Here is a 71,586-nt window from a genome sequence, read left to right as displayed (position 1 = left end):
AAGCTCTTACACCGGGGGCATTTTGAGACGCTCGCTAGCAAAGGCAAATGAGCCCGTAACGCTGCAAGTCCCCGGGCGACTGGAGCTAATCAGACTCTCCCAGGCTTTTCTGGAACTGTCCATTGTGCCTTGGTGCTGAGTCCGTCAGGACTGCAAGTGGCCCTTTGACCTGTCAGGGGCCCTTAACTCTGTTAGGAAGCCCAGGCGCCCGAAGGCTCGCCTGACTGGCCCAGACCCTTTCCATGCAGACAACAGCTCAGAAGAGGCTATCGTGTGTGTTGGCTCAGGGGACGGCTGTCAGCACTGTCGGGGGGAGGAAGGGTCCTTCATCTTCCTTGGGCCAGTGCATCCCTGGTGTAGCTACATTGACTTCAGTGGAGTTACATCAGAGGTGCATTTGGCCCCAGGTGCCTTGCCAATTGCTGCCTTCAATGATACCAAGCCCTAGAATTAGAACCGGGCCAAAGCTGGATCCAATCCTGGTTCCCATGCATCTGAACCCCCAGAGCTCGGGGATCCCTCTTAGCGGGTTTGGTTATGTCCAGAAACGGGTGGTTTTGGATTTAGGAAAAAAGCAATTCTGGGCGATTCATATCCCGGTTGGATTTATCTGAGCCACCAGAGCATGGGCTGGCTGGCAGGGTCCGGCCTGGGCCCTTCTTGACTAGGGCTTCTGGGCAATTTCTTCTAGTTATCGACGGTTTCAGAAATCGGCCGGTTTTGGTGTGGAGAGGTGATCACTGGCATAGCCCCATGGTCTGCTCCCCCAGGGCCCTGCACACTGCTGTGGGGTGCTACTGACTCTCAGGGGCAGGCACGGGCCGGAACAGCCAGCAGGTAACAAACAAGTACTTGACCCACTGAGACCAGCACCTGTCTTCTAAACACCAATCTTCTTCTCCCCTATGCAATAGGGTAGCCTGGTGTAGTGGGTGGTGCACTGGCCTGGGACCCAGGAGACAGGGGTTTGATTCCTGGCTTCACCACGGACCTTAGACTAGCTTGTTTGTTTCCTCTCCCGTTCTTTGTCTGTTTCGATTACAACCGCTTTGGAGGCAGGAACTGTCTTGCTATGTATCTGTGGCATGCCTAGCACAATGGGACCCCAATCTCAGCTGGGGCCTGTAAGAGGAGGAAGGGCAGGCTTCATTAAAGTCCCTCCAGACTGCTGCCTCCTTATAAGCAGCACCCCCTTTTGACCCAGCCCGGCAATAGCATCAGACCCTTAGCATCAGTGAACATTAACTTGTTTGGTTTGGTGCCCTCGGGGCCAGGATTTGGGAATGATTAGCTACTACAGTGATGGCCAGTGAGTCACTGGGATCTGGAAATAGCCGGGGAGCGAGCTCATTACCTGATGGGTTAAAGAAACAAACAGAGGAGGAAAAGAAATGGGAGAAAGTCAGAGTTATTAACTCAGTGCCCTCTGGATCCTGTGTAAGGCAAGTTAGTCAAGCTCATTAGCAGCAAGCGAGCAGCTTTGAGCTGGGTGAGTCAAACGCTTTCTATTTAACACTTTGACTATTATTCATAGGCCAAATGAAGGCCAGGGCTCCAGGGAGGGAGAAACAAAGGGAGAAGCTCCCTTTGTTGAATTCAAACTTTCGGTGCAGACAGACGCTTGTGGGAAGGGGGCGGGGACGATGGCAAAACTGCAGATGCTAGCGTCCATCCAGCCAGGCGGCAGCTGGGCGCGTGGGTGTTACATAGGCATATGGCCAGTATGGGCTCTCTGAGCAGGTGGCTACAACATGTACCGCACCAGCAACCAAGTGCCTTGCCTCCCGAGAGCCAAGCTTAGACAGCGGCCGGCACTCCAGTTTAGAACTGCCTGGTTCCCAGTGAGTAAGGATGTGTGCCTCTGCTGCAGACAAAGGCTAGCTGCTCAAGTCCGTAGCCAGGGTCCGGGTGATACAGCCCATGCTGCCATGGCTTCCCGGCTGTTGTCACCGGAGCTCGCTAGATCAACGTTAGTGGAATGTCTAGGTGTGCTGCAGGCCCGCCTCTGACTGCCGTGTGGACGCACAAGGGTGGAATCCTGCCCCTATCGAAGGCAATGGGAGCTTTTGCCGTTGACTTCAGTGGGGTCAGGATTTCACTCTGAAGCTTCACTAGCTAGGATTCCAAGGAGGAGGTGGTTTTCCTCACCGGGGGAACTGAGTGAGGACTTTGGGGTTTGGCCCAGTCTCTCCCTTCTGCACGTTGTTTCAAGCTGACGCTCAATGCGCCTGGTCCAGTGAGTGTCTCCAACCATATCCGTCTGCTCCTGCCCCTCTTGGGTCAGTGGAACAAGCGTGTTCAATGCACGGGGCGCCCGGGAGCTCACGGCAGACATGAGCTGGAAAACTCAACCGAGACAACAATGAGCAGGGAATCCCCATCCACCCACACGCCTCCTCTCCCCACGCATTCTTTCCCTGCATGCCGTGTGCTCCTGCCAGGTCACGCTGCCACAGATCCTTCCACTCCGCATTGTTCCTGTGCCTGCCGGCCTTGCAGCCTGGCCTTTTCAAAGAATTTCCTTATTACCGCAGCCTGTATGGACAGTCTGTTCCAGGCGCTCTCAAGGCTGCATCTCTCAATATAACATCTCCACAGCTAATGCTGGGCACAGAGCAGCTGCCTTGTGTCTACGCTGAGCTGCAGAGATTTACTGTCCTGAACAGTTTTATGTGGCCTGGGGGGGGGAGAAGGGGAGTAAACTGGCGGTGCTCCCACGCTCATCTCAGCCATATCTTTGCTCAGGGATCTCCCATCCGGACACGGTGCGTTTCCTCTCTCCCCAATGGTGGCTGTTTTCCTGCATGGCATGATCAATAGCTGGGGTGAACTCTGCCTCCTAGGCAAATTTTATGATGCAGAAATATGAAAACACACACAAACAGTAAAGGCAAAGTGCGGGAGCGGGGCCAATTGTCCAGCCAGCCAGCAAAACAGAGCTTCCTCCTCCCGCAGGAGACTGGAACGCAGTTAAACTGTCCGTTGAGGTGCCAGCTTGGCGATTTATGCCTTGCACAAGGAAACATGTTTTTCAGCAACTGTCTTGACTCAACCGTTTGTGTCTATGTGGAAGGCTGGGATCTGCCAGCGACTTTGTCCCTGCTCTCCTGTGGTTAGCTAGTCACACCGGTGTACGGGCTAAGGCTTACAGACCCTGTGGACTAGCAGCCCTTGTACAGGGCTGGGCATCGGGACTCCTGGGTCCTATTTCCCGAATCCTCACCCACCACTGACTTGCTGGGGAAAAAAATGTAATCGGTTTCCCCAGCTGTAAGGGGTCTCTAACAACAATAATACGACGCTCACAGAGGAGCCTTGAGGCTTGCATAAAGTTCAGTACCAGACCCTGCTCTGCAAACATAAATCCAGCTGAGACACCGGAGCCAACTCGAGAGAGACATGGAAAAGAAAACACATGGAGCGATGATATATGGGAGGTCACGGTGACCACGCTGTGGTGCCAGGTTATTCCCACTAGCTCTGTGGATCCCTCCTAGCTCATCACAGAGATTCACAGAGCCAGGGGTGCAGCCTTGATCACTTGCCTGCTGCTGCCTGTAGTGTGTGCCCTTGCTGAGAGGGCAAGTGGACTGCAAAACAGGCTGGAGAGGAGAACACGGGAAAGGCTGATCTGTGAAGATCACCCCTCTAAGGCTTATGCAAGGTGGGAACTTTGCAAGTGCACAGGTCTTGTGCTGATCCTCCGCCTAGGGCTGAATGCCACCCAGCTCCTCTCCTCCCGTCCTGCCACAACGGAGCAGTGTCAGTCATCCCTGAATGGTGATGAAAAGTGAGCTGCCTCCATTCCCACAGGCCTGGCACTGAGAGTGGGGTCAGAGGGCCTGACCCTGCAGTCGGTGCCATAGGACGGGACGACTCTTGCAAATAAAATTGCTCATTGGAGTAACAGTTGGAAGATCCGGCCCATGTGGAGAGATGCCCCTTATACTTAGAAACAGCCAAGGGTCCCAGCATGGTTGGCAGCAAGCCTTGTTCTTCTGGCCATTCGGATCAGGGTCTGTCCCCAGATGATCCCTCCCGCCCAGCCTTTCTGCACGCAGCCCCAGAGCTGTCCGACTCAAAGGGGAAGAGCAAACACTCTCCACACTTCCTAGCATGCAGACAAGAGCTTTCTCCATAACTGAGATGCCTGGCTGGGGAAACGGCGCAGTCCTGGCTGGCAGTTCGGGGGCCATTTAGCTAAATATTTCAGGCCAGAGCCCGGGGAAGTTGGGGCAGCAGGGGGTGGGTGTGAATAATGCCAGAGACTTTGGGTGAGCTCGGTGGATTTACACCAGTGGAGTGGCCGGCCCCTGTGCAGCTGAGGCCTTGTCACATGATTGTACCATGCCCACAGCTGCTGCCCGTCATGATAATGGTAACAGAGCCCAGGAAGGCAGACATGCTGTGATAAACAAAGGGGGGATAGCTCCCTTTGATGGACACCCAGCCAGCCAGCTAGCTGTAAAATCCCTCTTGGTAGCTATTCTTTACCTCTAAAGGGTTAAAAAGTCCCCCCCAGGTAAAGAAAAAAAAAGTGGGCACCTGACCAAAAGAGCCAATGGGAAGGTAGAACTTTTTAAAATTGGGAATGAAACTTTCCCTTTCTCTGTTGTTCTCTGGGCTAGAGGGACAGAGCAGCCATGCTATAAGCAACTTAAGCCAGGTATGATCATAAATTATCAGATCATACCTAGAACTACTTATCTGAACTTCAAATGTGTAAGTAGATCAGAAGGTTTAGCTAGGCGCGATTAGGGTTATTTCTTATTGGCTTGTGGACTCCTCTGTGCTAACCCCAGATGCTTTTGTTTGCTTGTCACCTTTAAGCTGAACCCCCAAGAAAGCTATTTTGGGTGCTTGGTTTTTGGAATTGCTTTTTTAAAGTCTAGCAAAAGCCTAAGTTCCAGATGTATTTTCTTTCTTTTTGTTTTTAATAAAATTTACCCTTTTTAAGAACAGGATTGGGTTTTTGGTGTCCTAAGAGGTTTGTGCATGTTGTTTGATTAGCTGATAGCCACAGCTAATTTCCTTCGTTTTCTTTCTCAGCTCTTCCCCGAGGGGGGAGGGGAAGGTGAAAGGGCTTGAGGGTACCCCACAGGGAGGAATTCCCAAGTGCTCCTTCCTGGGTTCAAAGGGGTTTTGGTTTTTTTGTTGCATTTGGGTGGTGGCAGCGTTTACCAAGCCAAGGTCAGAGAAAAGCTGTAACCTTGAGAGTGTAATACAAGCCTGGAGTGGCCAGTATTAATTTTTAAAATCAGGCCCCACTTCTGCACTCAGCGTGACAGAGTTGAGATTTAGCCTTGACACGTGCACTGGCGGAACAATGACCCCACCTAGGCAAACATCACCCGTTAGCAACAGCAACAGTTCTGGTCCTTTTCCAGCCAGCTTATCTGGGCACCTGTAGGGGATTTCAAGGGAGGATATGTGCAGAGAGATGGGCTACATGGGGACGCCCACCTCTAAGGAGCAGCTACAGCTATCGCCTTGCCAATGCGACCTGCTGGGATCGCCATCTGTCCATCCTCCATCTTCCAATGGGCGGTCCCTGTCAGTGTCAATCATCTGCTGATGGGCTGCCCTGGTGCTGGGGATGCCCTCGGAGCTGCCCAGGGAGGAGGCAGAACCCATTCACTGCCAGCCTCCCCAGTGACTTCTTCCTCCCACCTACTCCTGGTCAAGATTCCCTCTAGACCACATGTGGGAGTGGCCATTGCTCATGCCACGGCTTGCATCTTTGTACCCAGCTAGGCGGAGTGAGGATACGAGAGGCAGTGGGGGTCTAGTGGACCAAGCACGGGGCTAGGAGCCAGGAAGCATCTTCGTTCTAATCCCAAACTGCCACCAACCTGATGAGTGAGCCTTCCATGCTCCGTGCCTCAGTTTCCCCATCTCTCTAATGGGGGTAATAATTCCTACCTCCTGGGGTGGGGTGGGGATTCCCGAGGACTTGGTAATTAATGTTGCCCAACAGCCCCATACACGCTAGGATATGTTCCTAGAGGAAAGAAGAACGGAGACGCCACAAGAGAAGGAAGCCAGGAGTGGAGAGGAAGGACCCTTCTGTGTCTGAGTTAGTGTCTCTTCCCATTGCTCATAGGAACAGCATCCTCCCAGAGATGCAGGTGCTGTCCTGGGAACCAGTGGGATCCGCCAGGGTCACGTCACCTAAAGCTCTAAGCCTGTACCCAGAGCCGGCTGCCTTCTGAGCCTCTCCTGGGCTCTGCGAATGGCATGTTCTGACAGGCGGATGTTTACGCTTTTGTCTTCACCGGTTTTGTTTGCGTTTGGGGTTATTTCGCTCAGAAAAGCCTGTTTGGTGAGGATTTCCTGTCACTTGGCTTGCAAGGCCAATTGAAGGGAAGGAGGCTCTGTGCCCAGGCATGTGGCACCCTCAAAAATAAGAGCGACCACAGTTCCCGTAGTGCCAGGGCCAAAGCGGGCACCGTTTGCTGCCGCAGGACACACTCAGTGGCAGAGCCACTTTCTGGGCAAGGGAATGGAATCAGTTCAAAGAATAAACATGCCAAGGCACGGTAGGTGCCAACTGCGCAGCTGATGGTGTTAACCCCGGGGGCCCCGCGCCAGTTTGAATCCATCTCTCTCGAACATGGGTGACGACAATTGGACACAATATTCCAGATGAAGGCTTACCGGTGCCTTGCACAATTAATTCTTTAGCATGGAAGAAGCAAGGCCAGTGTCACGTTAGGAAGCATCCCTGTAGCACGTGTCCTCACTGCTCTGCTCCAACGACCGCGCACTCAGGGCTCTTGCAAGCGTCTTCCTTATCCTGGGCTGTCAGTGCTAAAGAAAGATAAACGAATCCCGTCTCTCTCTGCACTGCCGCCACGAAGAGCCCACCTGAGGAATCTGTCAAATACATGTAGCCTCCGAACAATCCTCTCTCACAGGCCTTCGCCAGCAGGCAGAGCTGCACAGGGGTCGAGATTCTCATAAGACCCCATGAGAAATGAACGAACAGTGGTTAGTGTTATTTATCTGATCGAAACGTGTATCTGGCAGCGCTGGCCAAAGTCAAAGTGCATTAACATACAAGAACCGGCTTCCCCAGGTACATGGACAGGGAGAAATCCACTCCATAAGGCTCTCGAGTCGTAACACTAGCCAGGCCATTAGCTGGCTGGAAAAGATTGTACTGCTGCTTAAACGTCACCAGGTCCGGATGCTGGTGGATCACGAAGCAAGTGCCACCGCTAGGAGAACGTGTGGCCACTGCTAATGCACACGGTGAAATTCACTTGCACCACGTAAGCCCTTTCAAAGTCTGAAATTCGACCCCCTGGACGGGGCAGTGCAGATCTGTTAGCCAGACACAAAGCTTCCTACCAGCACTGGTTGCAAACCACAAATCCAGAACGAAAACCATGGAACTGGAGCAGGCCAACAGCAAAGCGTTGCGTCTGCTAGCCACGGAGAAATCATAAGCAGCGTCGGGTTGCCTTGCCTACCTGAGGTATTTTTTTGCATCTACAGTCTGGGGCATATCCACCTGGCAGCAAGAGGCCAGCGTTTTAAGGATGCAGCATCAGGAAGGGATAAGAGGCGGGTGAATAACTGAGAATAACTAGAGTTGAGCCTACGGCGCAAAGTTCGGATCCAGATCCGAACTTCCCCACAGGTCAGGGCAGGAGGGTTTGGATGCAGGGATTTGGTAAGGTCCATTATACAGTGAAGAGAAGAGGGAGGGGTGCAAATTCATCCCTGGGGTAATTCCGTTGAAGTCAATGGAGACAGTGGCACCAGGGATGAGCTTGGGTCAGCTGCAAAATTTGGATGCACGTTTGAATTTGGAACACCCAAAAATGCAGGAAAGGGTTGGATCTGGGAGTTTGGTCTCCTGCACACACACACACCCCATACTATATGTGCACTGGCATCATATATCATTTAGGACTCCTTTTAAGGCCTGCAGTAGCATTCAGCTGTAATGGCTCTATTGGGGGAAACCAACTTCTTTCCGCTCGCTACCCCCAAACTCAGACACATCTGCCACCCGCGGAACAAGGGCAGAGCACACGCGGAAGGTCAGAGGTCACAGAGGAGGATTCTGCCTCAAGCGCTTGACAACATTTTGCTCCTCGATCGCTCAGCACCAGCTCTTTGGCAGTAGCTTCATCCGAGAGGCTCAGGCGTGAATGGGCCATGGAGACCGAGCTCCCCGCTCACACACCAGGAAGCGAGCTGGCCAACAGGAATGAGGGGAAACTCGGCAGCACGAGCCTGGCCCTAGAGAACAGGGTCCCAGTGTGTGAAGCTCTGTTGGCGTTTGCCCATTCCCCGCCGCCGCTGGGTAGCCTGGAGGCAGGGGAATCGGAGTAAGGAGAGAGGAACACAAGCATGTGAGGAATTCTTTGACTGAAACCATTGTAACACCCGGAAATGCTGCCGCTCCCCAGAGACCTGAGGGCACGTCTTGTGTTTCATGGAGCTGTGAAGGGAGGTTTTTTTCCCAGTGATGGCAAACAAAGCGGCTGCTGTCTCCGACTCTCCACTGTACCCAGCCCGGGGCCTGGGCGGGTGACACCGATCTGCTCTCAAGAATGCTGATGCCCAAGTTTAAGGAGATACTGGTTTTCTGCAAAGCGTCCTGTCACCCTTCCGGGAGCTGATGGGAGAATTTTGATGGGTCCTGCCTTACCTCCAGATTAGATATATGGGACTCAGTTCTCCTCTCACACAAGCTTCACCCCCGGGGTGACTCCAGCAAAGTCAAGGGCGTTACTCTGAATTCGCCTTTGATTGGACTCTGGCCCAGAGTTTGCTGCTGTCCAACAGGGAGCACGTTGCCCTCTGACCCAAAGCAGGGAAGGTTTGCCAGCAGATGCGCCAGGTCTGCGGGCCCATGGCTTGCTGCTGCTCCCGAATGGCTGTTTGAAGAGCCGAGGGCACTACTGCCTGCTTTGTTTCGGTTCACAGTCCTGGCCATTCCAAGCAGTTTGACAAGCTCCGCAGGTAATTCAACATTTTCCTCTGCACACACTGAAAAGAGCCGGGGTGAGTGGTAGGATGGTTTGCTGGGGCCTTCAGAGATGCGCGCCACACTTGGGGGGCGGGAGGGAGGGGATGAGCTGATGAAATCCAGGAGAGGTTTTATTTAACATGACTCATGCTCTGTTTGAAATTGGGACCACCCGTAGCCTCTAGTGCAGCCATTAGAGGTTTTTTCCAACAGTGCCCATGACTGGAAAGGGGCAGTGAGAGGAAGAATCAACAAGCCGGCCACTCTCATTTTCTTTCACTCCTGGGAACCGATGGCTGCTCTGTGAGGGCTGGAGTGGGCTATCGGAGGCCATCTTCCCACTGCCACAGTCTTCTCTGCTGCCCCCACTGGAAAACTAGAGGTTACTTGCAATGAAGAAGTGGGGAGGAGCTAAATAAACAAACAATGTGCTTTGGGCCAGACCAGAGCTCTGGGGAAGCTGTTCTCTGCAGTCACTGTGTCTGCCTGATTGTTCAAAACGAGCAAACAGCTCCACAGAACGGGGAAGGAAGAAGGGATGGGAGCTGGGAAGAACACTCACTGCTTTGCACAGAACACGTGCTGCCCTCCTGACCAGACTGAATTTCACTGCACATGGGCAGGGAATGCTCACCCAACACTGACATGCATCCACCTCTGGCCTGGAACACGCACCCGTCATGTCACACAACAGCCTGCAGATAACTCTTCGTTTATGATCATACCCAGATACCTGGGTGGACATCGCTGGCAGGGGAAGTCAGGAGTGAGTTGTGACGAGAAGGAGGGCGACTTTTAGAGAAGTCAATGACAGACAGAAAGATGCGGCTCTTTCCTTTTCCTCATCTGCATTTCCAGGAATGGTGCTTCCAGAGATATAAGCACCATCAATAACTTGCCGGGCTGCGTTGTCTGTGTGGAGCAGCCTCATCTGGCTTTATGTCAGGCAGGAGATAAATGGAATTTATTGATGGTGATAGAGCCTCGTATGATTGATTTGATGTGCGCAGATAATTCCCCCTGTGTTGTAATTAATCTCAGTTAATGCTTTCTCTGGGAAGCTCTTTACCCACAGCTTTTCTGATGGTAAATCATTGTTTTCCTGTCAGACGGCACTCTTCTTTTGCTGGAAGGGTTGTGATATACCAGTGACTGTGAATGGGGCATGACTGCCTTCCAGTGGATGGAATGATCCACCTACTGAAGTCTATGTGGTCAAGTCACCCTCTAGTGGTGTCAGCTTAAGGCAAATATAAGCCCTGATGTTGCAGCCATCAGAGATTCTTCTTAAGCACAAGGGAGAAGGGTATCTATTTTTGGTCTAGAAGGTCATGGGTGTCTGGCTTGAGAGTTACACTATGCAGCTATTCAGAACCCTAGGGAATGCTAGGTGGGTGGGGTAGACTTAGGTTACCCACTGCTGGAATTTTCCCTTTTAGCAGGTGTGTCTTCTCCTTCTAGAAACAGGATGACCAATGGCAGAAGTCACCAGGTAGCACTGTTAATTTCTGAAGAAATGCAGTGTTAGTTTTGTGATGTACATTCTTTCAGCGGGAGGGGGAAGGAGGCTGTGGCAAATGAGAGTTTGCTCTCTTGCCTTAATCTTGCTAACCAGAGTCAATGCTTGAGACAGAGTTGCTTCCTGGGGAATGGGCATTGGCGTTTGGGCTGAGATTGCTGAATGAAGGGATTTCCTGCCTGATGTTTGTGAAAGCCCCTGTGTGCTGGTTGTGACCATCTCTGTTCCAGGACTGGCATATGTAATGTAAATTAGCAAACTGCACTAAGAAAATCCCTAGATTCCACATCACTGATTTCTGCTCCAATTGGGAATCAAGGAGCAAGATCCCAACATCTTCTATGGATCGGAGAGTAACCAGCAGGGTTGTGCTGGATCCCCAGAATGTGAAATTGACCAATCTAGTGTGTCTTACTCCAGTGAAAGCAAAAGGAAACAAGCACCATCAATGGGGAAACGTGTGCAAGTGTTGAACTTTCTGACGAGACCAAAAACCAAGTTTCTGTCCCCTTGTGATTATTAAAGATCTCATAACATGTGCCCCATGCATAGCAATGTTATCGCCTCTCTAGCATCCAGACCAAATGATTGACTAAGTTATGTATGAAATTCTCTCTCACCTCCCATCTTAACCTTATTTGTGCAACTTTGCTGGGTCCTGCTAACAAGCTGCCACGTTCCACTCCAGAGGTGGCTACATTTGAAAGGTAGAGGAAGTGATCTCTCTCTCCTTCTTCTACAAGGTGCCTTTGGGATCTTTCTGACTGAAAGCTGTTTGTTCAGCCTGCAAGCTCTTGGAAACGAGGAACTTGCCTGTATTTTGTATTCTCTATGGTGCGATGGTTAGTGTTGACAGTTAACCAATCAGTGGCGAATCATCTGAATGCGAGATCAGTGCTATTCTACGGGCATGCATGAAACCAGGTTAAACGAGGAGTGAGATGATAGAGATGGCGGCTAAGAGATGAGGGTCTTGGCTTAAGTGGACGAGATGGAGTCAGAGCATGTCTAAAGTACTAAGGAAATCAAACCAAACATGCTCCTCTCTGCAGAGTGGAGGACCAGAGGCCTTGGCTGCATGCTTGCTGAAAAGTGAATTATCTCTTACTCTTGAGTGGCTGGCAAATGATGATTCAGCTACTTGAAAGCTCAGTGTCTGGAGGTAAAAGGCAGTTCAACAAGTCATAGGGCCAGAGCCTGGAAGCTGGTGTAAATGGGCGTAGCTTTGCCAAGTTCAATAAGCTATGTTCATTTACACCAGCTGATGACCTGGCCCCTGCAGTGTTAATTGGGGCGTAGTCGGCCTGCCCTAGTTGTGAGGCTGTCTGGGAAAGTGACTGAGCATTTACGAAATCATAGATTATTAGGGTTGGAAGGGACCTCAGGAGATCATCTAGTCCAACCCCCTGCTCAAAGCAGGATCAATCCCCAACTAAATCCCCAAATGGCCCCCTCAAGGATTGAACTCACAACCCTGGGTTTAGCAGGCCAACGCTCAAACCACTGAGCTATCCCTCCCCCAAAGTGCACACAGCTGCTAAGATCGGTTAAAACTCAAACCAAAGAAACAACCTCTCCTTGTCAGGCTAGTGCCAGAGAGCACCGGTGAGTCGGCCAGGACATCCATGCCAAATGCCTCGGCCTGCAGGACCCCTACACCACTTGCTCACTATTACTTGCCTTGGCAGGCACGGGGGATTAGATGATGGCCGTCTCTCTGATTAAAGGGAAATCATCAACTTAAAAATCATACATCTGTCTACAAATGGTTTCCCCCCATTATCGCTACTAGCCAAGGCTACAATGGCTGTCGCTAAGAAAATAGAGGGAAAACAGCCTCTGTGTTTCACTTTGTTTCCTCTACCCATTTCACAGCACTCTCTGAGCATAGGCACTTTGCCCTCTTTTTGCCTGGGGATTTTGCAAAAACGTGGGAGAGGAAAATATTTGTTTAAATGGGAAAATGTGATTGTAAAAGCACAACAAGTAGCAGCGTGGCTGGGGACACCGGCTTGCTGGGAGCGGAACCCACCAGATTCCTGCATAAACATGGCAAGTTGTAGCAAAGTTTTTGACACTCCTACAAGTGACGGGGGAGGGTGGGTGCAAATGTAATGAATGTAAAGGGCAGCCTTGCTTCCTTCCCTTCCCCACCAGTCACCCCACTTTTCTCTCCCCATCTGCTAATTCCCTGGTCAGCTCTCTCCCTTGAGCTCAGAGTAACAGGGCTAGTTCCACCCCCATTAGGAAACCTCTCTCGCCAACCAACCACACTCTGTTGCAGGCCAGGGGCTGAGCCAGCCTTCATAGAATATCAGGGTTGGAAGGGACCTCAGGAGGTCATCTAGTCCAACCCCCTGCTCAAAGCAGGACCAATCCCCAGACAGATTTTTGCCCCAGTTCCCTAAATGGCCCTAAATGGCCCCCTCAAGGTTTAAACTCACAACCCTGGGTTTAGCAGGCCAGTGCTCAAACCACTGAGCTATCCCTCCCCCAAATAAGCACAACTCTGGGTCATTTTTCACAACAAAGTCCCCACAGGAAAGGAAATAAGAACACTTAGGACCCTTCAGCAGAATCCTGACTGCTTAGAAATAAACCTTCCTTGTTTCCAAAAGCCATTTGACTCGTGGGTCTTACTCTTGAGCACTGGAGGTTATAAAACGCAGCACATCAATGGTCCACTGATACGCCAGGCATGTAGACTCCCCTTTGAGCCCAGTGAGCAAAAGCGGGTGGCATTATTGGGATTAATTGTTCCCGGAGGAAAGAACGGCATCCTTTCACACACCCCTCTATTCATCAGCCTTTGCACCATCCTGGGCACCTCGTCAGCAGAAATTTGGAGGGGAATAGTAGGAATTTCAAAAAAGATCAATAAGAAAAATGAGAAGGTTTGGGAGGGATGATGTCTGTGGTCAGGTTAAAATAGGGAAACATGGAGACTGGTGAGCAATGCTTGTGTTTGCGGGACATGGTAACAGATATGCGAAGGATGGAGATCATTTTGGGCACCAGAGGCTGTAACTAGCCTTCATGGGATAAAATTGGAGACAGAAAATGTGGGATGAATATTAGGGAAAGTGAGATTGAGCCAGCGGTGGAAGTCTGTCTATTCTTGGTGTAAAAGCTCTCCCTTGGTCAGGGAAGGCCCCGATAACCTAAAAGGTCTTTTCCATCTAGAATTGTGCTGCCATTTGGATGCAGCATGTTCTCCATATCTTCTTCCTCTGGGTCTTCAAGATTTCCCAGGCTGCTTCTTTCTATGCAGTAATTAATTTTGTCCAGGGCCAGGTCCCATGGAGCCGTGGCCCAGCAGAGCTGTAGAGGGCCCTGGCTAATATTGGGTATAGGAACAGTGCCCTGACCTACAGCAGATAATCCCCATGGTGTTTAGTGGCCCTTAGATCTTTATGGCCCCAGAACCCAACATTCCTATACCCTGAGTATTGCCACCACCTGACCCTACATCTCACAGCCCAGTGGATATTATTTTCCATGAGCCCAAAGAACAGAACAAGGCAGCATTCACACCCCAGGTAACTCAGCAATGAGATTTTCACATGCCCTGGAGGCCCCTGGTGTTTAATTTCACTCTGGCTTTCTCTTTTCATCTTCATAAGGAACTTTCTGCATTTTCTCAGGAGATCTGAGACGCGGCAAACATCACGCTATGTCACCGAGGCGTGGCAAAGCCAGAAAGCCGTGGAGGCAGCTGTCTCTGGCAGCTCCGTCACCCAGCATGGCCAAGAAATAGCCAGCAAATAATCACCCAGGAAAGAGACCAGGAGGTGGCACCAGAGCAGATGGGATCCAAAATCCCAGGGTTCTATTCCTAGCTCTGCTGAGTGGCCTGGGGCAAGTCATGTCACGTCCCCATGCCTCAGTTTCCCTTCCTGTACAAGGGGGACATTAGAGGTGGGGTGGAAGGCTTCCTTTCTCCATGTTTGTAAAGCAGTTTGAAGCCCTTGGGGAAAAGGTGCCATAAAAAGGTAAGGCGCTGGACTCTACACAGTAGCTGGTTTTAGTCTGTGCCCATACTCAAATACAGCACGCATGATAAACTGCAACAGTAACTGGTTGCATCAAGCAGCAGGGGGCATTTGTTAGGCTGTGGGAAGCCTAAAATTAGCAGCAATGGGATTAGACTGAAGAGAGGAAGGTGTAAATTGAATCTCAGGGGAAACAACCTGCCTAGCAATCTGCTCAGACACCTGCGCTCATTGCTGTAGCATCTGAACGGCTCAAAACCACACCTGACTACCCCCACAACGCCCCTGCTGTGAGGTAGGTTAACATTATCTCCCTTGTGAAGGTGAGAGAACAAGGCCCACATACAAGTGTCTTGCTCAAGCTCACAAAGGGAGTCTGTGGCAGAACCAGGAATTCACCCCCCCCCCCCCCCGTCTCTAGAGTCTCAAGCCACTGGCCTAACCACAGGACCATGGGTTATTTGACATGGGGAGCCTGGAACTGCAGCATTGTGACTCGCCATAAAGGCAAAGAACTAGCAGATTTATTCGTGACATCTGACCCAACCCATCCCAGCATACACTGGGCTTTGTGCAGAGTCATGGGAAATGTGCAAAGGTTTCCCCATGCAGGTGTTACCAGTTTATGTTGGGTAAGTTATACCTATCTCATAGAACTGGACAGGACCTTGAAAGGTCATCAAGTCCAGCCCCCTGGCTTCACTAGCAGGACTAAGTACTGATTTTTGCCCCAGATCCCTAAGTGGCCCCCTTAAGGATTGAACTCACCACCCTGGGTTTAGTAGGCCAATGCTCAAACCACTGAGCTATCCCTCTTTCCTGTGAAAGGCTCTGTTTCAACCCTCTGGGTCATGCAGGGCCCCCAAAATATCAGATCTCAGACACAGAGCTCACCATTTTGGGCTCACCTCCAGAGGGGACATGCACCCTCTCTACCGTATGTGAGGCAGGAACAAAAGATGAGGGACACTAGAGAATGCTGGAATTTTTCTTTGTGTTTTTCCTTGGACACAAACACAAGTTATGCCCCTGAGTCAAAGCACTGAAAGAACTTGTGCGATTGTGGCCATTGGACTCAGTCCAAATAGGCCTGACTACGTAGCTGCTTGGATCACATGGGGATAATTCACAGCACTCAGGACTGATGCACGGAGAGCTATGCATATCAGCTGTGCTCTGCTCGTCTATCAGGAAGACATGCAGTCCAGGGAGATGACTCGGATGTCTTTTCATCAGAGACGTCACCATGTGCAAACAGTGCCGCATAAAGAGAAATCCCACTAGAAAAATGGGCTCGGGGCTTCAGATAGCAGCTCCTCTGGACTGAGCAGGTCAGACTGAGACTCCACACAGCTCCACTAGAGCTGGTGCCATCTTCAGCACACATTTCAGGGGAACAAGCTGACCTTTGCTACAGAGTTACGCTCAGGGGAGATTATTTTCCTGTCGGATTTTGGCCAAGCCCTTCCATTCACAAAACACAGTCATATCATCAGAATAAGCTGGTAAGGCAAAGGGTGAGGAGGCACCATCCAAACATGCCAGATTGCAGGCACGTGTGACTTGAAAATAAAACATTGTCCTTTGACTGGGACTATCCCCTGCTTATTCTGAGCCAGAATCATGTGTGTGGGAACCTTAGCAACATTCTGCTTGGCTGGAGTGATCAGACAGCAATTTCCAACCATTAAGACACTTTCCAGGTGCTTTTTATCATGCTCAGGTAAGTATAAAATCTCAGGATTAAACCTTGAGTTAGCTATTAGGCCAGATTCATCTCTTTACATCAGTCCTGTTCCAGGAGACTCTCCTTATTTACTCATAGACCTTTCTATCATCTAGCCTATCTGCTGCATATCACAGTCCAGAGAACCTCACCCAGTCCCCCCTGCATTTCTACCAGTATGAGCTCAGATTACCCATTCAACTCACAGCTCTGTCCCTAGAAGCAACCTCCCCCACAATTATCTGATCAACACTAATCTGATCAACCTTTTATAAGCTCATTTCCCAGCATGCTTGGCTGATTGCTTGCCCTTTAAATCTGGGAGAGAGATGCCATTGCAGCCTTACAGGGACCATATTGTACCTGTATGCTATGGGTTACCTAGTCCTTCCTCCTTTGCTGCTAGTATGTGTAGCTGGTTTTGTCTCATTCCAGAGGGAGTGATGCAATCTCAGAAATATGTTATTGTGGTGTGACATTTAAAAGGACAAGGGCTAGACCAGTAAAGGGAATTAGCAGAAAACTATACTGTGCAAGCCATGCTAGTGGGGTGAGACCATATAGCACTTGGCAGCAGCTTGGAAAGTCTCTTGGTTTTGGGCTTTCTTCTGCATCTCAGACTCCACCACCAGACTGGCCCCCTGCTCTCCAATGGTAGTGACCCCCATGCCAGTCACTGAATGGTGAGCTTGAAGCTCTAGCAGAAATGTCCAAAACAGTTTGGGGTCCAAAATGCATCTGCATAATAATAGGGGGGAGAGAGAGTATGGACTAGTTAAAGCACAGGACGGGTTGGCAGGAGAACTTTGTACCAGTCCTGGCTCTGCCAGTAACTCACCATATGGCCTTGGCGAAGTCATTTATTTAATTGCCCTAGTTTAGCTTCTCCCCCTGTAAAATGGGGCTCACAACCCCCATCTCCCCAAAGGTTTGGTGAGAGTTAAGTCATCTATACCGGCTAAGGTGCTTTGAGATCCTCAGCAGGGTTGGATTCAAGAATTTTGGGGCCCTGTGCACTATGGAGATAGGGGAGTCCTCCACCTTCCCCAGAATGGGAGGCCCTGGGGGAGGAGGGGTTGGTAAAGTGAGCCCGCAGCAGGCCCTGTCCTGTGGGACTGGGACTGGCCCGGTCCCACTGCTCTGGCCTGTCGGCTGGCTCCTCTCACCACAGTGTGCAGACAGGGCCCTGCCTGCCCCACCTGAATCATAGAAGATCGGGGTTGGAAGAGACCTCAGGAGGTCATCTAGTCCAAACCCCTGCCCAAAGCAGGACCAATCCCCAACTAAATCATCCCAGCCAGGGCTTTGTCAAGCCGGGCCTTAAAAACCTCTAAGGATGGAGATTCCACCACCTCCCTAGGGAACCTATTCCAGTGCTTCATCACCCTCCTAGTGAAATAGTTTTTCCTAATATCCAACCTAGACCTCCCCCACTGCAACTTGAGACCATTGCTCCCTGCTCTGTCATCTTCCACCACTGAGAACAGCCGAGCTCCATCCTCTTTGGAACCCCCCTTCAGGTAGTTGAAGGCTGCTATCAAATCCCCCCTCACTCTTCTCTTCTGCAGACTAAACAAGCCCAGTTCCCTCAGCCTCTCCTCATAAGTCATGTGCCCCAGCCCCCTAACTGTTTTCGTTGCCCTCCGCTGGACTCTCTCCAATTTGTCCACATCCCTTCTGTAGTGGGGGGCCCAAAACTGGACACAATACTCCAGATGTGGCCTCACCAGTGCCGAATAGAGGGGAATAATCACTTCCCTTGATCTGCTGGCAATGCTCCTACTAATGCAGCCCAATTTGCCTTTAGCCTTCTTGGTAACAAGGGCACACTGCTGACTCATATCCAGCTTCTCATCCACCATAATCCCCAGGTCCTTTTCTGCAGAACTGCCGCTGGTCCTGGTGCGCTGAGCTCAGCTGGCCTGGAGCGAAGGAGAGGTGGGGAGAGAGTGTGTGTGTGTATGTCTTTGTGCGTGTCTGTGTTCTGGGAGATGCCTGTCGCAAGTGTACCAGGTGCACATTGGTTAATCTGGGCCTGATCCTCCGAGGAAAGGTGCTAGAGGAGTGGGGTTTTGCTGGAGTTCACGTCACACGTGCTGTTGGCTTTGGGTTTGTTGATTTACTTTCAATAAATAGGTCCCCAGAGCAGCAGAGGGGCACCTTTTTCTGTTCTAAATCCCAAGTAATACTTTTTTACTCATGTTATGAAGCAATCCAGACAAATTCAGGCTGGAAATAAGGTGTAAATTTTTAGCACTGAGAGTAATTAACCGTCGGGACAACTTGCCAGTGGCCGTGGTGGATTCTCCATCACTGCCCATTTTGGATGTTTGTTCCAAAATCTCTGCTCTAGGAATTATTGTGGGGAAGTTCTCTGGCCTGGGTTACACAGGAGGTCAGACTAGACAATCACAGTGGTCCCTTCTGGGCTCGGAAGCTATGAGTCTATTAATTGGATTCAGACCCTAGCAGGAGATCTACACATGCAGTTCCTATAGGAGCCAGTGGGGCGTTACATACGAGTATTATGGGATGGATAGTGGCCCTTAGTTAGTAAATATTTCACTGTCAACAGGATAATAGCTAATTGCTGCATCTTTCTTTCAAAGGGTTTGCTAAAACACAGGGGCGGCTCCAGGCACCAGCGCAGCAAGCGCGTGCCTGGGGCGGCAAGCCGCGGGGGGCGGCCTGCCGGTTGCTCTGAGGGCGGCTGTCAGGGTTTCCTAACTCAGTTAGGCACTTTTGAACGGTGCTGGGGTAAATCAGCCCCGCACCACTGATTTACACCCGCCCAGGATTTGCCGGGTGCTCTCACGGTTAGTACAATGCCCTATTTCTCCAGGGTCAACCCGCAATCAAACAAAAATAATAGCATAAGCCGCCTTAGACGAGGGAGAGCTAAATGGAAGATACAACGTCTTAGACCCCTGGAATGCTCCCTGCTCCACTAGCCTGTGGCTTAATTTAAAATCAATTCAACCCAGGCTGGGTGCATTGAAGATCTGGCCCTCCTGAAGCTGCAGTTTTCCAGGAAACGGGCTTATTTGGTGCCTGCCTCTGCCTTGAGTCTCCATTGTCCTGCAGTAGATATCGACTGGCATTCTGTAATTGCCTGATTTGGACCCAGCAGGTGGGGTCAGCGTGTCCCAATGGAGCCCTGGTGCTAGGAAACCGGCCGTGCTGTGCCCTGCTTTGGGTCTCCTGGTGAATTATTGGAGGAGTTTATTTGCAGTGAGTTGTTATGATTCCTTCGTGGGTCTCCTTTGGGGGGTGTGAACGGAGAGGACGCTTTAACTTTGTCCCCACCCCCTTTTGACCTTTCCCTGATGAAACACAAACAGCCTCTTTGGGAAGAGGTGGGAAATGGCTCAGCAGAGAAAGCGCCACTGCGAGCCGCAGTTCAATGAGACTTCGCCACTTGCTTTACTGGTGTCGGAGCAGCAGCAGAAAGGGGCTGCTCTCCCCCACCAGCCTAACGGCACCATAAGCAGCAAAAGGACCAGTGGCTGGTGAGTTCTGACCCCCTGCCTTGTTTGGTGCTGGGGCTGCATGGACGATGGTATGGCTGGGTTTGTTCCCAGGTTAGGACACGCTGGGCCACCTTCCCATTTGGGCATGGGATTGACTTGTGTCTGGAGGCCTGAGGAGAGCTTTGTTCTCGCTGGCCGGCCAGGCTCCATTGTGTGAGACGATTGTAGTCACTCAACCACCAACAGAAACTGATTAAACCCTGGCTCCAGTCCCTGCATTTGCTGCAATAAGGCCTTAGTTTCCTGAGCAAGTCCATGTGTCTTCACTTCCCCTCCTAAACCCCCCTGCTGTGTAGCATCGCTAGGGCCGAGCGGTTGATGTGTTCCACCCCAGAAGTAGTTGCATTTCAGTGGTGAGGGAGTGAGCGTCAGAGGCAATTTGAAAAGGGCTTTGGGATCCTTCAGGATAAAAGACTCCATGGGAAAAAAAATGTGGTAGCACCCAGAGAAACCCAACACAGATTGGGGCCCTCTGATGCTGGGTGCTGTACATAAATTGAGTAAGAGTCCCTGCCCCAAAGAACTTACAATCCAAATAGGCAAGACAGCCAAAGAAAGCATTATTCCCATTTTACATGGGGGGGGGGAACTTGAGGCACTGAGAGATTTACTTGGCCCAGGTCTGTGGGAACTGAACCCAGGTACAGTTTGTTCCAGTGCCATCCTTTATTTCAACACTTATCATCACTATAGTTTGTAGAGCTACCTTCCAGCTGCAGCATCATACATGCAACCCCCCATTAACCTTGCTTCAGTGAGGGCCCAGCTGGGAAATGACCATTTGTGCCGTGCTCATAAACAGAGCCGTAAATAGCACCGCCGCGCTATGTGGGGCTCATTAGACATAAATGAAGCTGGCGCTGGGCTCAGAAAAGCAAAAGCTGAACGCTGCTGGGGGAGCAATTAACATCCTCCTCCAATGCTCAGATGAGGCTCCAGGGCTATTTTTAGAAGGGCTAATGTCTGTAAATGGCACAGTCAGTCTGAAATGAAATAAAGAAATCTGACGTGCAGAGCATGCCCGTCTCTGGGGTTTTACTATATCTGGAGTCAGCATTTAGCCATCTTTCCCGAAGCACCTGCAGCCCCGCGTCTGGTTAAAGAACACTCGGAGGCGTCTTTGTTGCCCTTCCCAATAGACCTCTTTGAATGGCTGTTTGTAATGTGCTTTTTCCAGGCAAGCCCATATGCTGTGTAGGTTAAGGCCCGGGCATGGCATTCTGGAACGCTGGGTTCAAGTCCCCACTCCCCCACAGAGTTCCTACGTCACCTACCGACAAGTCGCTTAGAATCACAGAAATGTAAGGCTGGATGGGACCTTGAGAGATCACCTAGTTATGGCCGGATCCTCAGCTGGTGGCAATTGGCAAAGCTCCATTGAATGCCCACGATCACATCGGAAGCATCTGATTTACACCTGCTGGGACTGTGGCCCTTAATCACTCTATTTCAGCTCATCTGCCAAGAGGGAAAATATCTCATAATCATAGAATATCAGGGTTGGAAGGGACCTCAGGAGGTCATCTAGTCCAACCCCCTGCTCAAAGCAGGACCAGTCCCCGACTAAATCATCCCAGCCAGGGCTTTGTCAAGCCGGGCCTTAAAAACCTCTAAGGAAGGAGATTCCACCACCTCCCTAGGGAACCCATTCCAGTGCTTCACCACCCTCCTAGTGAAATAGTGTTTCCTAATATCCAACCTAAACCTCTCCCACTGCAAGGGATGTTGTGAGTCTAGCTCCATCACAGTGCATGAGATGCTCAGATTCTATGGAGCTGAGGCCAGTGGTTGATTAGCCAATGGGGCCCGGGCCCATAGGCGGCGAGTTATATGGGCCCGTGGTGCCTGTGCTCCACCAATATTTAGGAACGTGGGCCTGGCTCCACCAATGTGTGGGCTTACCGCACTTTGGGGGCCCCCACGCTTCAGGGGAACGCAGGTCCAAGGCGGACTGGGGGGCTAGCGGGGGGCCTGGCGCCGGCAGCAGCAAGTGACCTGGCCCCAGCTCGCCCCCTCCACTCCGCTGGCTCCTGCCGTTGCTCGGGGTGGGGTGAGGGGTGGAAGCCGGAAAGAAGTGGGGCGGGGGCTTGGTGGAAGGGGTGGAATGGGGGCAGAGCAGGGGCAGGCTGGGGCCAGATTGCTCACTGCTGCCGGCACCAGGCCCTCCGTTAACCCCCCAGGCTGCCCTGGATCCTGCGTCCCCCTGAAGCGCGGGGCCCCCCAAAGCGCGGGGCCTGGGGTGGTTGCACCTGTCCATCCTATGGATGGGACAGTTCTGGGCACCACCAAAAATTATACAAAAGTGGCACCCATGCAAGGGCCCCAGCCAATTGGGGAGCCCCTGGAAACCTGGGTGCCCCTGTGCCCTGACCCTGCTCCCCAGCAGGAACACGGAGGGGTGGGGGTGGGACTGCAGGCGGAAGGAGTGGGGAGGGACCCCCCATTTGTTCTGGCCCAGAGCCCCCCAAACTCCTAATCTGCCTCTGGCTGGGGCCATATGTAGATGTAGTGGGTTTGCGATTTCCAGGCTGATCTGCAGTTTGTACTGCTTCCCTTTCCACTCCTCTCATCACTTGCTTTCCAGTGGCTTTTCTTTCACATGACTTGGGCAGGCTCAGGGACGCATCCTTAGCTTTACCCGGCTGCCCTCAGAGACAGAGTTGCTTTGCAAATAGACAAGGCCACTCTCTCTGCCACACGTTCTGGGGCTGCGGCCATGACTCGTCTCCAGCCCTCCTCACTAGAGAGCCGGCTAACCCATTCTATCCAGCCTGTCATTTCTCCCAGCGCCCTGTCGGTGCCTATAGAGTTTGGGTTTCTTACCTTGTGAGCAGCACCTGCCATGCGAGCCAGGACAGCATGGAGGCTGCAAAGAGACAGCCAGAGACTCCAGACATGTTCTGCCCCAGTTATCCCAATGGGGGCCGTTGACTCTTGAGCCTAATGATAGCACTTTGAGTATCAACACTGTTAATGCTTTCACTGCTGGTCATTTGAGCAGAAATACCCAGCTGTTCTGGTTTGCAGGTGAGCGTGATACGGGTGGCACCCCCCACACACCCTTTTCAGCCTCCTGCTAATCACAAAGCTAAGATGAGGGAAAAAATCATTTTCCTTTATCATCACGTTGTGATGCCGCCATCCACTTCCACGCCAGGAAACCTCGGTGTCACTGAATGACTCAGGCAGGAAGCGGAGGCTGGGTAGGAAGGAGACAGCATCTGCGGATTTTGCAAATGGCTCACGAACGTTGGACCTGCCAGACCAGAGTGGTCCATCCAGTGCACTCCCTGGTTTCTGCCTATAGCCAGTGGTGGCTGCTCCAGAAGACAATTTAGGTGCAGAATAGACGAGGATGGCTGGATGGCTGAACAAAGCAAGGCCTCACCTGCAGGTCTCTGTGGGTATGTCTACACCGCAATAAAACGTCCATGGCTGGCCCGTGTCAGCTGATTGGGCTCTGGCTAAGGGGCTGTTTAATTGCAGTGTAGACGGTGCGCTCAGGCTGAAGCTTGGGCTCTGGGACCCTCCTCCCTCACGGGGTCCCAGACCCGGGGCTCCAACCCGAACCCGAATGTCTACACTGCCGTTTTATGGCCCTGCCGCCCGAGCCTCTGCGAGCTCGTGTCAGCTGACATGGGCCAGCGGTGGGTGTGTTACTGCAGTGTGTAAAAATACCATGTCTCTAACACACCAACTTTGGAACACCAGATCCAATCAATCCCAGATCTGCCAGGTGTCACTGGAGACTCACCAGAACCGTACCTGAACCCCAAATTGGTGGGGTAGTGGGCCTGAGCTGAGAGGGGGAAGGGGGGAGAAGGGGCTCCATTGATGTGCAGAGGCAACTCCATGATAACAGATGGCCAAGGGGGGGCTTTGCAGAAGCCACAGAAGGCAGCAACAGAGCTGAGGGACCTCTGGTGAAGGCCCCCTCTGCCAAGCACAATAAAGCTGAAATCATTATACCCAGTTTAGGTGGAGGAAGACCAGGCCAGGGGGCTGGAGACAGGCTTGCTTGAGTGCGCTCCCAGACTCTGGGACTACACTGCCCCCCAACACCAAGCCGTGAGTGGGGTGAAGTTGAGGGGGATGTGACCTGTTAAAGGCACGTTTGCTTATTGAGTGAGGATCTGAACTAGGCATACCGTCGGGGTGGGGATGTTACTTATCCATTTATAGACATTGTTGCTGTGTTTTCCCCGAATCGACGCGCTGTCCCCTAATAGTCTTTCCTTGTTTCAGACCCAGACTCAGTGTGGGCGAGTGGGGCTGTATTGCCTGTTAAGGGAAGGTGATTAGTTTTTCCCAGGTTTCCGGGTGGTGTCTCGAGTCAGTAGTGTGTGTTCATTTCAAGAGGAACCCCCTAGATATTTGAACCCAGCCCCTGTTGCCACCAAAAGCCCCTGGCAGAAGGGTAGTAACGGGTAAATGGTGCCCGTGGGTCAGTGCTCCAAACCGGCGCAAACACGTGTCTGCGTGTGGGGCAGTACGGGTGGGCATTGGGAGGTGCTGGTGAAATCCCTCTGCAAATGTCCGTTAGCAGGGAAGGAAGGCAGCCCTGTATCTGCAGCTAGTGGCTGCCTGGCTCATTTCTACAAGAGCCCAGGACACCCCCTCACTACACTGCTGTCCCCTTAGAACTAGGGCCCCATGATGCAAGAACCTTTGGCTGCCTCTTAGCATTCCAAGCAGCAGCGTAGAGCCATGGGACAGGGTCTTGACCCTGAGGAATTCAGCTCCTGGCAAGCTGCAAGTGTCATGAGTTCAGGGGACACTAAGTTCAGTGGGTGCATGAGTTCATTGGGGGCATTCTCCTGCCACGGCCGGCTCTTTCATCTGAGTCATGCACACCCTGCTTCCAAGCCTCTCACGTCGTTACTGATTTACCCTTCAGCGCCTATTGCCCTGGACTTCTCAGAACGGCAGCTCCTACCCGCAGCGGTGCCTTGGTCAGATGGGTTCCCTCTACCCAGCCAGGAGGCAATGCTAAGACCCAAGCTCCTCCATCCAGGCGGGATGTATAGAGCTGTACTGAAGGCACTGCCCCTTGTCCCGCAGCTGGAAGGGACAGAGATGTCTCAGGCTCCGAGGTTGGTCCCTTACGTTAATCTGGAGTGTGCTCTTCGCTGAGCAGCGCTTTTGTTAATTGATGAGGAACATTTTGTCCAGGAATGAACTTCCATTTGAATTACGACGCGCATTTTGCGGATGTACTCCGTGCATGGTGCACACAGTCATCGCAGGGCAGGACTATCCGAACCGGTTACAATAACGCAATGTGCCAACCTGATGTTCCCATCTCCTTCTGAAATGGCAGACAGCTGCTCCCGGTTGAACAGTATCAGAGGGGTAGCCGTGTTAGTCTGGATCTGTAAAAAGCAACAGAGTGTCCTGTGGCACCTGTAAGACTAACAGATGTACTGGAGCATAAGCTTTCATGGGTGAATGCCCACTTCGTCAGATGCATGTCACCCAGTTGAACAGTCACCCAGCCATCAGCCAGGACAAACTCTGCCCTGTCTAGGGCATGCATATACCTTGAAATTCTCATTAGACTGCATGGGAAAAGCTATAATTCATAGATAGGAACCTGATGTTCCCTGAGCACCGCCCACCTTATAAACCGTTCAGGTTTTACAAACTAAATAGTACAATAAAGGAGACAAAAACAAGTGAAAGTATCTATATCATATGCCATATATGTGAAAATATATACAGAGTAATGGCCTTGCTATATAAAATCCTTTATATATGTAAGTACATAGAAATATATTAAGAACATAGTATCAGAGGGGTAGCCGTGTTAGTCTGGATCTGTAAAAGCAGCAAAAAGTCCTGTGGCACCATATAGACTAACAGACATATTGGAGCATGAGCTTTCGTGGGTGAATCCGACGAAGTGGGTATTCACCCACGAAAGCTCATGCTCCAATACATCTGTTAGTCTATAAGGTGCCACCGGTCTCTTTGCTGCTTATTAAGAACATAGGAGCTGCCATATGGGTCCATCTAGACCAATATTCTGTGTCTGACAGTGTCCAGTAACAGAGCTTCAGGGGAGCTCATAGAACGGGACAGTTGGGGAGATCCACCCTGTCTTCCCCTTCTGGCTTCTGGCAGTCAGAAGTTTAGGGTCATGCGGAGCTTGGGGTTGCATCGCTGACCATCCTAGCTAATAGCCATTGATGGACCGATCCTCCATGAACTTATCTAGTTCTTTTCTGAACCCAGTTATACTTTTGGCCATCACAATATCCCATGGCAATGAGTTCCACAAATTATTATATAACATGTACACACCTACATTGTCTAGGTATAATAATAGCTATAACAACAGGTGTATATAGCTTCTCCACTTACAGCTACAGGTAACAGCTTATAGAGGCAGAATATTATTCCATTATACATTATAATTCTAATATTATATATAACATTTATATGATGTTTGTTATAAAGTTACATGATAGACTATATAATTATATTATTTGTGTTTATCAGAAAATGGTACTGTAAAAAAATTGTAAAGAAATGAAAAATCTTCATGGAAATGTTCTGGATTTTCAACCAAGAACCAAACTGAAAAATTTCAAAAGTGAAAATTTTCTGTAACAGTTTCTTTTAGAGAAAAGGTCACTTTTCAACACAAAAAATTGACACAACAATTTTGATTGATGCTAGCATGCATATAATCTATATTTATATGTGCATGTGTGTGTCTGTCGATATCGGGCGTGCATATCTTTGATTAGAGACTGTGATATCTCATCTCCTATCGTGTTCTGAGGTCTCCAGCAGAGGGCTGGCCTATATCCATCTAGTGGGTGAAATGGTCCTTAACACAGTGTACGGACAATTTATAACCTCTCTCTGACTCTCCTGTCTGGTGGGAGTGGCTCGGGGAGATCTCAGTTGCTAGAAGTTGTGCAGCGCTTCACATGACAACTAACCTCCCAGCGGCTCTCAGGGGAGGACATCAATAGATCTAGGGAGGGTCTTCACTCAAGGATTTTGATTCCCAGAAGAAAAGGCTGGGGCTCAGTGCCACTGAGTGATCACTGGGGTGATACCACTCCAAATGTGAGGAGGGGAGAGGGCAGAGAAAGGATTTCCATTCTGGACCTCTTTTTGGGACATTAACATCTTGCTGGCTTCTAACCAATTCCGGAGGATAAAACCTTGTGTCTTGCCAGTTACCTTGCCTGGAGAGGAAGGCTGCTAGTGTTTCTTTTATATTAGAGTTCCATTAAATCACGTGCATTGCTCTTCACTGGTGACTCTTCCAACAAAAATACCCAGCCCCTTTTTAGGTGGCTTGACTCCTCCCTGCCCAATCTATACAGCAGAAATGAGCAAACATATTCTACAGGAGGTGATTAAACATAGTATGGAGGTGCTGGTTGCAGCTCCATTACTGAGGTTGAGTTGAGTTGTCCACATATATATGCATGTCTATATTGTGTACTCGGGATTTAATTATGTAGCATATAATTTAATATTGGGAAATCGATATGATATTGTAAATCTCTGTGGGGATTTCCGTAACTCCAAGTCATGTTAGATGGGTGGATTTTTCCAGTACTAGTAACCAACAAAATAAAATAAAACACCTAGCACAAGCAGCACATTTTTTCCACTAATAACCTAGGTATTAATTATTTTATTGTGATTATAACCTGGAAAATACCACATAAGAATTGCTGTGCCCAGTGAGACTTGTGGTCCATCTAGTCTAGTATCCTGTCTTCAGCACGGCTAATAAAACATGTTTCAATGGAAGGTGCAAGAATCTCTGTAGCAGAAAGTTATAAAATGACCTGCCACGGAGGAATTTCCCTCCTGACCCCAACAGTTAGTGGTTGGCTTATTACCATGAAGCATGAGGATTTATCATTCTGATCATTTTGTTCCCTCTCAAACACAACTGTGAATAGTCTCATTACCAATATACAGTTTGAATGCCACTTGACTCTTGGGCTCAATGATCTTGTAGCAGTGAGTTCCACAGGTTAATTGTGTGTTGTGTAAAAAAAATCCTCATCAGTTTTAAATCTGCTGCTGTTTAATTTCATTGGCTGTCCCCTTGTTCAGTAAGATCAGAGGATAAATACAAGTGCCTGCTTGACCTTCCCAGTCAGGGCCGGTGCAAGGAAGTTTCGCGCCCTAGGTGAAACTTCCACCTTGCGCTCCCCCCCCAGTCCTGCGGCAGCTCCCTGCCCCCCCCGCCCTGAGGCGCCCCCCCCGCGGCAGGTCCCCGCCCCTGCCCTGAGGCGCCTCCCCAGCGGCAGCTTCCCACCCCAGCTCACCTCCGCTCCGCCTCCTCCCCGAGCACGCTGCCCCCGCTCTAATTCTCCTCCCCTCCCAGGCTTGCGGCGCCAAACAGCTGATTGGCGCTACAAGCCTGGGAGGCGGGAGAAGTGGAGCGGCCCAGGAAGTTAACGCCATAAAAAAAAATTGGGGGCACTGCTTTTTGGCGCCCCCAAATCTTGGCGCCTTAGGCAACCGCCTAGTTTGCCTTAATGGTAGCACCAGCCCTGTTCTCAGTACCATTCATTATTTTACCTCCGGCATGCTCCCGCTTCAGCTCCTCTCTAAAAAGTCCTGATTGTCTCCATCTCCCTTCTGACAGAAGTTTTTCCAGACCTCTAATCATTTTTGCCTCCCATCTTTGAGCACCTCCTGTTTCTGCTGTATCTTAATATGTTGACCAGAAATGAACGCAATATTCCACATGAGGGCGTACCAAGCATTGACGTGATGACTTTGTAATGGCCTCTGTTGCATTCTTTATGCATCCCCCCTCATGCTGGGCTTGCTTTTGTGACTGGCGCTGCACAGTGGACAGAAGTTTTCCATTGAGCTGCCCAGAGTGATAATCCAGGTCTCTATACGGAGAGAGACCAGGCAGTTTAGAACCCGGTAACGTGTAGGAGTAAAGTAGTTCAAATGCCACCTCCCAGTATACATTTTTCTTGCATTTGCCAACACTGGATTTCATCTGCCATTATGTTGCCCATTCACCTACCTTCCCTTGGCCCCTCCGAAGTACATCAGGGTATGTCTACACTGCAAAAAAACAAACAAACCTGGGCAGCGAGTCTCGGAGTCCGGATCTACCGACTCAGGCCTGCGCTATGGTGGTAAAAAATAGCAGTGTAGACGCGCCTGCTCAGGCTCTGAGACCCACCCCGCACCGGGTTTCAGAGGCGGAGCTCCGTGCCAAGAGATAACGTTTGCGCTGCTTTTTTAGCGCCGTAGCACGAGCCTGAGTCTGTCGACCTGGACCCTGAGACTCGCTGCTGCGGAGGTTTCTTTGCTGGGTAGATGTACCCGTAGAGCCTTCCTTCTTCTCGACTCCTCTAAGTAATCTGGTGCCATCAGCAAGTTTGGCCTTTTCCCTGTTTATACTGTCAAGTATCAGGGGGTAGCCGTGTTAGTCTGTATCTACAAAAACAACAAGGAGTCTGGTGGCACCTTAAAGACTAACAGATTTATTTGGGCATAAGCTTTCGTGGGTAAAATCCTCACTTCTTCTGCATCTGCAGAAGTGAGGTTTTTACCCACAAAAGCTTATGCCCAAATAAATCTGTTAGTCTTTAAGGTGCCACCAGACTCCCTGTTTATACTGCTCCGCATACTCTGCCCCCAAAACCTGGCAAACACTGCCACCTAGTGCTGGGAATTAGTACTACAACTCAGGGACAACTGTGAAGGGGGTGTTCTGAAGAGCCAGTTTTCGGCCCAGACTGCCAAGAGAGGGAGTCGGAAGCTGGCAGGGAGAGACTGAACGGTTTTTTTATTCTGGCGCATGTGATGTCAGCCATCACTTCCACTGACTTCGATGGAGCTGCTCCTGCTTCTCACTAGCATTACTTACAGGGGTCAGGCCTGCAGAGGAAAGCTCTGATCAGACATCTTCTGTATTTGCTCAATGACCATCCCTTCGGCCCCAGGACTAGCTCATCTTGCTGCCAGAGTCCTGTGCGACCAGCTCTTTTGCACAGCAGAAGCCTGCGGGTTTTCAAGAATGGTCTGAGAATTTCCTAATCAGGGCTTGTTCTCATTTGGTGGGGGAAGAGGTTGTAGGGAGTCGGACGTCTCTGTGCATCTCCCTTCCAGCAGCTGGGTCTATAAGAAAAGGAACACGCTCCATGTTTGCCCAGCTTTGGCTGTTGCCCTGGGGGAGAGCGGATCCCCAGAACAGCTGTACCTAGCCGTGTGCCCCCTCTCTGACCTTGTCTGGGGCACCAAAGGAGCAGGAGGAGGGCTGCCAACCAGGGCTCCTCCAATAATAGAGAATCATTCAGGGGTGTCCATAAACTCCAGCCCATCCTAAGCGACAGGAAACCCAGCCCTTTTGGTCCAAAGGACAAGAAGTAGGGCCAGCAGTCTGCCGGTCTTCTTATTCTGGTGTTCCCTTCCCACGAGGGCATCCAAATTGTCTCTTGACCCTACAATTCACTAGTGCAGCCCTCACCCTGCCAGACCCACCTCCCCTAGACCTGGCTACCAGCAACACACACACACACACCCCTCAACCCTCCCTCTCGCTTGCCATCGACCCAGTCTCTCTCAAAGCACATGGAGCCCATGCGAATACATGGAGCGTCAGGCGATCAGCCGTACAGCAGAACCTGCAGGCCGTGGAGTGTTGATTTTACCCGTGGGGTTCACACTCCTCCCTCCCATGGCTGGGCTTGGTCCTGACCCCCTCCCTCCCATCACCCTGTGAGCTCCATGGGGCTCGCAGGAGCTCAGGGCCGTGCCCGCCCCATGTGACACCTAGTCACACCATGACACCTTCGCATCCCCTGACGCCAGCTGGTTACCATCCCCCTCCCCCCCGGGGCAGGCTGCATCAGCCATCATCTCATTTTCCGACATTAATCAACACAGCCTCAAGCCACAACTCATTAAACCCTCCTGCCTAACGAGCCGCCCCAGCTGCTGCTGACCAGACCCAGCCGCCCAGCAGCCCTGCTCCCGTCCCCCTGGCTCTGGCAAGGCCGGTATTAGCTGGTTGCTATAGATAGCAGCATGAGCTCCTCTGCCAGCCCGGCTAGCGGAGATCCCACATGGGGTAATGACACCGGGGCACGGGTGGGGCGAAGCTGCATTTTGGGGTGGGAGCTGTTTCTGCGCCAGCTGGGTCACGGCCTCGCTGCGGGGAAACAGAAAATGTGACGCCAGCTTTTCAAAACCTGACTCTCGTCCCATCCTGCCTTTTCCAGCGTCTTCAGAACTTAAGAGGCGCCTCCCATTTTCAAGGTGCTGCGTCTTGCACTCATAGAATCATAGAAGATCAGGGTTGGAAGGGACCTCAGGAGGTCATCTAGTCCAACCCCCTGCTCAAAGCAGGACCAATCCCCAACTAAATCATCCCAGCCAGGGCTTTGTCAAGCCGGGCCTTAAAAACCTCTAAGGATGGAGATTCCACCACCTCCCTAGGTGACTCATATCCAGTTTCTCGTCCACTGTAATCCCTAGGTCCTTTTCTGCAAAACTGCCGCATAGCCAGTCTGTAGCAGTGCATCGGATTCTTCCGTCCTAAGTGCAGGACTCTTGTTGAACCTCATCAGATTTCTTTTGGCCCAATCCTCCAATTTGTCTAGGTCACTCTGGACCTTATCCCTACCCTCCAGTGTATCGACCTCTCCCCCCAGTTTAGTGTCATCCCTGAATTTACAGAGGCTGCAATCCATCCCATCATCCAGCTCATTAATAAAGATGTTGAACAAAACTCATCTTTCCTGCTGGAAGAGCGTGGGGTTCCGGGCCCTTTATGGCGTAGCCACGGATGACTTGAAAGGGCCCCGTGTTTGAAAGATTTGAAACAAGATGATGAGAAATCTACTCTTAACACAAAAATGGCTGCAAAGGCCTTTGAAAAACGAAAAGCACCACAGAAACAAGGGGGAGGGATAGCTCAGTGGTTTGAGCATTGGCCTGCTAAACCCAGGCTTGTGAGTTCAATCCTTGAGGGGGCCACCTAGGGATCTGGGGCAAAATCAGTACTTGGTCCTGCTAGTGAAGGCAGGGGGCTGGACTCGATGACCTTTCAAGGTCCCTTCCAGTTCTAGGAGATGGGATGGGATATAACACTAAGGATGGAAGCTAGAAAGTGGACTCCACTGCCATAAATACAGCACGCGGCATTGCTAGATTGTTGTTGTAGGGTCACAATCAAGTCGTGTGAGTTACAATTAATTGTTTGTATTCTGTACAGGCCTTAACTGAAATCGGGACTAGGAGCTGTACACACACAATGAGAGACAGTCCCTGCCCTGAAGAGTTTATAATCTAAGTAGAAAGGATAGTCAACAGAGTGGGGGGAGGGGAAACTGAGGCACGGAGGGGTAAAGAAACTTGTCCAAGGTCACGTACCAAGTCAGCGGCAGAACTGGGACTAGAACCCACCGTCTGGGCAGTAGCTTACGGCAGGGAAGCTTCTGATGAAGTGGTGTATTGCTGTAGGGTTGCTGGTGAGCATTGGGCTGGTGTGCGCTGGTTTCTTATTGTAGGGTTGCTCGGGAATGTTCCATTGATGACAGTAGTTTTTAACAGGATTGAAGAGTTTGTTTGCAAAATGCCCTGTGTGTAGAATGGCAGGAGCTCAGCAGGGAGAGATTATACAGAAATGACCAGGATCTGTTTACAGAGTGTCCCTCATGGCTAGCGTCAGGGGCTGTATTTCTGCTCCTAGTAAGGGTCTTATGTCTCTATTCATTCTCCTCTTGCTGTGTGTGCCTACATCCCATTAGTGCTAATGCACACACAAGGAGATGAGATGCTAACCTTGAGGGGCAGACTAAAGCCCCCAGGGCTCAGGGCCCTAGCTGGGTGCAGCTGAGTGTCCGGTGGCAGACAGGAAAGCCCAACTGCAACCAGGAGCTGCCCGAGGCAGCCTGTGCTACCAGCAGCTGGGAAGCAGCAATCCTGCACCCGGCTCTCCGGAGACCTGCCACAAATGGTATCATGTCCGTGACTTGTGTGACCCACCCGTCAGGTGTTCCAGTGACGGGGGCCATAGACAGAAAAGACCTAGCGTGGCTGCTGGGGCCTGGCTGGTTGTGCATCAGGAGAGGGACAGCCAAGGCCGTCAGCCACGCGGCAGGAATGCCCTGGGGGTCAGTTGCTCCCTCCCCAGCAGCACATGATGGACCATGGGCGTCTTGTCCCTTCGTTAATAAGCATCCCCCCGTCACGCTGAATGCCGTTATGATCTGCAAAGGGTGGGCTCTACGCCGAGCCCAGCAGTCTTGAGCTACAGCTGCCGACTACCGAGCCCAAGCTGGTCCATTGACATGCTGGCTGCGGAGCTTTGCAGGTACGGTCGTCACAGAACAGCAGCACTTAAAGTGCAGTTAGCATCGTCCAAGCACTACACAGAAGCCAGCTGGTTAATGCCCTGCACTGTGTCAGCCAGCCAGCCAAATACTGCTCTCCCTCCCGTCACGGCGACACCGCTGACTTCAGCAGGGCTGAGCGATCGGCCGCTGGGTGCAGAATTTGGTGGGAGGTTTCAGCCAGTTCAGGGCTGCATTCTACCACCGTCTCCAGGGCTACTCGGGGGGGTTTGGTGCCGCTTGCCCTGAGTAAGGGGGAGCAGAATGGTTAGGTCTGCTGTGGAATACGACAGTTCCAGCCCGCTCCCCACCCCGGTTGTCCCCACAGGCCTTGTGAATGTGTTTTTCCTGAAGCTTTAACGGAAAGCCAGTTTGAAGTGGTCTCTCCGGGTTTGTTCCTTCTGAGATCCGTGACCCAGCCTGCTCAGAGCAGCTTAGACAAGACTGTGGGGATAAGCCCTGCATTTGTTACAGCTTCCGGCCTCGCGGCCACCGATGGAGCTACTTTTGCCATGTGGCCCCAGCCTTGTTTGCTCACGCTCGTGTGCACGAGGACAGTGTATGGGGATTTGCACGCTCATGTGCATGCACATCACGGTGTGGGCTTCTTGCCGTTGACAAAGGCTCATGTCACAGGAGGTGAGAGGAGCTGCTATTTCTGACCCTGGCTGCTTGTTCTTCCACTATCACGGAGCTAATTTAAGCACCTCCCTGACTCATCATGTCCCCTTGGCGGTACAACCGCAGCTCTCACCACTAGCTTTGCACCTCACATGATCCCTTTCCACTCCTCCTGGGCCAAACAACTGTATTGGGCCATCTCAGCATCACTGCAACGCGCTTTTACGACCTGTCCTGCTCTGGCTTTGCCGTTTCCCAGATGTGCACTTCGGAGCTTGACTCACCGGGCAAACGTCAGGACAGCTCTGTTGTTTTCTTGAAGGCGATTAATTTCTCCGTAAAAGAGGGAAAGCATCTCGCAGGATGTAGTAAATGGCAAACTGCAGGGACAGGACAGTCCAGAAATGAAGCAACTGCAGGTCTCTCTCTGTGAGCTCCCCTTGAGATGCTGCCCGAGTGACGCTAATGAGTACAGCATCGTTACCAGCCCAAAGGTCCCAGGAACCCATGGGGTTTGGGCTTTTAATGTGTGCGTAAATTAGGATAAGGCTGAGAAAAGAACAGCCGCTGAGACTCAGTGGTGGTATGAGGATAATGCCACAGCCAGATGGAGAACCCTATAAGTTCTTTGAGACCCTGCCATTTATTCTCAGGGTGAGGCCTCTATGCACTACAGCGGTATAAATGTTGACAGTAAGAGCTCCTACTTTAACCCTGGGTGCCCACAGCCTTCACTGGCTTTGGAAACACAGTTGTGACAATGAGACAAATGTGGATCACGTTTAAATGGGTGCAAATCCACTGTTTTTGGTAGAGCTGCACTTGTATTTACACCAGATCTGAGTTTGGCCCTGTATCTCTGTGTCAAATTAAGGTCCTGACTGCTTGAGGTTAGTTCTGCCTACCTAAAATTACCCTTGGGACTTCAGTTGGAGGCAGTAACCTTAATTTCCTGTCCTAAACTGTTGTGCAGTGTTGGTGTTAAGCAGCTGCCATGTTCTACCCCAGAAGTAGCTGCATTTCAGTGATTGGTGTATATTTTAGTTTATAAGTGTAAAGGGAAAGCACTGTCTAGAGCTCAGTTACTCCTGAAACACTCAGGGATCATAGTGGATCCACCAAAAGTCCCCTCTTTGCATGAGGATGTGTGGTAGTGTAGCACAAAGGTGTAGCAAGCTGCCGAGATAAGGTAGTTCTAGGCAGGAAACTCTAAAGAGAAGTAGAGGGAAAGGCAGAGTAACTTTATGGATAACACTGTTCTAATAAAGTTCTTTTGTTCAGTGTTAGAAGAAAGCGATCCTTTCTGGGATCTGTAACTCTTGTCACACGATGCCAGACAGCGCTGCAGTCAGGGGGAAAGTAGGAAATAGAAAAGGCCGATACAAAGGAAAAGCACGAACTCAACAGGATGTGAGTGAGTTTGTGTAACAGCAACAGATTTGCCAACACCAAAATATTCTATGAATATTTGTTGATTTCACTGAATTGTTTGTTTAAAAAGAAAAACTTCAGAAAAAAACATACCAATTTTGTTTCAACATCTTCCAAAGGAAACAGTGAGAATATTTGGTTTGAAACCACTTTTTGTTTCAAAATTTAATTTCATTTTCTTTTTTAAAAATTCACCCATTTTGAAAAATAGTCGACGGAATGTTGCTGTTTTCTTGTAATGAACCATTTGAGTTCGCCCAGAATGATTTTCCTTTTCCTTTTTGATTTGCCTAAGTTTTAAAAAATTTCAATTTCAGTCTGCCCCCAAAACATTTTATTGCTGCTGTTTACTGTTCGAAATTGCCAGTGAACCAAAAAATCCTTTATTTGCCCAGCCCTAACCAGGACCACAACCCCCAGAGCGTGAAAGGAACTGGCAAAATCAGCTCTGAAATGCTGGCAGCTGATCTGCTAACTCATGATGAAGTCATGGAACCAGAAGCAGCACTGACCTGGCAAATATCCTCTTCCCCATCATGGTTAACACCAGAAATTACTTGCTGCAAATCAGCTACCTGATAAACAGAGCCCATTCTTCAGCACGTGGGCATGTCTCTTAAGGATTTATTTGCCCTTTGTAATTGAGCGGGGGGATTTTTATCAACTAAAGTTAGCCTTCATGGTTGATCACCTCAAACTATCCATGTTGTTTGGTCACCTACGTGACACAGAAGTGTTTCTGTTCCTGGATTGGATTATTTATATTGTAGAAGTCCATAAGCGCTCCAGTCATGAGCCAGGACCCTACTGTGCTAGGAGCTGTACAAACAGAAAAAAGAGACAGTCTCTCCCCAAAGGGCTTACTGGGTTTGATGACAAACTCTTTAAGCAGGCGGCTAGGATCCCTTTACTGGCACTCAAAAGCTCTTCTTTCCATTGCAAGATGCATGATTGCGCAAATCTACCGACCGTAGGCCTTAGCTGGCCCCCAACACTAGAGCTGGTAGAGGGCCTAGCAGAATAGGGCCCTGCTCTATGCCTAGGGCTTCTAGGCTAATGCAAATAATGAATCATAATGTCTGGGGGCCAATCTGTACTTTTACTCTCACAGCCCAGCATGAGGGAGGACAGTGGGGAATGCAGGCCCAGAGACACTTGCCCACAATCACACAAAGCTGGGAATTGAGCGCAGGCCTCCTATGGCCCAGGCTAGTGGCCAAACCACCAGCCCAGCCTTCAAAGCAGACCATCCCCCAGACGTTAACGTGAACAAAGCCCCATCTGTGCGAATGTTGGTGATTGGCAAACAAGAGGTGAGCAGGGAGCCCAGCCCAAGGGGCATTTGGAACATGAACGCCACCAGCCCTTCCTCTGCCATCTCCAGGCTGTAACCCCCTAACCCTGGGTGAACTCCCAGCAGCCATTGGGCAGGGACTGGCTGACCCTAGGGTGGCTTCGACAGCACAGCAGAGGGGACCATGGGAGAAGGGAATTGGTTTCCCTAGAACAGTCTGGAGCTCCCCCGTAACCAGGTCGGGGGAAGCCGAGCTGTCTCCCTGACTGTCCCAAGGAGGGCCGGCCCTTGACCAAATGGTGTCCCCCACCCCATCTGTTAAACTTTTGAATGCCTTATTTTTTGTGGCATTTGTAGCCTGTTTCACGATTTAGATGCACGATTTGTATGTGTGATTTATCCCTGTCTTATAAGACTGACTGGCGATGCCCCGCCCCTTATATACCCCCGAGGGCAGGGCTGACAACATTCTAGAAGGTTCAAGGAAAATGTAGTTCTCAGAAAGTCTGGAAGGTTCCACGAGATTCTACAAAGGTCCGGAACATTCTAGGAGGTTAGTGAAAAATGAATCCCTCTGTGGCATACCTGAAACATGTTACTTCAAACAGTCTCTTTGCCCTTTTGTCGCTAACAACAAAAACCGCATCCCAAGCCCAGTGCACTCCCCTCCCCCCCCCCCCCCGCGCCCAAGCCTGGCTGCCCCTAAATCTGGCCCTGCTCCTAAGCAGCTTCTCCGTTGACTGGGCAAATCAGCGGATGTGGGGGAGAGGAAAAGCAGCAAGTTTGGGTTACAGGGAATGTCTGGGGCTGGCGAAAGGGGCTGGCTGGACAATCCTGGGACCAAAGGGTCAGTGTGAGTGAGCTCCCACAGGGCACCGGGGCCTGGGAAGGGGCATGCAGTGCGGTATTGGGGACTGTGATCCCTGAACCCCACATGCCCCAGAGCTACCTCCAAGCTGCAGGGCCTAGAGTGTGGGGGAAGTGTAGCAGGCATGAGTGCTCTCCCTCCCCCACAGGGGGCGCAACCAGGCCTGGGGCACAATGGGCGGGGAGAGTGCAGTGGATCCTACAAATGAGCTCTCCCCTCTAAGAGCAGGGTAGGGGTAGAGTGTGCATGTGAGCTCTCCCCCACCCCTAACAGCAGGGCCAGGGGCAGCAGGAAGGGGGGGGGCATCCGAGCTCCTCTCACAGCTGCGCAAAGCAGTGCAAGACACACTGTACAGAGAGCTGCCAGCTGCAATATAAAGAGGTGCAAGGAAATCCCTTCTCTCCAGGCCCCTCCACAACCCCAGCAACTATGGAGCGTCCAGGCTGACAGCGTCCCTTTAATGCAGGTTCGAGGGGACGCTAACTACTGCCAGGGTCCAGGTTGTCCAGGCCCCTTAACAGAAGGCTCAGCCAACAGCGCCTGCCCTCTGAGGCTCTCCAAGCGCTTTACATATACTAGTGAACTAACCTGTCCTGTGTGAGATGGAGAAACGGAGGCAGGAAAGGTAAGTTAAGGGACTTGCCCGGGGTCATGCAGTGAGTCAGTGGCAGAGCTGGGAATGGAACCCTGGAGTCCTGAGCCGTTTCCCCTAGTCCTTCCATCACCTCACAGTGTGCTACCATCCTCCTCTCCCCCCCCCCCAAATGTGCTGTCTGCCATGTTCTATTGCTAGAGCTTCGTCACCTTTGGCCTCTTCCCTCATTCTGGCTGAGATTCCCCAGAGATTGCATCAACAGAACATCCTTTCCCCATTATGTTATATTAGCTTAATAGCTTTATTCCAGTCCATTTGAGAGGAGAATTTACAATGATCTCTGATTAAGATCTCCTCATCAGTGCTGTACATCTCTGCCTGACCTTACCGGCCAGTCAGTCCCACCCCTTCCTGTCTGTATCATAGCGAGCTTGAGGGCTGAGGACACAAATGAAACCCGGGTTCGTCCCACCATCTGCTAATCACAACACACACGCCCGATCTGAAAGCCTCACTGGCTCCTCTGGAGTCACTTGCAGTCTCCGCTCCATTTATCAGCAGCTAAAGAGCTTTGGAACAGCAACTGCTGTCTAATTCGTCACAGCTCTTTTTCCTCTGCTGACCCATCTCTCTCCAATGACAGATCACAAAAACCAGCAGGCCTCTGGGCACTGAGGAAGAAAAGACATTAAAGCCAATTAACTAGCCAATGCCCAAGAGTTCCCCGTGCGGGGCAGCGCCACCCTGGTCTGTGAGGGAACGCCAGTGACTGTTTCTCCCTTTGGGAAGCATCCAGCAACAACATTCAGGTCCGGCTCTAGATTGGGAGCCGTCAAAGTTATGGGGCGTCGGTGTAATACGCTGGCTGAGTGGTTGTGATCTTGTCTCCCCCTAGTGGCTGGTCTCAGTAGCAGTAACAACCTTCTACTAGCTCACGGTTTAAAAAGGTCTCCATCAGCTCAAGTGACCTGGTTTCGGGGGCTGATGGTCCCTGTTAGCCATCAGGGTGTCTTTGTCTACGTGGCCTCTGTTTGTTACATTTAGATCTGGCCAGCACTTAGCACTGACCGTGCATGTTCAAAGCTCTATGCAAACAGGGACTGCTCCTCCCAGCAGCGGGCAGATAAATATTGTTACAACATCATAAACGAGATGTCTGTGTATATGTAGTTTATTAGCTAATAGATCAGGTGCCGATAGACAGCGCTCGAGAACAAGGCGAAGAGCCTGGATTCTGTAGGACCAATAGAACTTGTTGTGCACTTGTAAGCTACACCCACTCTGTTGGGTGCTCTGCCCACCTTCTAGTGATGGCTGGGCCATATATACAGGTCAGTGAGCCTGCTGCAGCTTTGGCTGACGGAGTTGGGTGTTTTAGCTCAGACAGTGCAGGCTCAGGCATTAAGGTCCAAGGTTCAATTCCCATGGCCATCAACCCATCCAGGGATGTTGTGTTTCAGGTGGCAGGAGGAGGCATCCTCTCAGCAGCTCTTAACCCGTACAATTAGCCCCATTTGACAACTGGGAAAAAACTAGTCCCCCAGTTGCCTAAAACACTCACAGGGACCCTCCAGGGGTCTGTCAGCACCGAGCCTCCCATTGGCAGGACAGGTAGGAGCTGCCCTTAGCTAATCCAGTGAGAAATCTTTGCATGTAGCTGTTAACGAAAGGCCTCTCTGGTTGAGCCTTATTTCTCCATTACCGTCTTGGCATCAAGATGCTAGAGTGATCGGCACCTTATAAATGGACAGATTTCTTTACTGATTCTTTGACCTCTTGTCTCGGAGAGGGCTTCAGACACCTCCCTGGGGGCAGAGGAGGGGGCGCCCCCATGCAAACATTGAAAAAAACCATCCTGACGGGACGCGGAGACAGCACTCCTGGGTCCTAATAACATCTCTGCTAAAGAGACTCTACAAGACCGTGGGTAGGTGACAGCCTCTACCTGTGCCTCAGTTTCCCATTTGTATCTTCTTCCCTGGGAGCTGGAGGGTTCTAACAAATCATTGTTTAAGTGCTCTTGGACCCTTAGATGAAAGGGACACAGAAGGACAAAGCGTTGCTTTCTGTCCTCATTGGATGCTTGTCCCTTGTTTGATCATGGGACTGGGCTAGGCTGTGCCATACAGAGTGCTGAGGCTGGGCTAGGTGAATCGGAAGGCTTTGCAGCCTGGGACTCAGTGTTGTCCTGGGATACACAGCAGGCTCCCGTCTGAGTGCAGGGGAGTCTGAGTAATGCACTTTACCAACACACCTTGTTCTGGATGGACAGCTGCAACTGACACACATGCAGCCAGTTCAGGCCCAATTATACAGGTGATTAAAAGCCCCTTTCCAAAGGATTGCTTTGTTTGCTAGGCGTCTGGTAATTGTTCCTGCAGTCTGCATTGCAAATGGTCGGTTCTGACTGTTCTCGCTGTCAAATGCAGTCCAGAGAGGGGAGGGTACAGGGCTCTGTACTGCAAGCAGCGAAAAGCAGATGTAACCACCTCCAGTGGCCCGAGCCATATCCTTAGGCAGGAGAGTAGTCCAACCAAAAATGCCAGCTCTGTTTGTCAGCCCTCCCTGCGTCCTGCCATATAAGCTGGATTCACCAAGCAGAAATACTGGGCAACAGAAATAGCACCATCTCTGCTTTGTTTGCATGACATTCAAGAACAACTGTAACAGTGGCCAGAGAAACTGCACATGGAAGCAATACGCTGAAAGAATGCCCTGGGGGAAAAAAGACTTATTCTAGGTTCTGCCAGCAGGTGGCAGCACGAGCCATTGGACTATACCGCAGTTTGCACTGTCCGGATTAATGGTGCAGGTGACAATATTTCCTGAGGACCTGGGCTCCTTTGCAGTAGACCACTGGGGAAATGACAAGCTGTCACACGCCTTGGCCTTCAGCTGCCCGAGCTTAGGTTACTGATGCTTTCAGAGTCGCTTCAGTTTTTACAATAGAACAGATTTTTTTTATTTGATGGCAGCTTTGCTACTTCACTCAGCCCAAAAGGCATTGCAGTGCAGCCAGTCAATACCATGCAGTCTAGTGAACAATGGCAATGCAACTTGCCAATGCAGAGCATTGCAATAAGTTTTGATGTGCTCAGTAATAATGCTCAAGTTTGGACATTCGAACCTGACCTCATGAGAGCTGGCTCGCTGGCTGGGAGCCAGGGGTAGCCCCTGCTCTCTGTGAATGGTGCAGTGAGAGCTGTAACTTGCCCCTGAACATCTTCCAAATACAGACTGTAGCAATCTCAGTCCAACATCCCACTGGAAGGACCTCACCTCTGCCGGTGCAACGCTTCCCCCATAGTGCACTGCAGCGACCACTGCGCTGATACCATACTAGAATCACTGCAAGAGCAACAGCCTGCTTGGGAAGAGGACGCCAAGGCTTTCAATTCCTCCTTCATCTCCTCCAGTTGCAGGCATTTACCCAAAGGTAAGTTAGATGTGAATGTAAAGAAGGGGAGGCCGTGAGTAGATTTCATCAGGAAGGGGGAGCAGGGATCATCACCTTTTCCCAGGCTCAGTGCAACTGGGGGCTGCCCAAGCTCTCTCAATGCACCTTGGCCCTACTAGCATTGTGACTCTCCTGGCCAAAGGCCAGTCATTGCTCTGGGGTCTCAGCAGGTGCAGTAGGGAGGTGACCACCAGCTTGGGCCTTACGTCGGGGTCTGATCCAGATCTTGCACTGTGGGGCAGGTGCAGTGGAGTCAGGAAGGAAGAGTGGTTGCGGCAATCGTGTGATCTGCATGTCTCGTGCATCTTTATTTTTCTTTTTAACCTATCAGAGCAGCAGCCCAGAGCTGAGCTAGAAAGTAGGGGTGGAGGCTACAGGGCCCAATTCTCCATGGCCCTACAGCCTCTTTATGCTGCTCTGGTGCACAAAGGGGCCATACAGGCAACAGACCAGCCCACTGGGCAATACAGCAGCATAAGGCCTTTCCCAGCTGGCATAGTTGCTATAAGCCCCTTGCATTCCCTGGTACAGGGCATGTGGCCAGAAAGCTGCTGTGCTCTGGCTATTCTCAGCCCCAGAGCTGCTCTGATTTGCAGCAGGGGTCAGCTAGACTCCCGGAGGGGAGAGGCCATAAAGCAACTTCTCCCTGCCTTCCGCCCTTGTTCCTGTGCTGCAGTTGGCTCAGCTGGGGTGGAGTAGGAGACCCCCGGTGTCCACGCAGGAAAGGCTGCTTCCCTTCTAGCATTCACACCCATGCACCTGCTGGTGTGAAAGGGTTAAACGAAATTCCTCTCTCCCCTCGCAGCTAATCCCACCACTTGATTTTAGCTGGATGCTGAGCTGATGGCTGCACCCCCACTCCACCTGGGGTTCACTGGCACAGTCTGCCTCCTCCACTCACCCAGAGCCTGCCGCAGAGCCACTGCTGTTCCCCTGGGCTCTTCATCTTCCCCCTCTCCTCAGGCACAGGGGGCTCTGGAGTCACTTACCAATTAGTGTGGCCTGCTCATTAAGGCTCATTATCCTCCACGGTGAACTTGGATGGGGATGCGCTTGCTTGGCTCTGGATCACACTCTTTCTTTCTTACTACATATGATTTGGTCACCCCCAGAATCCAGCTCCTCCTCCGTGGAGTGGACTGAGCCCTCAGCCCAGGTCCAAAGCAAACTTGGGGGTGTTCAGAATGTGGACCCAAATCCGAATTCTGCCATTTCTACTATAAATTCATGTGCTAGAGGCCAAGGTGGTATAATGGACGCAGGCTCTAGTCTTTCATCCAGGGAGAGATCCTCTCTTAGGTCACAGGTGGTAAGGGCTTAGATACCATGGTGATGGGCACTTTAGGCAGATCTATCAATGTCAGCCTAATCTCAAGCGGCTATTTGCCCACACCTCAAAAAGGCCCAGGTTTGGAGTAACAGAGGAGCCATGGATCAGGCTTGACTGGCATTAGCAGAGCTGTGAGGAGAATGCAGGACTGGAATAGCAGGAGGACTGTGGGTTGGGGTTTAGGGGCATTGGCAGAGCTCTGTGGGAAGGTGGGGGCCGCAGGTTGGAATTGAGGGGTATAGGCAGAGCTGCGGGGGGGCTGTGGCTTGGGGGAGCTATGTGCAGGGGGCTTGCAGTGTCTGTCTGCACTTGGCCTGGCTCCAGACATAACCCCTCATATTTCCTGGGTCCAAATATCCACATTTTAAAATAAAATGAGAGTAATAATGCCATTAACCCCCATGCCCCAACCGGGAGCACAGAGGCCATGCCAGTGGCCTCTTGGCTTTCATGCTTGGACCCGTTTAAATGGCTCTCTGGAGCTTTTGCTGATGGCTTGGAAAAGATGTAGTTAATCAACTGAACTTTTCTAACAGAGAAAAACTTCCTAGCACTTTGGCCTCCAAAAGGACTCAGCACAAATCAAACATCCGCAGGTGACTTACCAGGAAGCCCAGAGCAGAGATGGGGTCGCCATGACAACAGACAGCTTCTCTCATCTCAGGTGATTAACACAGCAGCCCAGAAGGAAGGATTGGAAAAATAAAGGAAAGCACGAATGAGCCTGATTGAGAATGAGGCAATAAGGACACACATAAATCAACTCAAAGGATTGGTAATTCAGCACAGATGGGGATATAGCCATATATAAATAAACCAGCTGGAGCAACACCTGAACCATCTCTCTGAACGCTTCCACTTTCCTAAGGTTTTGGCGTGAGAGGGGGCTATGGTTTCATCTAAATACAGGAACCAGATCCAAGCCCACTCCTCCCACAGAGCTGTGTCCATCTCTAACATAAACAACAAACATTGTGTCGGGAAATTCTGCCTAGAGCTAACAAAACGCTTCTGAACTACGTTGGCAGTACAATGGTCTTTTGCACTCCCGAATTCCATGAAAAATCTTTATCAACCTGGGGGTAACACTGCCCCCCCTGCCATTGAAACACACCCAGGTTCTAACATTTCCCCCCCCCTGAACTACACTAAAGTTCTAACTCCGCCCCTCCGCTACTGAACTACACCAGGATGCTAACGCCACCCTGGCACTGAAAGTAACCAAGGTTCCAGGTTCAAACGAGGCACTGACAGCCTAATAAGGAAACGCAATTTATCTGAAATTGGGGAGTCCAAAAAAAATAATCATCTGATAGCACTGAACATTGACAGATCACATGAACACTACCAGTTCTCAGTTGGTGGGTGGTCACGTGGCAGGAAACCCTTTCACGAGTGCTGTACTGCAGCATTTCCAACCTCAAGGGGTCAAAATCTCGAGATTGTCTTTAAAATGATGAGAGTAAAAAAAAAATAATAATAATGGGATCTTTTAATTTGCCTTCTGAGAGAGAGTAGGGCTGACATTCTCAAAGGCACCGGAGAGATTTGAACAGCCAATTCCCATTCAACTGCATGAATGGGAAATAGGTGTCCTTTGGGGGCTTTGAAAAGCTCATCCAAGATTTGGTGGCGTTATACACTCACTTTGCACTGTTGTAAATGACAACAGAAAGCCCAGAGTCTTTTTTATTTATCAGCAACTGAGTGGTAGATTGTATAAAGGCTTAGGGCTCCATTCAGTTTGGGCCAGTGAGTTTAGAGCCCCAGGGACAGTAAGTCCACTAGCTGGGAAGTTACATTAGCGTAAGACGGCCATCAACCCACTCCTGGCAGCCTGCAGGTCAACACTTCTATGTTGGGGACAGAGGATGCAAACAGGGCACCTGGGATACACTTCACTCCTGGGGGAGCAGTGTTTCCACCACCATGAGGGAACAATTGTCAGCCCTTTGCTGTGTATACAGATTGAAGTGGTGATGCTATTCCTCTGCACTATGCCTTTACCCTTCTGAGGGGTGGGGTCTCAGCTGTGCATTGGCCATTTTCTCAGTCTTTAATGGAAGGGTCAGGGGAATATGAATCTTTAACAAAAATGTCATCTCTTCTATCTTTTTGCTGGGTGTTTGAGTTAAACGGGTGATACAAAAACCAAACAGGAGCCAGGGTTAAAGAGGCTGAATAAAACCAATTTCCCCTCTCAGCGAATGTGGTTTCACTTCATTGGGATCTGTGATGTCATCAACATGCTAGTTCTCCAGTCATCCATAGAGTCTCCGGGGGTCAATGAGACCTGAATTTCTAATGCAAAAAACCAAGTAGTTCGATTAAAAAAACTTCCAGGCCTCCTTTGTGTACATCAAAAAGGGACACAACCCCCTTATTTGTCCTTTAGTAGTCACCTTTATAAATAGATTAGATCATACTGGGAGGTGCACGCAGCTGCCCGGATCCACCAACCTACAACTATATTGTCTCCAGAATCCTGGAAAGCTTTGTTTCCTCCCTCTCTCTCTTTTCTCTCTTCCCCTCTCCCCTTGTCCTCATGTAGCTGACTCCAGAAAGCTTTTGCCTGGAACAGATGTGTTCTCATTCATAACCAGCTCCCCCACCCCGATTCAGGTGCTTGATATGGAATCCTGTGTCTGAGACCTCGGAAGCAACCGTCATGGAACCCTTTATGATGTCATCAACACGGAATGGTGGTGTTAATGAGTGGGTCAGGTCAGATGGAAGGACAGGGATTATCATCCCAGAGAGGTTTCTATTTACACAGGAATATTTTGGTCACCAACAAGGTTAGGAAAAGGAGGGGCAGAAAAATTTTCCAGGATGCTGGTAGAATATTCTGTCATTGACTCTTTAAGACTGTCCAGCCTTACATTGCAGAGTGCCAGGCATCTGCTCCACCCTGGAATGGCTTGTGGACTAGATTAACTTTCACCAGAGCTGGAGCATCTGGTGACAATACTGCAGTAATTTTACAGAAACACACCATTACAGACATGTTTTATCTATCTCTGCCCATCACCAGAGTATCTAGGCACCTCTTGTCTCAATCCAGCCCCTCCCGCCACATCTTCCCTGAAACAATAAATGTGGTTGGTTACATAAAAAAGTCCTAGCAGAATTCAGAGGGCTTGAATTGTAGAGGCAGGACTAGTGGTTCGTGGCCAGGCTCCGCCCACCTGCTAGGCCCCACCTACTTGGGCCACCAACGTGTGACTCCAATCACAGTGGCTTGTGCAGCTGTTCAAAATATGATCACACGTGCTCTGCTGGGAATGAAAGATGAAAACAAACGTGCTTTAAGCGCTGGTTGGAAACCACTAGCACGCTGTCAAATTCTTTTTATTTTTTTTCCTTGGGGGGGGGATTTTGTGTTATTTCACTTTATCATGAGGGGAGGGAGTCAGGTCCTGCCCTTGAGGGGTGGGAGATCTCAGGGGGTGGGGGAGGTAGGTCCTGCCCCCAGGATGGGAGCCCCATGGATGCGGGGTGTTGCAGAGCAATGATGACGGAGGGATGGCAGGGCCAAAGTTGAGTGAATGGTGCCGTGACTCTGTGCGCCTCCCTGCATGACCGAAGGGTGGCCAGGCCTAACCTGGTGCCAGGTCACAACGCCCAGAAGGGGTTGCTCGGTCCAGTCCCCTGGGACAGAAGCCGCCGCTGCAATTTTTTGTTTTATTTCGTGTTACTTCACATTTGCAAAAGACGCAGGGCTCTAGGAACAACCCCTCTGCCCATTGTCTGCCTGTGCTGGCTAGTCCTTTTCCTGAGTACGGGACTGCGTGGGAACTTTTTCTTGAAACAAGGGTTAATGCAACTCTAGCTAGAATCCTCCCTTCCCTTCCCCCACCTCCACTTCTCCAACTCTCACTGCTCTGATTGGCAGTTTGGTTCAGCCCCTTGGGCGTTGGCTGGCTACCGCTCTGGTTTTGGCACAGTCTTCTAATCTGATCCCTGTTGTATTTGCACCAAAGAAACACCTGGCACAGAAAAACATGAATTAGCCACTCAGGGAGCAATTGTACACCTGGCCTTTTATTTGTTGGTCTAGTCGTTGATCAAAAAAGCCTCTGGTGTTGCTAAGAGAGGCCTAGACTGGCCGACAACTAACAGCAAATACCACTGCTTGAAGGTAACACTTAAAGGTCCCAGCTGAGACAGGGTAAGCGAGTCCTTGCCCCAAAGAGTTTACGATCTAAATAGACAAGACAAACAAATGTGTGAGAAAGGAAGGGTTATTCTCCCCATGGGGGGGGGACAGAGAAATTAAGTGAGTTTCCCAACGTTGCACAGGGAGGCTGGGGCAGGGCTGGGAATCTAACCTAGATCTCCTGGGTACCAGACCACTGTCTCACCCACAAGACCATCCGTATGACACACACATTACTGTTGTGACGGAGGCCGAGAACCAGGAAGCGAAGCTGACGATAAGCAAAAGTAACACTGACCTGGGCTTTTGCACTGTCCACACTGAACCAAGTGTGGAAAAGGAAATTGGATAATTTAAATAAATCCTTTTGTTTTTAATAATCCAGGTAACACAGAAGTGGAATTCAGCTGACCTTCCTAACTCTTTATTCATCTACTTTCCAACTCCAACCAGTGGTTCTGAGTCACCAGATCTGGCTTGCTCGAGACAATCAGTGTATTTGGTGAATGGCACGTCACTATTTATCAAAATATCATGTTCCTATAGTTACAGAAATCCAGTCATTGTCACTGGGCTTCGTTTTTAACGTTCAAAAGTAAATGACTAAGGTAAGTGTCCTGTATCAGTTTAAAAACAAATTAAATTACCCACTAACCTCTTTATTTATCTCAGTGATGGAGCCACCCCAATAACAGACAAGTATTCTACGAGCCAGAGACAAACACCCGGTATAAGATCAAGCCAAACTTCTTTAGCTTCTGCGAGCCAGGGTTTTAGCACAGGCCAATGCATAAGGCTTGTGCCTGTATCATGAACACAATCCCTAGCAAGTGCCTTCTGTGGCATCTGACCAGCTCTCAAGGGCTGCAAATCATGTCTGGGAGCGCAGTCCTCCAATGCCCCCCGTTGCCAGTGCGGTTTTCATTGCAGAACTGAATGTACCTTGGTTCCACGCAGACCCAAATTCACTGCCCCGTTTCATTGCTGCCAATTGCCAACAGCAGAGAATGTAACATGGGTTAACTCCTTCTCTGCCCTACTGATGTCTGCAGCCTTACACGTACTTCAGGTTTCTCACATTGCTACCTGGGCAGCACGTGCTCAGCTGGGGTGCTCAAGGGGTTAAAGAAATGACCCAGCCCCCCACACATACACAAGCTCCCTTGGGTCCCCATAGGCCGTGCTGCCACCCAATGAAGGGTGATGATCAGGAATGTGCAAGGCCCAGACACCTACAAAGTCTGGCTGATTGCTCTCTGCTCCCAGGTTCAGCTACTCTCTCCTGGTCTGCGCCTCCATCTGTCCCCCTGCCCTCGCCCAGAGCTCCCACTCCAGCTACATGAATATGGATAGCAGAGCTGAGAGGCTGCCCATCCTCTGGTGCTGACCCGGGCACCTTCACATCTCAGTGGGAGCCAAGCCGGTGCAGGGCTTTGAGCTACAGACCACACTCCATTCCTGGTGAATGCTCTGCGGTCTCATGCTGTGAAAAGAATGAGCAGATAATAGGATTTTCCATTTCTTCAAAGGGCACGCAGGCCAGCCCCCATTGCTGAGCAGAGCACTGAAAGACAGCCACCAGGCAGCTAGCGGGCTTCCCAGGCATTGCCACGGGAAGGAGACAGTCAAATATTAGTATTTATAAGACAGCTACAGAACAGCCCAGTCCAAGTGACAGTGATGGGCATATTGGATGGATATCAACGGGGTGATCACAGCCAAGAGGAATGGAAAGAGACCAGGATAACAGGCCTGGAGACCAACATCTTGAATCTATCTCCAGACCTGCCCTGCTGATGTGTCTCAAACCTAACCTGAACTGATCCGCTCCAAAGCCGAGAGGCTATGTCAGTCTCAAGGACCCGTTCCATCCCTGGCTTCTCGGCTGAGATGGTCGGCAAGGAGGGAGACAGTTAGTATTAGCTGTGGGGATGGGTTTTGTGCTAGAGATAAAGCTGGATTGAACCCCACCAAACTCCCACACAACAACCAAACACCTAGGAGAGGGTGATATGGAGGAGATACAGGCCTGAGTCATGCACGCTTTGCCCGCAAAGGGGAAATTTACCTAACAAAAATTCCCCACTAGTGCTAGCACCAATTCAGCTGACCTGCTGTTAGCCCCCGTGGTAAAAGGAGGTCTGAGTGGGGTAACTTTGGAAATATCCTCCGTGTGGACACAGCCATGTTCTCTCTCTCTCTCCTCCCACGCTGCAGTGACATGCCTGATAACAGCAGCGGGGGAAGCGTGGGTGAAAAGTCACCTGCAGCCTCTTTATTTAGGACAGTCCTAAAACAGATAGTTTAGCCACTTTTTCACGTTGAAAAGCTGCTAAACGGGAGAATTATGTAGGGCTTTCTACTGTGTGTTAATTACGGCTCATGCACAGACACCCATAAAACATCTGCACCCACGCTCCCCCCCCCCCCCAGATTTCCTCTCAACCTCACCCCAAGACAGACAAACACCCACCCAGGGACACAGAAACACACACAGCAAAGTGGGAGAACTGGAAATCTTCTCGCTACAAAGGAGCAATTGATTCCCTCCGACCCCAAACTGCAAAGCGGGGGAGATTGTGGGAGCATCTGGAGACTCATTTGAAGAGCTCCCGTTTTCCTGTGTCTGCTCTCATTTCGCCTCGGATGGCTTATCAACAGTGACTTTCCCGACAGCGATCGATAGAAAACATTTTATCTCCTTCCCAGGCGGCAGAATCCTTGGAGTGGCTCTGATTTCTGTTACTATGGTGACATCTTCTGGGCTTATTAAAGCTCTTTCCTTTCTTGGTGTGGTGGTGGGTTTGGTTGTGTTTTTTTTTTAAGCAAAATAACAAGAAAGTCAAACAAATCTGGTGCCTGCAGCCTCTCTCCATGCATGGAGTTTCCTGCACTGACCTGCCTTTGCGGGGGAAGGGCTCGGAGCAGCTTTCATCTGAAAACATATTTGGAGCCTCTGAAATCTATTGAGACTCAAATGCACGCTGGCTTGGCTGGGGCCCTCACCCCTCTAATCTTGTCAGATTCCTGTCTCCCTCCCCTCTGAGCTCAACCTCCCAAGCCTGGGAAAATCCCCTTGGCTACACAGCAGGGACGGCCTAAAACACAAGAGCGGGCTTGGGTCATTCCGTAGCCTTGACTTATGTTATTGCTCTGTCCTGCTCCTTGAAGGAGGAGGGAGCTCACGGTTCAAACCCACCCCCTCTGGCAGCTTGTGACCCTACTAGGGCGTGGAGACTTGCAAATTGCAAAGCTGACCCTGGGACACCAATCAAAGGAGGAGGGACTCCAGGGCTTTGACTTAGTGTCTCCACCACACAATACATGTGACACACACACATACACCCCCCCCCCCGTTGTGCGTTAGACCCCCAGCTCTCTGCGTGAGATGGTTGCTAGATGGTTGTTTTCCTATAGGATCTACCAGATCTGCTGCTGCTCTCCTTTCTATGCCATTCTCTCTCCTCATTCCCCCAGCCCCCACGTCGGTGATGATGCCCCTTTGCGAGTGACACTTCCACCCCTCACACTCTGAACAAAACCAGCCAAGGGGCCTCCATCTGGAAGCGACTCTCTTCCCACAAATAGCCCAACCAAATCACTGGAGAGAGAGGTTAGCTGGGAAAGCCTCTCTTCAAAACGACAGCAACGGCCCAAAACGCTGCCCTGAGCTCCTCGACGAAGTCTTGGCAAAGCGCCTGAGGGGATCTCTTCACTGCAGAGTTAGCCCAGCGGATCAGCACCAGGGTTGGCCTAGCTGTCGGGTGAACAGCCCCAGGCCACGGCACAGCCTGACCCAAGTTACTGTGTCCGCACTGGGGCTGTGCTCCTCCCCCATGTGTGTCGCTAGGACTTCGGGGTGCGTGTCCGATGGCTCTCTGCGCTGCAGCACGCTGAGCTGAGCGAGGATTTTTTCCCCAGGAAATTGTAGGAGCTCTTATCTGTCCTGCGAGAAATACGGGAATTGTGGGAAGACACCGGAGGACTAGCAGCACTTTAGCCGGCGTCCACACTGCAAAGTGGGCCAGTTACTAGCAGAACTGAAAGCAGCACCCAAGCTGGGCCAGGCACCTGGGTTGAAAGCATCACTGAAGTCGGGTGAGAAGGTTTGGTGTGTGGACAGGAGGCGAGTTAGGGGCAACGCCTGAGTAAATGTCTAGGCTAACTCTGCGGTGAAGACAGACCCTAACACTGTACCCCTCTATCTGCCTAACAAGGTCACATTAGGCCACAACATTTGAGCCAGAGGTAGACTTTGATACTGGTTGGTGAAAGAGGCCGTTTCCAAGGGCACGAGTAGGAAAATGTCTGAGAAATGGCTAGTGCTGGAAGATTAGACAAGGCTCTCTGCCTCTGAAGCAGTCAGGGAAAAGAAAGAATACAGAATATATTTGATGATGGCCCCTATTAAAAACAAGGTCTTTCAGTGACCAAAGCAAAGCTACTGGGGTAGTGAGTTGCTTGTGGACAGGGCATTTTCACTGATGGAGTCATTTCATTCCAATTTCAAAGCTGCTAGGGGATTTCAGAGGTAGGTTGGCAGCCCTCATTAGCTCGGACAGCTCTGCTCACTTCTTTAATTTAACTATCTGACCCTTCCATTCCATTTAGTTAACATTTATAAATGATATCTTCAGCTTTGGTGACACAAAAGAAAAAATGAAAGATGTTTAAAATTAAAAAACCAGGGAAATTCCCAAACCCAAAAAACTTTGTTTAAAGAACCAGTTAAGGTCACTAAGCGACAGAAATGTATTTACTCTCACATCATTTGTAAAAGCAGAAGCTCTTAAAAGCAAGGAAAGGAATAGCTAAGGACACCATGAATCCAACATAGCTTAAATGATAAATAGAAACACGTTGTTCTGGCTTAGAATTGCATATACATACATATATACATACAACAACCTTATCTCTGACCCAAAATAAAAATTATTCCTTCATCAGCAATCTCAAAATACAAAATTTTGTATGTATATATTAATAACACATATTGATCAACTTCAAAAACAAGCCCATACAGAACATAGCCACAATTTTACCAGGGAGTTATATTGTACATATTCATAGATTCATAGATTCTAGGACTGGAAGGGACCTCGAGAGGTCATCGAGTCCAGTCCCCTGCCCGCCCATCAATTTTTCCTCCCACTAGAAAAACCCAGCGAGGCCTCCAAAATTGGCTAAACGCTCGGGCCAAAGGGGGCAAGAATACGTTATCTTATCTCTCCTATTCAACAGTATCCCTGGAAGGAAAATAGTTAAGATATAGAAATTAAGATAGGAAAGATTCATAATGGGGAGAAAAAGAAAACAATGGATCAGAGTTCAGTTTGTTGTGCTGTGATGAAATACGCATTGCTTTGTACTTGATCAGAATAATGAAGTTTATTATAATGTTATAATAAATGTATTATTCTTATTTATGTTGCATTATGGTATGGCCCAGGGTTCCCCAGTCTGGAGCAGGGACACATTGTGCTAGGCACGGCACTGTAAAAACACAGAACTAAGAGAAGATAGGCACTATTATTATGTGGGCAATTTAAGATTCACAGAGTCCTTAGATTTTAATTTCCTTGCTCTTATAGATGATGTGATAGGGAAATACATTGTTAGCACTTGGCAACCTTTATTAGTTCTTTAAATGATTTTTTTGTGTAAGCAGAGTCAGGATGAGCTCTACCCTGACATCTGGTGGTGAATTATGGCGAGTGTGGAAAAGAACTCCAGGGGCTGATCTTGTTTGCATAGGCACACCCACTCGCCTGGCATGAAACACAGCAACTGAAAGTGGTTACTTTGGCTGGTGTGGGATCCCCAGTTTCTCTATTATTGGGGCAGGAAGAATAAAGTTTTGTTACCCTGATTCTGTGAATCAAGGCCAGTGGAACTGTTGTATGACAGAAGGACTGAGTGAGTCCTTCACCATTACCTAAGTAGCACTTGCTTGACAAGGGGCATGGGTTACAAAACCCAGTGAATTGAGAGAGGATGGGGACAGGTATGTGTACCTGATGGTATGGGCCCCTCTCTGAGGGTTTGAAACACCAATTGCACCGCCTCCTCTCTCCACTGTTGAATATCAGAGCGAACTTTGATTCCCTTAGGAGTCTAGTTACAGGCTGCTGAGCTGAATTCACTTTGGGCCAATGGTGCACCAACTGGGGCTCCCCTACTTGAGAGCTGAAATCGCTAAGAGCTGAAATCACAAAAGAGCTGATGTTATTAAGAGGTGAGATCACTGAGGCTGTGTTAACTAGTGGGGGAGCCTGAAGCTATATTGCTCAGCAGCTGGCAGAGCAATTTGTGGGGACGACTGGAGGAGCAGCGAGCGGCGTGGAGCCTTGCGGGGCCGGTTGGAGTGGCCCAAGGAACGGCGAGCGGAGCTGTTTGCGGGGACGGCTGGAACGGCTCACAGGTCGGTGAACGGAGACAAGCGGAGCGGCTTGTAGAGCGGAGCAGTTCGTGGGATGGCAGGAAAGTGGACTGGCTCGTGGTAAAGGCTGCGGCGGAACCCCCACGGAGAAACAGACGGCTGGCCAGCCTCGGATCACGTAAGGTGCCCCTTATCACCCTGCGTGCCCCCCCCTTTTACTCTGGGGCTGCACTGACCAGGGACAGAGACTTTGGGGGTTGTTGGACTTTTGGGACTTTGGGTGGTTGCTGGACCCAAGAGACTTTGGGGATGTTGGACTTTGGGGACTCTGGATGATTTTTGGGTTGCTGGATTCAAGAACCAAAGGGAAAGGACACAGCCCAATTTGCTGGGGTGGGTTTTGCTCATGGTTTGTGTTATGAATCCTGTTTGTGGTGTTTTTCCAATCTTATGCTGATGTCGTTTACCTCATGTTATTAAACATTTTCTGCTACACTCAGACTCCGTGCTTGCGAGAGGGGAAGTATTGCCTCTTAGAGGTACCCAGGGGGGTGGTATGTAATTGTCCCAGGTCACTGGGTGGGGGCTCGAGCCAGTTTTGCATTGTGTTATTGAAACGGAACCCCTAGATACAGAACCCGGCCCTTGTTGCTGCCAACTTAGATGGGCAGAAGGGTTACATTTGTTTCTGGAATACATATAGGGCAGAGCTTGGAAACCCTTATACAAAGGAATAATACTTTTTCACCCAAGTAAGCCCATTGACTTCTACGGAACTACTTGAGTACAAAATGGTTTGCAAGATCACGTGCCTGGTGTTAAAAAAAGAATTCTTGGATCTTTGGGGCTAACAGGGGTGATGTAAATGTAAGGTATATATGCAAGGAGCCATTTGAGGAAATTGAGAGGTGGGAAATTTTACATTGATCAAAGGAAATACTTTTTCATGCAACCCACAAGTAGCCAGTGGAACTCATTGCCACGTGGTATCACTGAGGCCAAGAGCTAAGTAGGATTCAAAAAAGGATTGGACCTGTGTATGGATAACAAGACTATCCAGAGTTATAACAGTAAACACCGGAAATATAAACAAGAGCTTTGGAAAAGATATAAGCCCCGAGGCATAAGCCAAGCTCTAACTATTGGGGGCTGGCAGAAAAATTTCCCTGGGGGCAGAATATCCCATAACTCGTTCTGGGCTACTGTCATAGAGAGGATACTATACTAGATGGATCCCTGTATGGCAATTGCTAGGTTCCTATTAAAAGCCTGGGATTAGACCAGTCTAAATAGTGATTGGAGTCAAACGACAGGCTGACCTCAATTAGCATCCCAAGAGTTTAAGAAACAATGGCTTGTGTTGTCTGTTTGGAGACCCCTTCTGCCTGGGATTGCTATTCTGCAGCGTAGAATAGGGCAGAAGCCCTGTTAACACTTTCGCTGTTGTTTGGTTTTTGCAGTGGGAAGCAGCAGAGCTATTGGCCTCCATCTGCATGTCTGGCTGGTTTCAAAAGGGACGTGCTGAACCCAAAATGCACACAGCTGCTAAGATCTGTTAAAACTCAAACCAAAGAAACAACCTCTCCTTGTCAGGCTAGTGCCAGAGAGCACAGGTGAGTCATCCATGCCAAATGCCTCGGCCTGCAGGACCCCTACACCACTTGCTCACTATTACTTGCCTTGGCAGGCACGGGGGGATTAGATGATGGCCGTCTCTGTGATTAAAGGGAAATCATCAATTTAAAAATCATACATCTGTCTACAAATGGTTTCCCCTCATCATCGCTACTAGCCAAGGCTACAATGGCTGTCGCTAAGAAAATAGAGGAAAAACAGCCTCTGTGTTTCACTTTGTTTCCTCTACACATTTCACAGCACTCTCTGAGCATAGGCACTTTGCCCTCTTTTTGTCTGGGGCTTTTGCAAAAACGTGGGAGAGGAAAATATTTGTTTAAATGGGAAAACGTGATTGTAAAAGCACAACAAGTAGCAGCGTGGCTGGGGAGAAGGGATAGCACCCAAAGGCCTATTAATTCCTTCGGAGTCTCAATTACGATTATTATCAAACCTTGATGTTACTGTAGCACCAAAAGGCCAGTTAAGACTGAGGCTCAGGGTGTTGTGCTCGACAAACAGAGACGCACCATCCCTGCAGCAGAAAGCGGTCTGCGGAGGCCTACTGGAATTACCATTAGGGTTAATGCAAACATGGGGTGTTAACAGAGAAGTCCTAACAGAGAATAGATGTTGGACCTAACAGCAGTGTGGCTTAATGTAAAGAAATAAGGTCCTTTCAGTGACCATTGCTACACCCACTCTGGCATGCAAACAGTTAACTAGCTGCAGACACGAAACGAAGATCTTATGAGGCTAACAAAGTACCCCGTGGTAAGGAAAATACAAAAAAAAGCATTAGACAAGTGGGCGACAAGCTGGCTACAGCCAATTTTCTTCACTTAATATGCTTCCGCTGCCCTGCCTCCCCACCGCACCCCATTTCCTTCAAGCTGACTCCTGTGCAAAGATACACAACGGTCAAGTTGCCAGGCCAACCTAAATAAACACCATTTTGTCTTGCCACTTGGTTGTGAGTTGATAATTCTGGGACTCAAGCTAAAGTGTAGATGCTCCGACGGAAGCCTGTTCTTTATCGGCCTGGATTTCCTAGGCCCCTGCCCTGCTAACGGAGATCCTCCTTCACTTCACGATTCTTTCGGATGGAGGATTGGAGCCGGAGTCTATGAAATCCCCTCCAAGTGGCCAGAGTGTGCAGCATGGTGACCCCACCTGGCTGTGGGTTTATCACCTCTCAGGGCCCTTCCATCTGAGGAGAGGTTCATGGGCTCATACATGAGCTTTCAGCCCCAAATACATCCCTCCTGCCCCTAGGTTGGGCTCTGAAAGCCCTATTAAATTCGAACAGCAAAACTGCCACTGAGAGGCAGCTTCCCAACCAGCTGGAATAAGCCACCTCCATTCAGCCAGGCGCCTCAGTGCCCTGGCTCCAGCTAGAAGTTTGGCTTTCCTGAGTCAACCCCCTCTGGAGTCGATCGCTCGTTGCTACAAGCGCCCTGCGGGAGGCTGCGTGCGGGGTACCCCCAGCGGGCTGGCATGGCCGCGGCGGGGAGGGAGGTTCGACCCGCCAGGCCCATCCCACGGCGGGGCAGCTTTGCAACCCCAAGGGGCAGGGCCACGTGGGCGAGCCGGCCGGCCGGCCGGCAGATGGGGCTGTCGGCCCGGGCAGAACACCTGGATTTCCCCGGAGGGAAACATGAGCGTGCACTTCCGACAGCATCCAGCCATGCCTCTAACTTTCTTCTCCCCCCCTCCTCGCCCGCTCGCCCTTCCTGTGCGAAGTGGGATCGGGCTGCCATCCACACCCGCGCCGGAGCGCGCTCGGCTGCAGGCGGAGCGGGGCCAAGCCCGGGGGGCGCAGTCCTTGACCGGCCCGCGGGACTCGCCGGGGGAGCGCAGCGAGGCGGGGAGGAAATCCGGCCGCGGGGGGCGCTCCCATGGATGGGCACCGGAGGAGCTTCCGCGCCCCGCGTCCCTGGCCCGGCTGCCCCGCTTGGCGCCTGCGGTGAGCGGCGGCGGAGCGAGGTAAGAGCGGCGGAGCCTCGCCCGGCTGCGGGGGGAGCGGAGCGGAGCGCACGGGGCTGCGACAGCGGCAGCTCCCCGGGGAGGCGAGGCCCGAGCGTGCCCTGGGGCTCCGGGCCGGGCTGGCGGACAAGGCGCCGGGGAGCAGCCAGCGGGGTCGGGCCGGGGACAGCTACTCGGGCTCCGGCGGCGCCCCTGCGTGCCTCCGCTGCCCGGCTCCGGAGACCGATCCGGGGCCCCGCGGGGCGGCGAGAGCCCCTGGCTGCGATTGACTCCACGTCGCAGCGGGCCGGCCGGCCGCAGCCCAGCCCCTGGGCGCCCGGGGTTTGTGCTCCGAGCCCCCCGCGATTCCCCCCCCCAGCCCGGGCCCTGCTGCCAACTTCCCGGGGAGCCCTCGAGCTGCGCTTCTCTCCCTTCCACCCACCCACCCCCACGAGCCTAGCCCGGCATCTGCCCGTGCCTGGCTCCCGGGAGAGGGACAAGCCAAGCCCTGCAACTGATCAGCTCTTTCCCTCCTGCTGCAGTTCCCAAGCCAGGGCCAGCGCAGGGAGACCCTGGACCAAACCCTCCAGCACCGAGGCAGAACTTTGCATTTCACAATAAAGTTTGCGGACCCCCGGCCTGGGAGCCCTGGCACCCCCCCGTCTACCTCTTCGGCTGCAGCAGATTTTGCAGCCGCAAACCTGATTTTAGAGTAGCAGCCGTGTTAGTCTGTATCCGCAAAAAGAACAGGAGTACTTGTGGCACCTTAGAGACTAACAAATTTATTAGAGCATAAGCTTTCGTGGGCTACAACCCACTTCTTCGCTGGCTACAGCATAGAAATCCCCAGACAGAAAAGGCAGTGGGAGCCCTGAGGTCTCTCCATAGCGAGTAAACAGCGCCCTGCACCAGGCGGCCCGAGTGTCAGCCTGAAGGAGACACTGTATATTATTTCCCTTCCGCGAGGAATAGACTTTTCAAGGGCTTTCCATCTGTTTGCAATACATCTCGGCTGACGTCGCGGACCTGTCGGAGCCTTTAATTGACGTCAGAGCAGGAGAACTGCTGGGGTGTGTGTTTGCTCCCTGCTGCCTGGACAGGACCACCAAGCGGCCCCTGAGACACGATCAATCCCTTCTTTGCAAAAGCCTGCAGCGGCCTACCTGCCCCCTTTGTGGCGGCTGCCAAGCAACCTGCCCCTCCAGTTGGCCTCTTGTGACTGCTCAGAATGGAGCCGTGTACTCAGCCTGAATCAGAGATGGGGACTCCAGCTAGGGGAGTGTCCCAGGGGCATGGGGGAGGATAGGCTGGGCTTATATGGCCATGGTGTATGATCACATTGGGGCCCCCAAAGGTGCAGGGCCTCTCACAAGGCAGATCCAATTGCTTCTGCCTACAGCCAGCTGTAAAGACCCTTCAGCGCCCAGCAGCCGCCTCATGCTGCCTGTCTTCGGCGCTGCCTGTAAAAGTGCCTCCCTGACAGCACATATTGAGGAGCAGGATCCTACCCACCCCAGGGATGATGATGATAATAATAATAATAATACAGCTCTGCCCCCCCCCAATAACATCTGAACAGAACCAATGTAGTGCTAGAACCTGAGACATCGTCCTTGCTGTTGTGATGGAAGGGATGGTCTGTGAGTTGTATTCGGCTCTTGGGTCATGTAATGATCCGTGCCCAGGGCACCGTAACAGGAAGGATTTTCATTCTCGTTTATTGTTCCTAAAAACACTTTGCAAATGGGGATAAAAATGTTGTTTTCCCCGTTTTAAAGACTGGAAAGCAGAGGGACAGGAGCGGTTATGCCCAGGGTCTCACCATGGGTCAGTTGCAGAGACGGGTCTAAAACCCAGAAGTTTTGATGTCCCGGTCCTATCCGCTGGACTTCCCTTGTTTATACCAATCAAAGTTCCCCTGAGCCATTGGCTCATTGGGCTGATGTGATCGAAGCATGTCCCTTGTCCCAGTCAAGGGACAGGAGGAAGCGATGTGGCCCGCATCATGTCCCACTGCTTTTGACTGCCCTAACCTGGTGGTTTGGGTACCCATTTTGCAGCTGGGTGAACTGGAGGTGACCTTTCAGTGTGAGATCGAGTGAGACTCAAATGCAAACCTTCAGGATTGTAGTCGTGCCTTAATCGCTCAGCCATTGCACCCAATGGCTGATGAAAATGCAGCTGGAGCTATGTTGGGGGATGGGTTAGAAAAGGATGCTAAGCAGCCGGTAAAAATGGAGAAAAAGACCTGTTTTATGGTAGGTCTCTCTCCTACCCCACTGAATCTCCCACTGACATAAGGATGACCCAGGTCCCCAACTACATTAAGACAAGGCTTTAAAAATAGCAGCTGCGTGATATGACAATGACTTAATGTTTCTCTACTGCCTTTTGTCCAGGAGGCCTGCAAAGTGCTTTGCAGGTTGCACTGGGGTCACTTCAACAACCAAATGCAGCTTCCTCTGGGGTGGGACATGAGTTGTTCAGAACAGGAAATGAGGAAGAATACTACACCCGCTCAAAGCTACATGGGGAAATTTAGAGAAGTAGAATAGATCTAAATTGGGAATTTAGTTACAAAACAACTACGGATACCATCCTTGTCTCAGGAAGGGACCACCCATGCCGGGGGCCTGTGTCCAATGTCTCACCCATAAGATGCATCTCCCAGTATAGTTGGAAATCCACACCGTGTTCCTCTTCAGAATCCACAGCTATCAGAAAAGAGTTTCTGGGTTCATCTAGGCAGGGCAACTGCTGCTAAACATGTATTTTAAGGGGCCCATCTGTCACACACACACACACCTTGCACTCAGGTAAATGGTTTGCCTCTCCCAAAAGTCCCCACCACCCATTGTCTCTGAGCCACTCTACTACTACTCTGTAGATTGAGTAACTGGGTCCATTTTGATTTCCCCCACAAACTGGTGCCAGAGCCCAAGTGTGGGGAGCCACGGGCTGGAAGAAGGCAGCCTAGAGGCTTATCCTTGTAGATGGGACCTCACATGCTACTTCATTGAGAGCCCTGCAAAGCCAGTCTTTTCTCCTGCATTAAACCTCCTTCTGAGCTGCAAATGTTAGGTTCTTATCTGGGGATATTCAGATCTGGGTTTTGGTTCCACTCCATATAGGGCTCACCCATGAAGTTTGGATCCATACCCAAACTTCTCTAAAATACAGGCCTACTTAGATCTAGGCTTTACATTCCGGACCATCCCTAGTTAAATTACATCTTTGTAACCACCTAGTGCTTGGCTGTTAAAGACAAGGGAGGGTGAGCTATGAATCCTGCTCATTCGCTGGTCAGTGGAAACACCCGAACCTTTGGGATACTAGAGGGTTCGTTTAACTGGTAGAACCAGGCTGAAGCTTCACATACGTGAACTCCTGAAAGCACCGTGAAACTGAGCCCTAGGCATGAGACATGCCAGTAACCGACCTCCGGACCCTAAGAGTTTCAGTTAACCAGGGTTTTATTCTCACGGGTTTCCTCGCTCTTATCGTTTTCCCCCATTCCAGCGCAGGCCACCTTTAAAACTTTTGTCAGTTGCAGCCACACCTGCAGGAGCAGACCCATCTGTGGGTTTCCTCTCGCTGCGGGTGCTGCATGCCTCGCAGCGGAGGCTTTGCATTCACAGAACGAAGTGGAAAAGCGACCCGACAGAACAGCTGACAGGCTGGGTTGGAAAAGGAGGTGCAGGGGCAGGTTAGGTGGGGGGAAAAAACGAAAAAAATTATTCCTCTCAAACTTTCACATTTATAATCTACCGTAAACAGTCAGATCCTCACCAGCTGGGCTTGATTTGCCTCTCACTTTACCCTGGTCTATACAGAGAGAGGCCCCTTTTCAAACCAGCGCAGCATATCTGTGCTAACGGTTTGCATTGATGCAGCTACGCTGATATAGCTACATTTCTGCAAAACACCACCCTGAAGTCAGGGCCTTGCCTGGTTTTGTACAGATGTTGCCTCATTAACTCCATTGGCGTTTACTCCTGGTTTACGCCAGCGTAAGTGACAGGAGAATCAGGACCAGTGTTTGCAGGGTTAGGCCCATAGATGCGCTGGGAAATACAGACTTTGTTTCAGCTGAAGTCTTCTCCTTATTCATATCAGCTGCTGACACCCGATTCCTCACTGCCCTGCACCTTGGGTTGTCATTTACCCTGAGTGTGAAAACACTGCCATGTCGGAATGGTGCAGTCCTATACCCACTTTCCGTCTATGTAAGTGACAACACCAGGAATCATCCATGTGCTGGCAGCAGCAGAGGAGAGACAGTTTGCACCTCCCTTATTCATTGTGACCCCTAATGCAGGCAAGGACAACTCTGAGGGACGCCCTTAAATTGCAACCCTGCTGCAGTGGCCCCAATAGGGTTTTGCAGGGGGATGGAATAGCTGGGGGCGGCTCCTGTCCCCTCTCCTTCAGCCCACGCATGCCCTATCCCCAGCCCACGCCGCAACACTCCTTGTTCTTGGAGCCAGCTCTGTTCCTGGCATAGGGGGCACGTGTGACCCCTTTGTGTTAGCACTGCACAGCAGTGGTCAATAGGGCCCGAGGCGTGAGGTAGAAGGGAATCAGGCCTAGCACATCCAGGTGGAACTTTTTACAGCAAAGGCAGCCAAAGTGTGGACAAGGAGCCGAATGCAGCCCAAGCGGCCATCACCTGTAATGTGGGAGTGCGGCTCCCAGCAGGCCCTCGGCCATCTTGATCTTAGCGGTTTTGAAGCAAGATGGAGCGTGGCCTGCTAGGACTTGTCTCCCAGGCCACGCCACCCTAATAAATAGGACGGGCAGCTCCAGGCTGCTCCATTCTAGGCCAGTTAAAGGTTGACAGGGCAGCCCTTGATGTCACCGAGTTTGGGTGCCCTAGTTTGAGAGCCAGGATATGATGGGTTTTGCTCACAGATTGGCTTTCTGAGTCATTTTTTGTCTTTAAATGACAACTCTTTGCCTTTAAATTTACATGTATAGGTGGGGAACATGACAGCCCAATGCGAGAGGGAGAGTGAGACTTCTTATAAAAAGAACGAGTCGGGTTTTATTATCCCTTTGAGACAAGCAGAGAAAATCTATACCGAAGGCATGAAATAGCAATAAAAATGGACTTTTTGCCAAAGCAAAATTAATTGAGTGAATCTCACTCCTCAAGCCTGAGCTCTGAGAGGCTTATGAGCTGGATATGAACCGCGCTGGCCCCTTCCAGGCTGTGATCCCCAGAGGATGGGAGGCAAAGCCCCTCCCTCTGCTCCTGAGCACTGGCTAATTAAACAAGATGGGACCAGTATACAGGAGCAAAGGGACTCTCGCTCTGGGCCTTCGCATCAGTGACTGATCCCCACAAGTTCCAGTGCGACCCGATATCTTAGATGGAAGGCCTCTAGGGCAGGGACTCTCTTTATCTGTGTCTGTTCGGAGTCCAGCACCACGAGCCCTGATCCCGATTGGGTCTTTTGGGTGCTCCCAGAACATAAATAATTCACTTATCCTAATAATACAGAGTTTGGTGGGTCTCAGCCCCAGCCTCTCATCTCTCCACAGTCCCAGAAACTCGGTGTAATCGGCCTAAATATCGCCAGTATTAATTTTTGGGGAAGCAGCCAAGATGGGTTATTGCAGAAGTCGCTCCCTCCAGCTGAACTTGGACGTCAACACTGTTTTGGTGGCCTGTCCTGGGCTGGCCTTTTGCTAGTCCTGATCTCCTTGGGATGAAGTCTTGTTCCTACAAACTAGTTTATTTCCACGTCTCCATTTACTGTCCAAGCCCATTGAGGTAATTGACCCTCCTAGGAGCTTCCTGCACAAAATCTTCACCATGGGGGGACAACCTCACCAAGGCCTCACCCTTTGATGTACGTCTGCAGTGGGTCCAGCTCTGCTCTGCTGGTATTTTTCAGTGGGAGAATGGAGGGAGGAGCCGTGGCGAGAGACCAGCGAGGTGACAGAAGGACTCTTCTCGGCAGCAGGTGCAAAGAGGACGAAATTGCATAAACCTCCTGAGTGCACCAGAGACGCGGAGATTAAATAGCAGGAGAGCTGGGAGGCAGAAGCAGCTTCCAGGCAGGAGAAGGAGGGAGAAAGGGAAAAAAGGGACAATTTGAACATGAATCTCCTCCCCCTCAATGTCTACCCTCCAATTCTGAGGTCCCAGATTCAGAACCATCAAAATATAGCCCTTTTCAATCCCTTATCTCGTGGCAGCAGAAACAATTGGCCTGTGAAGAAGGGGGAAACAATCTGTTTGACTGACAAACAAAAACACATTTCTGCACAAAAGGAGGAGGAGGAGGCAGCTGTCTAGCTGCCGCTTCTGCTTTTTCATTCCCCTCCCTCCCCTGTCCCCGCGCTGGCTGGCGGTGTCGAAGCTGAGCGGTTGCTCCTGCCAGCGAGACACCCGATGTTCTAACTGGCTGAGTTCAATGTCAGGCGTTCGGCAGCAAATGTCATTGTCAGCCCTGCTGTTTCCAGCCACGGCGGAGCTGACGCAAGCCGCTCGTGTCACAACGGAGAAGGGTTCTGTGGGAAGCGGAGGGAAATCTGGCAGTCCTGGTGACCGTCTTCCCTCCCCAGCTGACTGGCTCTGGTGCAAGGCTGGGGCAGAGGAGAGGCATTACGCAATGGCGGAGAGGAAGCGGGCCCGTCTGGTAGCAAAGCAAGGACTCGGTCTAGAGAGAGAGACCGACCAAAGATGGGGCTTTGTGAGGAGCTGAGCTGGATTCCCAGAGAGGAAGTGGGGAAATTCAGCCAGATTGCCAATCATCTGCTGAGATCTCAAAGCATGGGCAGCCTAGTCTGATGGTTACAGCATCAGGACGCCAGGGTTCTGCTCCCTGGTTTTCCTGCTGACTCACACTGTGACTTTGGACTACTCAGTTAACAGTGCCAGGCCTCCGCTTCCCCATCAGCAAACCAAGGATGATGATAGCTACCCACCATTGTAAGGCTTTGAGAGTCTTGGATTAAAGGCAGTATTTGAAGCATAACATTGTTGTATTAAGCAAACACCATAGCCAAGCTGTTGCTGAGGTTAATCCATTTGGGCGGGAGACATCAGGAGAGCCCATTGAGTTTGGGATGCTCTCCATTTCCCCGGCATGATTTCCCATCTTTGGAAGCTTTTCCATTGAAGGAAAAGATGCTGATTTTTTTTCCCCTTCCCCATGCGGCATCTTCTGTGAGCCTTGATCAGGTGCCGTATCACTTTCCTGACTGATACGGCCCTTCCAGGGGACACTGTTTGGCTCTGCCGAAAGAGGTGAAAAGGGAATCTGAAAATACTAAGCGTCATCCCCGGTGCCTACTTGCGTATGGAGAAGTGTAAGAACAGAGTCTGAGATGGCCTACTGTGACCAGATAATGTATCCAAATATGAAACGGCAATAAACACAGAAAAGAGAATGCAAAAAGAGCCATTGAAGCCACAGTGAGATTCCTAATTGCCCTTAGTCCAAGGTTGGTGTCAGTGGGAACTAAATAGGAAAGATTACCTCTTATTAGTGGGCTACTCAACTTTTTAAAAATTTGGTCTGTTGCACTACACATCAAGTAGCAAAGCAACACCACATTATAAAAAATGTAGTTTGCTCACCATGGGATTCCAGTTGAGTGGCCCTCGATTCATGAATGGTGAATTTCAACCGTTCTTTCTGATGCATCAGTCCAAGCACATTATGCCAAGCCCTTTTTGTGCACACTCATCAAAAGTTGGTACAAATAGAAGATACTTGGACCAGTTCCAATGAAAGCGCATCTCACAATGCTTTATTGGGATCACCAGTTCAGAGACTTCCGAGTTGAAGGACAAACACCATAATGCCTGCATCTGCGGTAGCAAGCTTCTAGAGCTAACGAGCGTGTACCCTGAAGTAGCTGCAAAAGAGCTATACACCAGGAAATTAGAGGAGGAGAATTATAAGGACAAAAGGCTGAGGAGATACCCCTTTTGCAAGTGGAAGAGAATGGCTGGCAAGCGGCCAAGCCAACGACTATCCTGTCCACATCAGTGTCATACATCATAACCCACCCTGAGGGTCAGTGCTGCTGGAGGAACAAAAGACAGTTGAAGCAAACCAAAAAAAGCTGGGCTCTCTCTTTAGGACATTCAGAATGGTGCTGCAGGTGCCCATGCACTCCCCAAAGTAACACTTGCCCCTCTAGTTTACCGACAGTGACAAAAACAGTTAAGGTAGGCCCCAGGTGGCAGACCTGCCTCTGCAGCCAGACAGATCACAGCCAAAGGAATTGTTTGGCTATCAAGAAGTGTCTGTGTGATCAGAAAACCCCTGAGATTCAGAGATGGTGCAATAGTTCTTGATGGCCTCCACCCTGGCCGTCTCTATTTGTGTGCCTTGGTAACTGCCAGCATTGGTTTGTGGTGGGTGGTTTTGGTTGACTTTATTTTGTTGCATTTGATTTTTCACAAGAAAGGGAAGGGGCAATGGTAGCTAACCCCTGTCATGTGACCTGGGGTAAGACATTCGTGTCACTTGGGCCAGGAAATAAAACCAGTCTCCTATCAGCCCAGCACTCCCGTGTTCTCACACTTGATTACAGCAGCAATACCTGTCCGTAGTCCGTGTCCTCAGACAGTGTTACCCGTGATCCGCCCTGTACCAACAGGCTTTGCCCAGTGGAGGGAAAGTGAACCACTAGCAAAGAACTTTGCAAAAATTGGGCACCAGTTGCAGAATTCCCATCTTTGACACAGCAGTGGGGTTCCGACACAGAGAATGGGGCTCCAAGCATTCAGTGCTCCAGCTTGAGCCAGGGGACTTTCACTTGGATCCAGTTGGAGCATTGCATGCTGGAACATGTAGTCAGCAAGGGCCAGACCTCCATGTTAAATGTAAGAACAGGCCTGGGCCTCGTCAGGCTACACTTTGGTCACTTCTTGCCACCTTGGCTGCTCTTGGTTCACTCTGCCTGCCAGGGAAACAGGCCACCAGCGCTATTATCGATGGCGTTAACCAAGCCACATGCAAAATGGGCACCACAGGACCTGTCAGCCTTTGTAAGGCTCAGTGGAGTTCATTGCCACCTGCTGGGGAGGTCCACGGAGACCTTTAAAAGACACTTAATCCTTTTCAGGATGGACAAGCCCTGTCAGCTTAGGCCGCTGTTCTCCAATCCCCCGTTCCGAGTGAGGATGTACTAGCCCTTTGGTCTAAAGCCGGGACCCCTCATTGGTATTTTTTCCAGCAGAGCAGCGCAGAAGAAGGGGTGAAAAAGAAAGGGAAACACAAAGGAATGATAGGCACATTATAGTGGTTCTAGCAGTGATGAAAGAAACCGAGAGAAGGAGAGATGGGAGGCGGCAGTGCAAATTAACTGATCCACTTGGCTGGTGACGGACAGATGCTGTTTCTCCAATCAGCCTAGCGACGCACTGGTGCCAGTCAGCTGTTCCATCCGACTAGCTTTGGCATGGCTGTCGTGACAGCGCCCCCAGCTCCTGAGTGCAGCCCCCTTCCTCCAAACATGCCCCCTGCTCCTTTTGCCCTTCTCTCTACACCCCTTCAGCCTTCCCCGACCTAGCAGCAGTTCTGTATTCGCACCGTGTCCTCTGCAGCCGTGTACCCTAACAGCTCGCCCCGACTCACTCTCATGCCCAGGGCCCCCTTCGTGCCCCATGTCTCTCCTCTCAGCTGGCCCCCAAATGCAGGCTCCAGTCCCACCTTCCTTCCTCAGCTGCCTCCCTGAAACGCCTGCCTTCTCACAGCTCCATCTGCCTTTACACCGCCCCTCTACCAGCCTGCTCCCTATTTCAGACCTACCTCCCCATTAGCGCAAGACCAGCCCCCTTGGGGATTCAGCGGCCGAGCCGGGCGAAGGCAGTACAAAACCCACCGTGTAATAAAATCAAACTAAGCCCCTAGCGTTTGACTCCTAGTGAAAAGGACAGGTCAGGCTAAGCTGCCTGCCTCTAGCTGCTCAGCCCTTCCTGACTACAGACACGTTAAAACAGGTTGGAAGGCTGCTCTAACCACTTACATGATGAGGCCGGGGATTTGACTCAGCCTGGTACAGCGGGAAGTACAGAGCTGTGCTGGGATCTGACAAAATCTCATCTGACTACCATGCCCCCCCCCATCACCAGAGTATCTGAGCGCCTCAGTCTTTAATGTATATATCCTCACGTGCCCTGTGAGGTAGGTCAGTGCTATTATCCCCATTAGGCAGATGGGGAACTGAAGGACTAAGGCCCAGCTCCTCAGAGATATGTAGAGGCCTTACTCCTGTTGAAATCAATTGGAGTTAGGTGCCAAAATACCTTTGAGGCTCTAAGCCTAAGTGACTTGCCCAAGGTCACATAGGGAGTCTGTAGCAGAGCAGGGAATTGAACCCTGGTTTCCCAAGTCCCAGACTGCAGTCTTACCCACTTGGCCGTCTGTCACAGGTCAGGGCAGTCACAGAGGTACTCCCCCTCCATGGTCCAGCAATGACACCCACTTTAGGCTCCCGGCTCCTAAGCTGTCACCTCTCTTGTGTAGAGACCTGCGTCTCTCTCCCTCCTGATGGGTTTTTCCAGACTGCACAGCTCCCTGCCTACACTGAGGTCCCCAGTGAGCCGGACAGCCAACACAGGCCTGCTTCGCTTTCTCCCCAGAGACTATAAGCAGCGTAATTGCCCACAGTTAGACGTTACCACGCAGTGCTCTCTAAGCAAGCACATGTATTCTTCAGGTGAAAGCATTACAGTGAAAACATATTAAAACCAATACAAGAACCTGCACGCATGTTAATAAGCTTACCAGAGATCATCCCAACGCTGCCGTGGGCTCTGGCAGGTGATCAGTCCTTCAAACCCCACATAGAGGTTTTTCTGTGGTTACAAGTTCATAACACCTTTTGCTCAGAACAAACCCCCCTATGAATCTGAGAGTCACTGCTTTATACAGGTTGGGCCTTTGATCTTGGGACCCTGGGAACAGATGATGGGTTAACTCCTCTGGACATAGCTTCAAAAGGTTGGGTCTGGAGCATAGTTGCCAATTTTCACACGGTAAATAAGCACCCCGACTTCACAGTAAGCTAAAAATCAAGCTAATCTCAGTTCAAAACAAGCCAGTCCCTAAGAACCCCAACACTCTGTGACTAGATCCCCCCGGTCTGCAGTCTGAGACTGTGGTGGGCCCTCTGTGCACCCCTGACTCTCTCCACCCCTTGCCCCTGCTTGCCGGGAGCCGATCAATAAAAAGAAACAACAAGCTACAAGCCAAACAAGCTACAAGCCAAAAACTAGCCAACAAGCAACTCACAAGCCAATTAACCCAAAACCAAGCCCAATTTCTGCTTTTTTTTCACGGGTTTGGCGTGTCTGGTCTGGAGGTGAGCATTTGTATTCCCCTCCTCCCATGTATTTCCTAGGAACCCCACTCAGCAGAGAGTTCGTTCTTGTCTGGCACCATTGTTTAAAAGACTCAGAACACTTCCCAGGGTTTACATTAGTCATGTCTCCCCCCCAGAGACGTTCTAGATAATCCCACAATAGTACATAAATATTTGCATTTTTAATACAGTGCACTCCTAAAATGCTTAAACATAATTTGATAAGGTTTTAACTTAATTCAATAAGGTTTGTCCAGGATACTGCAGGAAATGGCTAAATCTGTCACACCGGCCTTCAGCTTTTTACCTTTCTCTCCTCTTACTCGTCCAACTCTGTATTCTGAGGCTGCCCTGAGTTCCAACTGTCCAGCCTCCAGCACGGGCAGAAAGGTGTAGCCCGCTCTGTCAAGCAAAACCAGGACTCTGTCAGATCACCCCAATCTCAAACGCCAGCATTGGCTCCCCTGTTCATTCCAAGACCCAGTCCCGAAATGCCTTCCTTGTTTTTAAACCCTCTCAGCCCAGCCTGTCTCAGCATCCCTCTGCTTCTCTACATTTGGTCCCTACACGCAACCAAACTACTTTTGGTGCAAGAGCATCTGTCACCTGGTGCAGCCTTCCTGTATCTCGTTGCTTCATTAACTTGCCACTGGTTTGCAAATAATTTCCCCCTTGCCTGCAATACGTAATTTATCTTGCTGTTACTGTTAATTCTGGAAAGCGTTTTGGATTAGAGTTTGCATGAAAAATACTATACATCTTGAAGCTGTAGTGTAGTGTATTCATCTGTGTTTTGTACAATACCAAGAATGTTGTGGGATTGATCTATCTATCTTAGCATCTGGGCACTGGTATCATATAATAATTAATGCTACGTGAATAATTCGTAACAATTATTCAATGAATTTCACTTCTTTTCTGTTCACAAGTCATTTGTGCTTTCCTCCAGTTGCATTCATTATTCAAAATGACTTTCTGAGTTCCCCCAATTGTATTCGTTATTCAAAATTATTCTCCAGATAATTTCTGCAAATAATTCTTGATGTTTGCTTTTTTGTGAGGTGTTCATTGTGAATATGCAATTTCAGAAATTAGCGGTGTTTTAACTGGCCTCTTAGGTCACATGATATGTTTCTTTTTCCTGATTGGATGAGTGTAATTCTTAGAGTCAGGTTTCTGGTGCAAGTGCTTGCAAATAAGAATTTTAAATCCACTTTCTCCAAATATCCTGCAATCCCTGTTCAAAAAATAACTGTTTTGGCGAATATTCCTGCCGATAAACGAATCGGCAACAATATTCAGAGCATGTAAACACAACAGTGGTACAAGTGCAACTGAATTTCATTTATGTAAAAATTCGAGTGAAGAGACTTTTTTGCAGAATTCCCCTAGTTCCAGTAATAATAATAATCAAAATAATCTTAATACATAAAAATAATGTTGTAAAAAGACATTGATAATAACAATACTTTGCTTATAAACCCTTTCATCTCATGATCTTGTGCTTTACAAACACCGTTTAGTTGAGCCAAAGCCCTCTGTGAGTCTGGTCCGTGTTTTTATCCCATTTTATACTGTAGATTCTGATCCTTGGCATTCATTGCAGAATAGGATGCAAGTAAAGCAGAGAGAGATCAAGGACCGAATACTTCCCTGATTTACACCCTGTGCAAACAAGGCTCCAGACGTCTCTCACAGAGTTGGAGTCAGGGCAGTTTATGACCCAAGTGACTTGCCTGTGGTCACGCAGAAGATCTGTGATACAGCTGGAAATGGAACCAAGGTCTCTTGATTCTTGCTCGGGTGCTTTGACCACAAGAGCAGCCTTTCTCCCATTTAGAGATCAAAACTAAACGGTGCACAGAGTTCAGACATTTTCTCTAACCGGCAGCCTGGCTCCTGCTACCTCTTGTAGAATCTCTTCAGTTCTAGGGTTGTTGTTTTTTTTTCTCTTTTGGTATCAGTGTGAGTCAGTAAGGCCCCACCCTTCCCCCCACTTAATAACATACACTGGCATGGCATATTTATGCCTCCAAAGTGGAGCATTGTGTTAGCATTCTTGTTGGTACAGCACACACACTCCATGGCCTCGTGCTTCCAACAGCTGCTGCTGCCGCTGATTTCCCTTAAAAATAAAACCCCTGTAAAGGTACGGTGGGGAGAGCTGAAATGCGGAGCTGTGGCATGCAGTTAATCATATCCTCTTAACAGGTTTATTCGCTCATTAAATATTTAAGACTCGTTTCACTTTATCAATAGCGCGGAGGCATGTGGGCCCCGTGCGAAGATTTATGCACACAATAGGACTGGCTCATTTGGGGTTGTTGGAAGGCATCTGAGGGCCGGCTAGAATTTCACCAGTGGGGAGATTTTTTGCTTTTTATACCTAGGTTTATAGATTCTGATTGCAATTTGAAGGCAACTAGGGCATTTAGCCCCACAGCTCCTATTGGGAGTTGGGGGGGAAAGTCCCCCCAGTTGGGTTTGAAAATCTCAGCCTGTTTTAAAAAGCAGGAGCAGAGAAGATCAGGAGACATGATTGCAGCTGTAAATAGCCCCTCTTGCATTAGGTACTAGCAGCGCTCTGTGTCGTAGAATAATAATAATTAAAAACACAATCTGTGAAAGCAATAGATGTGCTGGGAGAGAGTTTTGGGAAGCAGCGTTTTGATCCCAGCTTCTTGCTGCTGTTGGTAGAAGGGTCTTTGCTGTTGCGGTTCCGATGTGAATTCCGACTGTTGTGTTGTGTTGGAGTTGTCTTGCAGGTGCAGCATCTGTTGTTCTCTGGTTATCACTAGAGCTGTTCTCTTAACAGCATTAGGTGGGGCTGATCTGGCTTTTCCCTCCGTCGTGCAGAGGTGGTCAGAGCACAGACTCTGAAGTTATACAATGTGACCTGTGACCATTCTCTTATATATAACACATTGCTGGAGCCTGTACGGCGGACAGGTCTCAGCACGCGACGCTCCTGTACAATCCCAGCGGCCTCTGCTGAGATCCAGAAGGTGCGTCTCATGCTGGGACCTGTCGTCTCTCTGCGCTGCACCTTGGTATCTCTGGTTTTATGGCCGGTCTTTGGGCTCCCAGCAAGCTGCCAGTGACCTTGCTTGGGAGAGGCTTGGATGCACCTGGGGCAATGTGGGGTGGGGTGGGGGATGGGGACCCAACACAGTCCCATTAAAAAAAACCTAACTCAAGCAGCGAGGGCTGGTGGTATTCCACAGTGGGATGGTCAATGCTGGATACACTGCTGGTGGGCACATGCTAAATACCGGTCTGGATTGCAAGTTATGTTAGACGGAGGAAGTATGGGCACGAGAGAGATTTCCCCAATCCCTCCTGCTTTACAACATCCTTTAAAAAAGGATCTGACAGCGTTAAAACTGGGAGGCTTTTTTTTTTTTAGTTCTGATAGCTTCCCCCTCCCCCCACCCCACCTTATA

General features: G+C 50.4%; 1 long non-coding RNA gene across 1 annotated transcript; it reads right to left on the bottom strand.

Moving 5' to 3' along the window:
- Nucleotides 1-38,513: 38,513 nt before the first annotated feature.
- On the bottom strand, nucleotides 38,514-58,051 carry LOC112110299. The gene is made up of 3 exons (XR_002908405.1): nucleotides 57,976-58,051; nucleotides 43,301-43,354; nucleotides 38,514-38,579 (listed from the first exon to the last, which is right to left on the bottom strand). It is a non-coding gene; the product is annotated as an uncharacterized LOC112110299 (long non-coding RNA).
- Nucleotides 58,052-71,586: the final 13,535 nt, after the last annotated feature.

The sequence above is a fragment of the Terrapene carolina genome, unplaced genomic scaffold (genome assembly GCF_002925995.2).
Source record: "Terrapene carolina triunguis isolate 2854851 unplaced genomic scaffold, T_m_triunguis-2.0 Scaffold93, whole genome shotgun sequence".
Taxonomy (NCBI): Eukaryota; Metazoa; Chordata; order Testudines; family Emydidae; genus Terrapene; species Terrapene triunguis.
This window is presented reverse-complemented; position numbering and strand designations above follow the sequence as displayed.